This window comes from Pholcus phalangioides, unplaced genomic scaffold, assembly GCF_987345545.1.
Source record: "Pholcus phalangioides strain wild (caught in Gottingen) unplaced genomic scaffold, Ppha-v1.0 ptg000028l_1, whole genome shotgun sequence".
NCBI lineage: Eukaryota > Metazoa > Arthropoda > Arachnida > Araneae > Pholcidae > Pholcus > Pholcus phalangioides.
The window spans coordinates 5,212,995-5,285,083 of record NW_028301618.1 but is presented as its reverse complement, the minus strand read 5'-3'; the positions used below and the strand labels follow the sequence as shown (position 1 = coordinate 5,285,083).

General features: G+C 39.8%; 4 protein-coding genes and 1 long non-coding RNA gene across 5 annotated transcripts; 2 read left to right on the top strand and 3 right to left on the bottom strand.

Annotated features, from left to right (window-relative positions):
• The first annotated feature begins 13,305 nt into the window (after positions 1–13,305).
• Positions 13,306–23,270, top strand: LOC149067810 (uncharacterized). Its single transcript, XM_089252075.1, has 2 exons — positions 13,306–13,375; positions 21,065–23,270. The coding sequence occupies exon 2, from the start codon at positions 21,149–21,151 to the stop codon at positions 22,058–22,060; it is 912 nt and encodes a 303-aa protein (XP_089108201.1). The 5' UTR covers positions 13,306–13,375; positions 21,065–21,148; the 3' UTR covers positions 22,061–23,270.
• Positions 23,271–32,056: 8,786 nt separating this feature from the next.
• On the bottom strand, positions 32,057–33,249 carry LOC149067809 (uncharacterized). Its single transcript, XM_089252074.1, has one exon. It carries the CDS (start codon positions 33,166–33,168, stop codon positions 32,158–32,160), a length of 1,011 nt encoding a protein of 336 aa, XP_089108200.1. The 5' UTR covers positions 33,169–33,249; the 3' UTR covers positions 32,057–32,157.
• Positions 33,250–36,415: 3,166 nt separating this feature from the next.
• LOC149067808 (uncharacterized) lies at positions 36,416–39,049 on the top strand. Its single transcript, XM_089252242.1, has 2 exons — positions 36,416–36,638; positions 38,152–39,049. Exon 2 carries the CDS (start codon positions 38,218–38,220, stop codon positions 38,866–38,868), a length of 651 nt encoding a protein of 216 aa, XP_089108368.1. The 5' UTR covers positions 36,416–36,638; positions 38,152–38,217; the 3' UTR covers positions 38,869–39,049.
• Positions 39,050–49,696: 10,647 nt separating this feature from the next.
• LOC149067807 (uncharacterized) lies at positions 49,697–51,010 on the bottom strand. Its single transcript, XR_016195289.1, has 2 exons — positions 50,026–51,010; positions 49,697–49,907 (listed from the first exon to the last, which is right to left on the bottom strand). It is a non-coding gene; the product is annotated as an uncharacterized LOC149067807 (long non-coding RNA).
• Positions 51,011–53,825: 2,815 nt separating this feature from the next.
• Positions 53,826–55,032, bottom strand: LOC149067806 (uncharacterized). The gene has a single exon (XM_089252190.1). The coding sequence runs from the start codon at positions 55,000–55,002 to the stop codon at positions 53,857–53,859; it is 1,146 nt and encodes a 381-aa protein (XP_089108316.1). The 5' UTR covers positions 55,003–55,032; the 3' UTR covers positions 53,826–53,856.
• Positions 55,033–72,089: the final 17,057 nt, after the last annotated feature.

Sequence of the window (72,089 nt, the reverse complement as noted above, 5' to 3'; positions counted from 1 at the left end):
GAAATGTTCTATGGCCACGTTGATCTTGCCATCTGAACTAGCAGCGAAACTCGACGCGTATGAAGATGCCGGGAGTACCTTCACAAAGAAATTCAATCAGCAGTACGATGTCGAGGGTCGTCGAAAGCAAACACCGAGGAAATATCCGTGGACTGGACGTCATCAAAACTAGCGATTCCCCAGACCTTTCGCGCAGATGAACAGATACTTCCCATGATCAGCCTGGATGAACAGCGACCTGTATGTGGATGCTATGGATGTGGATATCCGGGAGTAATTAGAGCGCAGTGTCCGACCTGTAATCCTGAAACCACAGCGACAACCGCTCAGTTTGGTCAGTTGGAACTGAATCTATGCTCTTCTGTAACAAAACCCGTAGCTTCGTTGTAAATTCATGTAAATGGCAAAGTGGGAACTGCCTGTGTGTGTGCCGACAGCGGTGCTACGCACTGTATCGCAAGTGATACTCTGCATCGTATTTTGAAAGAACAAAACGCCAAATATATTTTTTGTTTGAATTTGAAGCCCTAAATTAGCAGTGCCCATGGAAGACTGAGATCCAGCTCGAAGAGTCCCTAACGTTTCAAAAACCTTAGTCGGCAAATGAACTTCCCCAGCGTAACTTTCGTTACTTAAACTGATCCGTTTGGGTGTATAGAATTTTATGGTGACTTTTAAGCATTCATTCATTCATTCAAACTAAGCACAACTCCGGTCCCTATCGCCATAGGCAATTTACTACCGATTGAGTTGTGCCGGAAGTATGAGTGTGTGTCCCCCCCCCAAATCCCCCGGGCCACGAAAGCGACTGTATACTGAGTGTACAACGCACAAAATACATTCAACTGCCTGACACCTGACCAGCCACTGCCCAGCACTCAGAGTCCAGCCGCCCCACCGGCATGGTGTCAAGGGCCATTAATTAGAGCTGCCCCGCGACCGTTGCCTACAAGGAACAGCTTTTGCCCTTATTTAATTAGAGACTAATTCGTGACTTCCTGCCTTCCTCGCCTCGTCCTCATTGGAAGTCGGAATCTGGATCGTCGTTTTCCTTCTTAGTCCATTCTTCTTCTCCCTGTCGTCCCGTCTTCTGTTCCGTCTCCTGACGTCTTCTGACCCTCTCACTCCTTCTCCTGGGTGCAGGTGGGATCGTCACTCGATCTGCCGCTCCCGTCCACTTATTATGGAGCCACTCCATGTTCTCTTCCAAAAAGCCGACCAGTTCCTTGATTTTTCAGAGTGCTTTAAAGGCGACGGCAATGAGAAGATGTAAATTTCATTTTTAAAACATGAGCATTTATTTACACACACACGGACAAGTTATACGCGACATCCATTCTGTACGACGAAATACAATCAACTCAGTAAGACGTTCGAAAACTCTCTAGCGATCCGTTGCTAGGTTACCATCCATCGCAAGGCGAAAAACGCTACAACCGGAAAACGTGACATCGTGACGTCACAGAGCATCGTTTATGATCGGTCACTACACACTCCCTGAATATTCTGAGCGTTGTAAGCGCAGGGGGACTTGCATCTGAAAGCTTTATTTCCGAACCGGCTATGATAATAACACACGTCAGTGTTTTCATCGGAGTCTTGATATCGCGAGCGATTCCTTGAACCAGAATAACGTCGGTCTCGACTGGAGTTTCGATAGCGGTTCCGGCTATTCCTCGGATATTTGCCCAACTGCTCAACTCTTTTAGTCAGCTCCGAGATTTGCAGTTTAAGGTCTCTTATTTCCGAGCAAGACGAGGCTTCTGCTACATGACCGTAATTGGGTTCGGTGAGCTCAGCTACTCGATCAGCTAACTCGGCTAGCTTGTCCAGTTCTTCACTGCTAGCTGCTAACACCGTTTGTATACTCTTTGGTAGCCGTTGAAGCCACAAATTTTTGAGGAAGGTCTCATCGTTAATTCGCCCTGTCGAAAGCTCGCGCATTTTACGTAGCAACGTAAAATGTAGCAACGTATAAACGGCTTCTGATCACCTAGGGATAGGTCTTCTAACAATATCTTGACCTCTTTCGCTGCTGAATGTTTATACACAGCGAGAAGTCTCTCCTTGAGTTTCGAGAACGGATCCGATGCGGGAGGATCGTAAACAATGTCACTTACCGTTGACAAAATCTCCACATCTAGGCAGTTGACTAGGTAATTATACTTGGTTCCTTCGGCTGTAACATGGTTGATCTTGAAGGCAGCGTCGAGTTGGACGAAAAAAAGTTTGATCTTGTCCTTCGAGAATGTCGGCAGTTTCGCGTGGACAGCTTGAACTCGAAAATCGCTCTTTTGCTGTTCAGCCATGGCGATAAGTTCTTGACAGGTTCGGGATCACGTCCGGGTCACCAGTAAAGGCGACGGCAATGAGAAGATGTAAATTTCATTTTTAAAACATGAACATTTATTTACACACACACGGACAAGTTATACGCGACATCCATTCTGTACGACGAAATACAATCAACTCAGTAAGACGTTCGAAAACTCTCTAGCGATCCGTTGCTAGGTTACCATCCATCGCAAGGCGAAAAACGCTACAACCGTAAAACGTGACATCGTGACGTCACAGAGCATCGTTTATGATCGGTCACTACAGCTTTATCATCCTTGACCATTCTTTTAAACCACTCGCTCTGCAATTGCGGCCGTGGCTTAACAAAGTGGAAACGACTGGTGTGGACTCATTCTGTGGCAAAGTGAATTGGACTTCCCATTCCTCCGCATATACACTGCTGACTTTTAAGCATATGGCAATGTTGTTAACAAGCTCTTTTTTCAACGGGAGCCAGAAAAAATAGTCTGTTCCTCTCTCTCAAACTTTTTTCATAGTGGCGAGTTAACTGAAATTAGTGACAAGTAAACGAGGGTTTAATAACATTGTTGTCTATGAAAGCTGGAAGGGAGCCTGAAGAAAAATGACGACTTATTAGGGTGATCACTTTACGAGATTTTACTATATTTACACACTGTTCTAAGAAGGATGTTTTGCGGTGCATACCTTTTCCCTATTGCGGATTGAAGGAAACCGGATTTTTCATTTCTCATGTAAACGGGACTACAGTTTGAAATATACATGCCAGCAGTAAAAAAATTTACACACAACACTGGACATGCATTCGGACTTCCGGCACAATTCAATCAGTACTATATTGCCCATGGCGATAAGCCGGAGTTGTGCTGGGTGTGAATGAATGCATGGCATGAAACTGAACGATCTGGTCATCTCAGGACCTTATCGTTTCCATCAGCATACGCATGAGATACAGAAATTTTTCAATGGCGTCATTGCATAAGAAGCAGCCCACGAACCTAACTGGGTTGTGTAAAATAAAAAGGTCTTCAGCACCTCACTTTCCTTTTTAAATTCACTTTCATTCCATTATGAAGCTCTTCCATCTCAGCCTTTGATATCAGTATTTATATTTTTCACAGTGGCGTACGAAACTAGTCTTCAAATTTTCGGCCGTACATGGAACAAACTATACGGTTTTTTCAAAGAAAACTATGGGAAATCCCGTTTCGGCTAACGAATTTTATTTTCTGGCCAAGGTATCACTGCATTAGCAAATCAGAATATTTGAGATTCGACATCTTATAACAATTTATATGTTGAAATGCTAATGCGTTCACACGACCTGAAGAAGCAGCTGCGCTTATACGGTAATCATCCGTGTTTCCAAATATTCTTGTCTGTGCGCCATCAACGCAATCTTCCTTGTTCAAAACGTACAAAATCTGAATTTCTGGAAATCATCATGACGCAGGTGGTGATGGTGTCGAAACAATATCACCCTCACACATACAAAAGCTACAGCATAATGTTTTAATAATATTGTTAAACGAAACATTTCTCACGAACGGTATCCAAAAAGTAATAAAACTCTTCTACGGTCAAGTCAGAACGATGTTTTTAGCCAGAACGATATAGTGGCCCGATATAGAACAATTTTGTTCTATATCGGGCCACGATATCGTTATGGCTAAAAAAAGGAAACTGAAGTTTTACGATTTAGATGTACAGTAGAACCCCGTTTATCCGAACAACTCGGTCAACCGAACACCTTATCAACCTAACTCATTTTCAGTTTTCTATAGTCAATGATGCTCAAGAGTTGGTATTTTCATGGAACTTGCATCCACTTTTCTCCCAACTCGATTTAGCCTCGCTCTATTGCACAGCAATTCACTTCCAAACAATTGTACATACCGTACCTGTGAGCTATAGATGTAAGTAGGGGCGGATTCGGGTAGAGTTTATGTAGTTATAAACGATTGGCAAGCAAACGAACGCGTGAATGGAAACAGATTTAGCTGTCATCTTTTTTTTTTTTCGTCTCACGAATTCATCTTAAATTCAATTCATTCCTTTGCGTCATCGAATTAGTTTCGAAATCGATTTTCCGAACACCCTTTAGTCCCGATGTTGTGTTCGGATAATCGAGGTTCTACTGTACATCTTTATGCTACTTGGGTATTAGCCAAATTATCGGAAGTTTCAACCAGATCTAATTTTTGTGAGACTCTTTTTTTCTCTTGGACCCCTGAGCCGTGCCTGCAGGGCCGGATTAAGATGTTTGAAGGCCCTAAGCACTTAAATGATTTTGGTGCCTCCCCTTTATACGTTATACGTATATTTTACACAATGTTGAATCTATCAATGGAAAAAAAAACCCATTGAATGAAACTTTGTATTTCAGAAGTAACTAATCTAAGACCAGCAGTGGATCCAGAAGTAGGGTGGGGAGTAATCACCCCTCCCAAAATCCGGATAATGTGGTAAAATTTGGCCTGTCCCGTAAAATACTGGGCAATCCTACACAATTAGCCACCCCTCCTGACTCATCGTTGTGGATCCGTGACTGTGTCTAAGGTTGAATATATGATCTGGATATAAACTGAAGAACCAAAAAAACCGGTACACAGGCATGCGTATGCAAATAAAGAGATATGGAACCAATCAGAGTACGGCGCTGCGGTCGGCAACGCCTATATAACACAACAAGTGTCTGGCATAGTTGTTAGATCGGTTACTGCTGCTACAATGGCAGGTTATAGAGATTTAAGTGAGTTTGAACGTGGTGTTATAGTCGGCGCACGAGAGATGGGAACGACATAGCATCTCCGAGGTAGCGATGAAATTTGGATTTTTCACGTACGACCATTTCACAAGTGCACCGTGAATATCGGGAATCCGGTAAAAAATTAAATCTAAGAACGGGACTGACGAGAATCATTAAACGTGACAAACGTGTAACCTTTCCGCAAATTGTTGCAGATTTCAATGCTGGGTCATCAACAAGTGTCAGCGTGCGAAACATCATCGATATGGGCTTTCGGATCCGAAGGCCCTCCCTTGATGACTGCACGACACAAAGCTTTACGCCTCGCCTGGGCCCGACACACCGACATTGGACTGTTGAGGACTGGAAACACGTTGCCTGGTCTGACGTGTCTCGGTTCCAATTGCTTCGAGTTGATGGGCGTGTACGGGTATGGAGACAACTTCATGGACCCTACATGTCAACAGGGGACTGTTCAAGCTGGTGGAGGCTCTGTGATGGTATGGAGCTTGTGCAGTTGGCGTGATATGGGACCCCTGATACGTCTAGATACGACTCTGACAGGTACGTAAGCATCCTATCTGATCACCTGCACCCATTCATGTCCATTGTGCATTCCGACGGACTTGGACAATTTCAGCAAGACAATGCGACACCCCACACGTCCAGAATTGCTACAAAGTGGCTCCAGGAACACTTCTGACTTTAGACACTTCCGCTGGCCACCTAAATCCCCAGACATGAACATTATTGAACATATCTGGGATGCCTTGCAACGTGCTGTTCAGAAGAGATCTCCACCCCCTCTTACTCCTACGGATTTATGGACAGCCCTGCAGGATTCATGGTGTCAATTACCTCCAGCACTACTTTAGACATTAGTCGAGTCCATGCCACGTCGTGTTGCGGCACTTCGGCGGGCTTGCGGGGACCCTGCACGATATTAGGCAGGTGAACCAGTTTTTTTGGCTCTTCAGTGCATATTTCTGAGCACTCCCTTTATTTATCTAAAATCTTTCTCCTACTTTTTCTAGCTCAAAGTGTTTGATAACATCTTTAAAACTAATGCTACTTAAAACATTTGTGTCTATACTTGATAGAGATATGAGCCCTCATATATTTTTACATGCATCACTTTAATGGAGGAAATGGATCCTCAATCAAAAAGGGTTCTTTTCCCACATTATTTGCTTCTTAACTCAACGCATCTTTAATTTCCCTTTCAGTGTTTTGATTCTGGCTTTGAAATAACAGTTAAACTTTATTGGTTTTTCCATCCCCCAAATTCTCAGCTTGATCTCTTTATACTTTTCTTGATTAAAAATTCTTATGAAAAATTTATTAAATGATTAATTTTTAAAATTATGCAACATAGAGACATTTACATATCAATTTTACCATTTTTTTTTGAAAAAAAAATGCCAAAATGCACGTTTTCGAACTTTTTTTTTCATTTTTTAGATAGACCATGTATTTACTATATAAGGTGTCCTCTGTTAATTCGCCCTTCATCTCATCAACTATTTGTCGTAGAGGTAAGGTTCCAATTTGAAAAATGCTAAAAATGTGTCCAGAAACTACTCTGTTTCAGTTTTGAGAATGAAAATACAGTGTGTCGCAAGATTTAAAAAAAAAATAGATTTTACATGGACACCCGGTCCTAAAAAAACTCAATTAGAAAGCTGTTGCAAATACAAAAATCTGCGAAAAGTTGGGAAAGAACATGTAAACTAAGCTAAGGGACAAGCCTCTTTTCCTCATTTATGCTGTTCTTTCCCAACTTGTCTCCGATCAGGACCGGACTTGGGGGAGGGGTGCAAAACGTGCGGTCGCACCAGGCCGCAATTTTTTCAAAATAAACCTTTTCCTTTCTCGGCAGATGCTTTGGAAATTTTTGATTAAAATTTAATTTTTTTTTTCCATTAAACTATTATTGATTGTGAAATGAGGCTTTTTCATTTCAAATCCCCAAACTTTTTCAAACCGAGCACAACTCAGGTCTATCGCCATAGGTAATTTACTACCTAGTGAGTTGTGCCGGAATTGTAAGTGTGTGTACCTAACAGTCTGAGTGCATATCTAGTGTTGTGTATGATTTTTTCAGTGCTGCCATCTATATCTCAGAAGTGAAGTGAGGGATGTGTAGTGACTGAATATTTGTACTGTTTGTAGGCCTGTTGCTCTCTGTGGCGAGACTTTTTAACGGGGAGATCGGCTCGCATTTGCGCCTCGAAGTTGGGAACCACAGAAAACCAACTTCAGCCGACCACCACTGTGGCCACGGTGGGGCTCGAACCCGGTGCGATATTTTGGGATTGTCTCACGGTGTCTTTGTGCGCGACTTCTGATAGACAATGAAGTTCCTTGATTCCCGTTGCTGTCAATGGACAATGTCGCCTGTCTTGTATATATTATATATATATATATATATGAGTGTTTATATGCTTGTATATATATGTTTATGTATCTTATATATGTGTCTCTATAGTTATTTGTGGCCCCCTTCGTGGCCTGCTGGCGACGTGCGTATGCACCTGCCCATGTAACCTCAACTTTTTGTCTTCTTATCCGCTGGTGGTCTTTGGGTGCTTAGTGCTCCGGATATTGCATCGCTCTTCCACCATGGCCCAAACCCTCTGGGTGACCAGCTTATATCCCCTATGAGGACAGAGCTGGGGCCATGGTCGGTTTCGGGTCACCGCGATGCGAGTCCGACACTATGACCACTCGACCACCACAGCGGCTATTTTTAACGTTATTAGGTATGGCAGTAGCTTATTTCTAAAAGAAAAAAGAGTATGTTATGCAGATGGTCGCATTCTTTATCCCTGCAAAAAAATCTGGCCTTTCTTTCTGGAATAACAGGGCTATATTAACCAAAAACAACAACACATGCTTAGAGCATCAAACGAAAATGGGAACTAGAAAAGAGAATATTAGCAGTTTTTTTCCCTTTTTCGTTGGAGTTACCATCTGGTCTGCAGGTACCAATAGTGCACACAAGGTGAATGTTTGTAGTTTCATTCGTCGATGCTTCCGCTATTGATGTTCCATAGTAGACTTAGCTTGGATATCTCTAGATAATGACTGCCCAGAAGCGAGGCAACTTCGACTGTCCTCTGGAGTGTTAATTGCCTGCCTTCCTGGAAACCTCTGAACTGTCACGTTTCCCTAGGGAAGCTTGAGAATTTTTCAGAGAGAGAGAGTCCTAAACATTATTCCATCGTATCTAGAACGTTTTAAAATCATCAATAATGATAACTGCAAATGTGCCCATAAGGGTACACCCATGCATTACGCCACCAAATGCCAGCTAACAAACAACCTCCGTTTTGGAACCCCAGCAGAAAACAACATCGGCACATGGAGACAAAAACTTCTAGAACACCCGGAGAGAATGCGAAAGATCGACCAATTGATAGAACAGCTGGAAGACAATCAAGAAAAATTCATTATAAGAACTTACCGTCAGAGACCAGTTGCCCAGATACAATCAACCTCAGAAGAGGACTCTTCAGACCCCCGAATAATCTGACAAACGGAAATATGTAAAATAACAAATATAACGTCGCTCTCTCAGTATGTTATAGAATACACAAATATAACTATATGTAATGATGTCGCTGTGAATAAGAGAAACATGTAGACTACGTCAAAAGATCACGCTATGTTTCACATGTCAAATACCACTCTCAAATGTGAGATAGAATACACATATGTGAATGCATGTTGTGAAGATATAATGTATGAAAGAATGCAGAATTGTAAAATGAACATGAAATGTATATATAAAATGTAAATAATATATATATATATATATAGAAATAAAATCCCAGGGGGTTTCTGGGGTCGGGTCAATGGGGGTGTGGATGGGGGTGGCCTTGACTTTTGTTCGGGTTTGTGGGTCTCTCCCGGCATTGTCCGGGGGGGGGGGCTGCGAGTTGCTCCGAGCAATGGAGGTAGGGGACCAGGCCTGAGCGATTGAGGGCCGGATGCGCCGGGCTCGGAATCGGGCGCAGTCGGCTCTCCCCAGCGTGGTCCAGCCCCTCGGGGTAAAACGCTTACATCCCTCTTGGGACAGAGCGTGGATCATGTCTGGTCTTACAGTTACAGTCCTAAACATTACCATCTGATATATTCCGGAAGACGGATGGATATACAATTTGTAAATTCTAATTTTTGTCAATTTTTACTACTGAGAGATATGTTCATGAATAGAGAAAGTTCGTGCATAAAAACGTTTAAGAGTACAAATTTCCGAACATTTAGGATGTAGGCTGCGTTGCTTACAGCCCCGGTAGTTCATTGCCTATTGTTAAATAAATTATATCTGAGGTTTAGGCTGATTGCAGCTAGTGTTGTTAATATTCGAAACGACCTATTCCAGAGCGTCTTTTTGAATTTCGAATTAGAATATTCAAATATTGAGATTGCAATCTTGGATTTTGTTTGTGGCAAGAAACACAAGTAATAACATTGAAGGGCCCATATACAGTGAATCCCACTTATAACATTTTCTATCTATAAACTCGAGAAAAACGTTGTTGGTGGGAAAACGTTTTAAACGGGAAATTTCAATAAGTGTTAGTAAAAGTTAAGAGATCACGAAAATGAGTCGTACTAAGCGAGAAAACTTTTCAAGTGGGAACATGTTATAAGCGGAATATGCTGTAGTAATTTTAAATTAATCTACAATTTGCACATGTAGTTCTAACGTATTTCAGAATGTTTTTATTTATTTTTGTGAATTCCACATCCTGGAGCAGGGGCCCTAGGCTGAGATCCTTAGCGGGCCCCAAGCTAGACTTTTCACGGGCCCTTCTGTAATGAATTAATTGCATTAAAAAAAATGATGGTTATTGTCCCGGATCCCAGGGCTGGAGCCCTGTCATCAGTGCCATCTTAACGCATGAACCCACCCGGGCATGGCCCATGGGGCCTCACAAAAATGAGATATAGTGGAAATTTTTGAGGAGCATGAATGAAAATTTGCCTGGTAGGGCCTCAGAAAAATCACTTGGCCCGGGGGCCCATGGTGCTCTTAAGACGGCCCTAGTACCCAAACAAAGTAATATATCTAAGCCCTCCTTCTGGCTGGATGGAAATACTCATGTAATAATTTGTATGACAAATGCTCCGAAAGAAGTTCACCAAATCCTATTATTCTGAGCCCCCGCCCCCCGGGTGTACCCTGGCCCGTAAAAGGGCTGGAGCAACCAGAGTCCTGCTTCCAGCAAATAGGGGGGGGGCTTACAAAAAATATATACTTATTTTGCATGATAACAAATCTTTTCAAAACGTGCCCCGAAGAGCAGTGCCCAAGTGCGGATCCAGACGGGGAGCGATCGCCCCTCCCAAGAGCCGAATAATATGAGAGAAATTTGTCTGTCCCGTGAAATACTGATAATCTAATGCACTTACACAGTAAGTCGCTTCTCCGACACATCGCCCTGAATCCGCCTGCCTTCACTCCATTCGAAGCTGAAGATGTCTGCCACGGCTTCATTCGCAGCTGAAGATCTTTGCCGAGGCTCTATTCGCCGCTGAAGATGCCTGTACCTCCGCTCAATTCGGAGCTGAATATTTCTGCCTCCACTCAATTCGGAGCTGAATATTTCTGCCTCCTCTCATTTCGCAGTTCAAGATGTCTGTCTCAGCTTCTTTCCCAGCTGAATATTTCTGCCTCTGCTCTATTCGCAGTAGCTGAAGATGTCTGCCTTTACTCAGGAACGGATCCAGGGGTGGGAGCGATAGGTAAGAACCGAATAATATTGTAAAATTTTCCTGTCCCGTAAAATACGGGACGATCCACAACGAACTTACACAATTCTCTCGATAAATCGACTTGGATCCGCACCTGGCGGTGCCCCATACAGCCGCGCAGGTGGCACGGCCAAAGAACCGTCCCTAGTTAAGAACACCGATTAGAGTTTCTTTTCTGAATTGTTTCCAACTCTGCTTCAACGTTACCAGAGGGTGCTAAAATGCTTGCTTGGCACAGCTGAAAACCTCTAGTTGTGTCCCCGGGTCTACGATGGTCTTAAGGTGGCCTTTATGTACAAATGGGTAGGGGCAGAAAATATAAAGGAATCTCTGCCCGTGCGGGATCTATTTTTGGTGCCCCCGATGACGTTTCTCAGCTCACTTTTTTTTTTTTTTATCTTCCAACTCGGATTTGGCACCCTTTAATAGAGAGGTGCTCCATGTGGCTGCACAGGTCGAACGGCCTCTGTGGGGGCTGAAAGACTTCAGCCTAGTTTCTTATAATTTTTGTTTTTTTCATACTATAAATTCTTTATCGAGGGACCAGTGAAAAATCTGGCCTCTAAGGCCCATCCCAGCCTAAGCCCTGCTGCAGGACGTGGGTGTGATAAATGCATCCAGTGTTCCCGACTAGGCCAGTACGTCCTATAGATATTGTATCTAGGAAGTAATGAGTCCCGTATATACCGGGTGACTCGAAAAGTTACGACGTCCACCAATAGCAGTTTTTTTTTGCCTTGTAGCATTTGCAGCGAATTCACAATGGCACTAACAATTTTAAGGGATTTAAAATTAATTTAATAATCTCTCTCTCTCTCTAGAATACTTTAAGACATTCATTTTTAAAAATATTGTTGGTGCTGCTATCTACTTTCAAAATCAGAAGTGCCTTATGTGGTGATGACGAAGCTCAGGTATAAAAAACTAAATTCTTCATTCAGCTTTGCTCCTTATAAATAAAGCTTATAAACTGACTGAAAGATCAAACTTCCGGTTCAGTAATTTTTTCAAGACCCAAGGAGACATCCAAAATAAAGGACCTCCAAACAAGCAGAGGACGGGTAAGCGGCTATTCATGTATTACGTTAGCATCGATGGGGGGGGGGGGGGGGTCCGATTTGCTGACAGTGGGGGACGGGGCTTTGGATAATGCTTACATCATCAACCAACCTTTATGAAAATATGAAATATTTTTAATGGCATCTTACTCGGTGCGCCAAAAACGAGAAAAACCTTTCGATAGTTTGTGGGCACTTGAAGTAACACTCCCCCTCCCCTACATTGATGTGCCCTACAGAGCCACTTTAGTGATCTCTAAATGTTTCGCGGATCCTAGTGATCTGGAAATGTGCCATGCATCACTCAAGTGATCCGTGCGCGGATCACTTAAATAATCTGAGAATGCGACGCGGGTAACTTGAGTGATGTAGAAACGCACTGGGGGGGGGGCACTTAAGTGCTCTAAAACTACGTCACATGTCACTCAAGGGATCTCTAAATGTGTCCTCACGGGCCGCTTAAATGCTCTAGAATTGTACCACGGGCTAAGCGATCTGTAAATGTGCCACTTAGTTCATTTTTACAAAATGAGGTTTAAATTTTGAGTTCATAGCCTTCAAATAACATTTAAATTAACAGAAATTGATTATAATAACATATAAAGGTATTTTCTTCTGAAATTGCAATTAAAAAAATATTTTTCTGCATTAAAAAATTACTTTTTGATCGTCGGGGGGGGGGGGACACGAGCCCACCCCATGCCGTCCCTCTCTGTCTCTGATCCCATCAATATGCGTTAGGATTCACAGGGGCAGAGATTATGCCGAAATTTTGCTGGCAGGGGGGGGGGGTCAAAAATGGCTAAAAGTTTGCTTACGTAATACTTGAACGGGTCCTAAGATCGTAAAAAGTGAATTTTTCCTTTTTTTTCCACTTTATAGTAGGTGCTGCCATCTAATCTCAAATTTGAAAGTGACTCATGCGGTGATGATGAAGTTCAAAGTAAAAAAACTATACTCTTTATTCTGTTTAGCTCCTTACAAACAAAGCTCATAAACTGAACTGGAAATTCAAACTAAAAGTTCGGTTATTTTTATTGAGCATAAGGAGACATCCAAAACAAAGAACCTCTAAATGAGCAGACGACAGACAAGAAGTCGGTTTGTTCGGTTCCCTACAAGCTAAACTCACAAACAGAACTGGAGGTTCGAACTTTCAGTTCAGTAATTTTTTCAGGACACAAGGAGGCGTCCAAAACAAGGAACCTGCAGTGAAGCAGACGACGAGATTCTCAGTGGTTGGGGGATTAATTTGAAGTCGAAACGGTATGTAGAATCCTAAAATCCCATTTTTCTGATAATATGGTCAGTATATAAGTATGTAAAATGAACTTAATTGAGAAAACATTTGCCGAGACAGTTGTCAAAGCCGTCCGTATTTACCTTTTGAACGAATAAACAAAAAAATCAATAAAACGAGGAATAGCGGCCATAAACCCAATCAGCAGTAGCAAGGGCGGCGTGAATTCGTCCAATGACAACTGTGAAGGTAATTATAGACCAGTGATTCCCAACGTGGGCGACGAAATGTTCCGGCGGTAGGAGCTACGGGTATTGCAAAGGATTCTATGGGTTAGATTGCGTTGGGAGAAAAAAAAAATTCTGGAGGGGCGATGGGACAAAAAAAGGTTGGGAAACTATGATATAGACTGTACCGATTTCAATTTGGCGATTTTCCGATCCAACATCATTCTTGGCAAATTAAATTTGGCGTTATACTTTACCAACAGCATTCTCCAAAACCAAATTAACTTCTTCGCAAAAAAAGGCCATTCTCGCGCCAACTGTTACTTATGTATGTTTTGCCAATAATTATCTATTTCGACCCAATAAAATAATTATCTCAGGAAAATAATAATCGTCGGATTTACTATTGAGTTATTTTCAAGCTAGAGGCGTGAGAAGAAATTTTGACTACTATGACCACTACTACTAAACCAGACATGCACCTCGTCCAATATTCCTCTGCGGAACTTCTGACGAATTGGTGCATGTTGTGAAGCTACCGTGAAGTTTGTTTCTGTGTAATACTTGTTATGTATAGTGCTGCCATCTGCAATCAATTTTCCAAACTGTGGGTTTCATCAGCTCATAATGAGGGAAGTATAATGAATGAATAATTGTAACATTGTAGGCATATTGCTCTCTGTGCCAGGCTTTTTAACAGGGAGATCGGCTTACATTCGTTCATCAAACTGTGACTGCTAAATCAGAGCTGTTGGCGTAGACCCTGTGGTGGTGGAAGTGGCGTATTTGTATCGCGAAGATCCGGCTCGAACCCCATTGGAATCACAGTGGGGGTCAGCTGAAGTTGCTGTGGTACCCCGAACTTGACACGAATGCGAGTTGACCTCCCTGTTAAAAACTCTCGCCACAGGGAGCTACAGAAATGAATTTTTTTTTCATCATCCTTCCTCCATGGCACAGTAATAATCCGCATTATTAATTGGAATAATCCAAAGGGTATTTACACGTGCATCCACGGAATTGAACAGACTACACTGGTACCACCTAATTCAAGAAAAAAAAATCATGAAAATGCAGAAATAAATTCCCGCTGATTTTGAAGATGTTACGAGGCTTCAGCCCAACAAAAGTAGTTCGACACCATGAACAATGGGAAAGAAAATCGGTGCTGAAACAGGATTGAGAGCAGAATGTACACTACCACCACGCAATGAAAGTGAAACGAGACAAAGTTCAATAATACAGTAGCAGAAAATGTTTCATCCAATCACCTATTAAACAGATACTCCCTTGTCCTAACAATTGTAAGCTTGAATTAGTTTCCAGTTTGTAGGCCATGGTCTAAGAAATTGAATTTCTGATGTTTCACCCGCATCTGTGGCAGGCATCTTCAAGGTTTAATAATATGTAGGTCTCTGTGACAAGAGAGAAAGATCCTATTGAATTGTTCCTGTGACTTGAATGGCCGCAGAAGAGTTGGGGAGGGATCTGATCGGCTATCGAGGTCATTTCCTCTCTTTCTTTCAAACTAAGCACAAATTTGTTCTATCGCCATGGGGCAATTTACTTTCAAATGAGTTGTACCAGAAGTGAACATGTGTACCTAACAGTTTTGACTATGAATTTTTAGTGCCATCGGTTTTTAAAACTATGAGTGAAGTTTAATGATTCAATATCTGTACCGTTGTAGGTTGGTTGCTCTCAGTGGCAAGACTTTTTAACTGGGTGATAGGCTTGCATTCGTGCATCAAAATTAGGAGCCACAGAAAAAACCAACTTCAGCCAACCACCGACTGTGCCTGGGGTTATAAACTTACAATTCCTTACGATGCGAGTCAGTCGCTATAACTACATATGGGCCAGTTCCTCTGCTTTTTGTCGATGTATGTCTTTCTCGCTTGTCGCAGAGACCTATGCGTGCTGATCTGAAGAAGTTTGCCCCAGATATGGACAAAATGTTGGAAATTGAATCTTTTACAGCATTTCGAAGAGGCTTGTTTACAAAATCTGTCCATTATATTTTGGAGTGGTATAACAGTTCGCCCTTGTGCAAGACCAGAACAACGCGGTCTTAATGCATGGCCTGGAGGCTTCGAGTACAGAAATAGCGTCATAACAATGAGATCTGGCCAAAATTTTTTTGACAGTGTGTAGATTAGTGGTTAGCAAGTATTTCTGATAAGATAGGGCCCCAGAAAAAAACCACTTCACCTGGAGCTGTTCATGATACGGTTATCTGGCGCTGGACCAGAGTAGTAGTCCCTCACCCTCGGAAATGTGAGGAAATGACTGATACAGGGTCAACTTCACCTAATCTGCAAAATAAAAGAAGAGTTGTAGATGAGCCTAAAACACTATAGCAACCCTGTTCTATCTCTAATCATTAGTTATCGGGGATAGAAGGAAAATGCATCAAATCTGAGAAAAACCAAAATTTGCAAAGTTCCTGAATAGTTTACACGTGAACTAAGTACATATTTGAAAAAAAAAAACTATAACATGACAATATTTCCACCAGAATATCTTAATTTAATGGTGAACTACAAGCACTGAAAGATTGGCTAAGTGCGAAATCTAATTGCTGCCAAAACCTATAATCGCCAGTCGCCAGGGTTGGCAAACTGGGCCAAGCCCAGAAAAACCCACCCAGGTTTTTTGGGGCGGGGCCCACCTTAACAAAAACCCAGTGGGTTTTGCTAAGATGGTAGCTAAAATCATTTGTTAGCATACAAAGTCCGACTTACATTTATCATTAGCGAAACAACCTTTTAACTTTAAGCCTTAGTTATTTTTAAAAAAATAGAAATCAATAATTATATAGCTGAATGTAATTTCTTTGCATGGGAGAATAAATCGTTACCCTTATGTATACAAAGTACAGGCCCACCAACGAAATCCTACAGTTTTTTTTTTACTAAGAATCATTTATCAGTCGGCAAGTCTCACTTCTTAAGCAAATCAATTTACTTACCTTTTTCTAGCCTTAGGAGCCGTTCAAGTATTACGTCATCATCGATGGGGGGGGGGGGTTTCCGATTTGCTGACTTTTGATGACAAGGGGGGAGGGTTTAGATAATGCTTACGTAATCAACCACCCCTTATGAAAACATGAGTTAGGATTCAGGGGGGCAGAGCTGATGACGAAATTTTGCTGACAAGGGGGTGGGGGGTTAGTGTTTTGCTGACAAGAGAGGGGGGTTCAAAAATGGCAAAATTTGCTTACGTAATACTTGAACGGCCCCTTAGGTGTTTTTGTTTTTTCAAATGGAAATACATACCAGCTTCTGAATGCAATTTCTTTACGTGGAAGAATAGAATGTTATCCTAATGTACGGGGTGATTATAAAAAAACTATCCCGACATATGGGCCCCTAACTATCATACCATTCACAGAAACTGAATGAAATTTTGGCATAAGGTATTTTGATGTATGCGCTCAAGAATGATATGGAAAACAACAGTGTCACTCTGACAGTTACGGTTACAGTGAGAAAATTTCGAAAATATCAAATGGCAACACCAAGTTTTTTGTATTGGAATGCGATCTCCATACTGAAAAACACTAAATAGCGTTGGAATGGCACCTGTAGCACGAAAATCCCCGGAGCTAGGCAAGGAAAAAGGACTTTGCCGTGCACCAGAGCATTAATGTTCGTTTCATTCGTCACACCATTTCTTCGGCTGAGATCCCAGCCTGATTAGTCCTCCACAAGGTCATGTGGAAAATTTGTGAAACACAATAAAATGCTTTATTTTATGCTGCTTCTCTGTCCTTATTGGTTGTCCTCACTTTTAGCCTATCTACCGCCGGTGATTTTCATGCTACAGTTGCCGTTCGAACGCTATTTAGGGTTTTTCACAATGGAGATCACATTCCAATACAAAAAACTTGGTGTTGCCATTTGATATTTTCGAAATTTTCTCACTGTAACCGTAACTGTTAGAGTGACACTGTTGTTTTCCATATCATTCTTGAGCGCATACCTCAAAATACCTTATGCCAAAATTTCATTCAGTTTCTGTGAATGGTATGATAGTTAGGGGCCCATATGTCGGGATAGTTTTTTTATAATCACCCTGTATATGAAGTACAGGCCAGCCTACAAAAGCCCACTTCGTTTTTGCTGGAAAGTGTGTTTTGCTGAAAATCACAGGTGGCATATAAAATGCAGTGAAAAAAAATAGCCTAGCAAAGGTGGAACTTACTGTTACAGACGGAATATATTAAGACTATGAAAAGTGCACCAGAACCAGAGAGTAATATTGTATAAGTGATTATCGTTACATCAGTTAAGAAAATAAAAATACATATGTTTTTATTACTTTCTAATATTTAACTATCGTTTCATGTTGTAATTCATAAGATTTTAATTAATATTCATAACTGGCCATTGAAGAAATTTTGCATCTTTAATTGAAGCATTTTTTGACTCCAAAACAGACGGGTAGGAGATAGTTCATCCTGCCCTTGAATTTAAAAAAGCTTTCGCAATATCCATTGTGAAGAAAAAAAATCTGTTCAATTCTACATTTTATATACATCAGATCCCCGCCCCTCCCACTCAAATGAATGAAATGAGCATCTGAGGAAGTTGACATGTCTGTTACCTTCAATACGGTATTTCCCTCAAGCCTTTCGCTTAGGGGGGGGGGCGGTAGCCTGGTCGATAAGATGCTCCCCTAAAGTACCAAAGGATGTTTAGAGGTGTCGCGAGTTCGATACCCGGTTCATCTTTGTCAGAAAACTTTCCTGACACAGGGGTGCAACAAAAAACGGCGACTTGACCGCAGGGAGTTCCCCCATCGAGGGATTAGCACACCAACCTCTCGATGAGTATAAAAAAAACAAGCCTGCCTTTTGGAATCGGCAATAAATTGTAGGTCCCGGTCTAATTAGCCCTCGTGTGCAGAAAATGACCGTGGTGCAACAAAAATGATGCTTAGGAAGGAACATATGTTATATAAAAAGCCTATGTGGTATAACAACTGATGCAACGATAATCACCCATACAACAATATTACTCTGGTTCCGGTGCACTTTACATAGTCTTAATGTATTCCGTCTGTAAACAGTAGGGGGGTTCCACTGGTCCCTTTACTACTTTTTTCCACTGCATTTTTTATATGCCACCTGAATAAAATTTCTTTGCATGAGAAAAGAGAATGTTATTCTCTAACATATACAGTCATTCCCACTTAGAACATTTTCCTGCTTAATACAACTTATTATTTTCATATGGTCTCACTACTCCAACAAATTCTCAACATTTCCAGTTTATAACATTTTTGTGCTAATGGTTTTTTTAAAAACGTTATACGAGTTGTATTCGCTGTATAAAGTACAGGCCCACCTACAAAAACACACTGGGTTTTTTTTGTTGCTAAAAATCGTTTGTTAGCCTTCAAACCCCTCTCCCCACAGTCTTTAGCAAAACAATTTTAAAAGAAATCAGTAAATAAATTGTTGGCTGAATACAAGAATTTTTGTTGCATGGGAAAAGAGAATGTTGTCATAACATATGCAAAAAGTACAGAAACGTTTTAAAGAAATTAACATTTTAAAAGCATCCCAATTTCTCTCACTTAGGCCGGGATTACACTATAAAAGTTTTGTAAAAGTGCTTGTATAAAACTTGAAAAATACAGCGAATAAGCTGATCGGTTACATTCGAGCAAATGCAGCCAATCAGTTTATTGGTTGTATTTTTCAAGTTTTATGAAAGCACTTTTAAAGTGTAATCCCGGCCTAATACTAATTTGATATTAAAATTTAATTATTAATAAATGCTCTAATATCATGCTAAGTATATACAAACTATTTTTATATTTATTACTTAATATGTATATTGATATGTAACACATTGCAAACAGTATATTCACAAATACCCTCAAAAACCCAGGCGGGTTTGGTTTTTCCTTAAAAACCCAGGGTTCTCTTGCCAACCCTGATGATCGCCAATTCTGCAAACACCCTTCCAGCTACAATCGATAAAATTTACTGAAAACTTGTCCATTGCAGCAGCTTTCATAAGAGACTACAATAAACTATATCGGTGTTCTGTTTTAGAAATTTTTCCTTTTATTTGCAATACATCACTGGAATCAGCGTTTGTCGGAGTAGGCATTTTACTAGATTTTGCACTTTGGCAATATCTTAGCGCTTGTTGCTCGCCATTGAATCCAGATATCCTAATAGAGATGGTACCATTTTATAGGATTTTTTCTACAAAATCAAATTGTCACCAAAACCAGTTTATGCCAATTCTGAATTTTGCATCAAATATCTACATCAACAAACGTCAATGATGTATTGCAAACAAAAGGTGAAATTTTCAACCTGAACTAGAACATTGATGTGGCTCATTGTAGGCTCTTTAGAAAATTTTGACAGATTGCAGCTAGAAGAGTGTTTGTGGATTTGGCAGCTACGGAATTTGGTGACAATTTGATTTTGAACTTCGCCAATCTCTTAGTGCTTGTAGCTCACCAATAAATCCAGATATTTTGATGAAAATGGTGCCATAATGTAGGATTTGTTTCTGCTTTTTCCAAATATGTGCTTAGTTTGCTTGTAGGTCTTTCAGAAACATCACAAAGTTGGTTTTTTTTCTTCCATAATCCACCATAGCTCAAAAACGGTCTGAGATAGGATAGGGTTACTATGATGTTTTATATTCCATTTGATCTTATCTATCACCCCCATTTTGTTTAGCAGAGTAAGTCACGTTCACCCCGTGTATGCATATATATAGAATAACATGGTGGTCAAATTCAGGCCCTTAGCCAGAAATTTCGTTTGGAGGGGGGGGGGCAAAGTGATGGAACAATCGATTTGGCCATCTTTCTCTCTTTTTTCGTTAATTTTCTCACATTTCGGTGCGGAGGGTTAGACCCCCTCATGTCCCCCCTCTCACTACGGCTTTGCCATGTGCCATGACAAAAAAAAAATTGGTATCTATATTTGCGCCTAAAATTTTCAATGTGATCACTAGCTTCAGCAAAATAAATACACTTGGCTTTTAAAATATTTGGTTGGTGCCTAGATTTTTTTCTTGATTTGTCAAGCCCTGGTTAAGTCTACTGTTCTATCACTTTGGTTCCATCTCAAAGATTCTCTCGCAAGGGTCCCGCAGTTGTGGTTCGCTTTGAAATAGAGAAATGACAAACTAGTCAACTCAATGCATTTATTTACAAATACACGCTGCAATAAAGGGAACATCAGTGACGCTATAGCTTCATTCATAATTAACTACCCTCTTCAGTGCTCCAAATGTGCACAAGATCACCAAATTATTCCATACTTCACCATGGATTCAGTTTTTTGGCCGAAGAGATCATGTACATATCAGCTTCGGCTGCTGCTCTGGTTCGAAAATAAAGTTTTACTATGATTTACGCAGGCTGCTTCAACAGTTGTTGGCCTCGAAACAGCCACAACCACTGTATCAAGGCCAACATTAGTGGCAACTTGTCATTGATGTCTGAACGAGTTCAATTCCAACAACCATTCCTCTTTGGAAGTTGGAGAACTCTGACTCTAGGCGGCAGACTTCTGTGCTTCATTACATAGCTGTGTATTACAAGATCAAATTATAGCTAGTTTTTACGTATCATACGGGTGATCATGTGTGTTATTATAAAATTCCTGTATCAGCGATGAAAACAATGTTCCGGTAAACATATTACAATGTCATTTTTTTCTGTCTCGCAGGATGAGTGAAGGTAGAACCAACGTTCCGTTCTGTCATTACTTGCTGCATTTTGATAAATAATTCAAACTTATATTCAGTTCGTGATGGAAAATTCAAAACCAGTTTCAAGCATATGTTGGTTGGAGGATTCCACAAAGACTTTCGAAGACAATGAAGAGCAGGTGGAAAAGGCTAAAAGATTTAGTTTGGACCAAAATATCTCAAGATCTAACAAAAAAGAACACATCTGCGTTTTCTGCGACGCGCCATTCCTGAGTGTTTCTCATCTGAATACACACAAAAAGACTCATACGGGAGAAAAGCCGTACGAGTGCGCTCTTTGCTATAAACGGTTTTTGAAGCTCAGTCAATTTAGTAGACACATCAAGATTCACACGAAGGAGAAACCATATGAGTGTGTCGTGTGCAAAAAGATGTTTTCGCAAAAAGGTAATCTAAAAGAGCACAAAACGATTCACGAAAGAATGAATTCTAACCACAAAATACATCACCAATGTAGTGTTTGCAGTAAAACCTTCACTCAAAAGTCCTACTTAATTCGTCACACGAAAGTCCATTCTCTAGAGAAACCCCACGAATGTGAATCGTGCGGGAAGCTTTTTTCGCAGAAGTGTAACTTATCCAGGCACAGAACGATCCACTCTGGAGAAAAGACCTACGAATGTTCCGTTTGCTGCAAGTCATTTTTGTATCGGTCCGTTTTGAATATCCACATGAGGATCCACACTGGAGAGAAACCTCACGAGTGTTGCATTTGCGGGAAAAAGTTCTCACACTCGAACAGCTTGAAAACGCACGAGAGAATTCATTCAGGAGAGAAGTCCTTCAGATGCATTATCTGTGGCAAATCATTTTCGGATCCCTCTTCTCTCTACAGGCACAAGAGGATTCACACTGGAGAAAAACCTTATGAGTGTGACATTTGTGACAACAAATATTCGACCCGTGGAGCACTAAACACGCACAGAAAGTTTCATGTCAAACAAGAACCTTGAGAACCTTGTCTGCAGCAAAATCTTAATCAATGGTTTCAAAGGAAACTTCCTAGAAACCTCCATGTTGGAATTGGTACCAGATTCATCTGTTCTGTGCACGCACCAAAGATTCACTTTATTGATGACTCTGCCCGGTGATGTAGAAACTTTCGAACTCGTCACATAAAATCTCATGATCAATGCTTTGGAAACACACAGTCCTTTAAATATTCTTGTTTCCATGTGTAGTCCATTTAACTTGTCACACATTAAGCACCTTTTGGTCCATCAGCACATTAACCAGTCAACTGTCCAATTAATTTCTCCGAGCGTTACCCGCAGTGCCCACTTTTTTTTAACATGCGCACACTTTTTCCCTTTTCTTGGAAGTTTGAAATATTAAAATATTTTATAGCATGTTTTTTTATAGCTCGAATGTGTCGAGCCATAATATGACACCCCAAAAGTGGGGAGGGGCAGTCATAATGTCCTGTGACTAAAAGAAATGCTGTTGATGGATTTATGTGGAACATAGTGGTTGAACCTTTGCTAAAAGAATGAGCAATAAAACAGATGTATCTTCGTAAGGGAATCGGGAAAAAAAAGTGATGGGGATGCAGCTTTGCAAAACATGACAAAGATAATAGTAATAATAATCTCAGACCTTGAAATATAATTGTCAACTCCATCTAGTGACGAGATAATAAAGTAGAAGGATGGCTGTACAGAGATGGTAGCACATGTATGACAAATTATTTCGTCATATCTGCAAAAAAGACCGAAAAGTCTTTGTGTCTGCAAATGCCGTCGCAGGCAACACCATTGCATATATCAGCGACGGCAAATGCCGTCTTAACCACTTGGCTGGTGAAAAAGACCGAAAAAAAGTCTGCACGTCAGCAAATGCCGTCGTAACCACTTGACTGGTTAAAATTATATGCACATAACCCATTTATCTTTCTCATACTCACATGGTCCATTGATTTTTTTTTTGTCCTCAGCGTCTGTTGAACTTGTGTCCCAAATTAAACCTTTTGTGTTCACATCAGGGTTGGACAGTTTCTTCCGAAGTGGAAAAAACCGGATGAACGAAACGTTTTCCTTCAATAATTTATCATATAAGTTTGAATTTATGCTTTAGATATAGTAAATGTATATTTTCTATAACATCAAGTAAATTTAATTATGTATTCAAATTAGTAACTGCATCAGTATTTTGCAGAGTTGGGAAGTTTCTAGTCTTCCTTTTGTTATTATTCTCTTTACACTATAATGTAAAATACAGCAAATACATTTTTCTTAATACCTCTTACCTTGATAAATTTTAATTTGGCCCATGACAATTTAACTATGCACATGCGAAATTATAAAAATTATGCCAATGTTTTGACTAAAGTCATATCTCGCTGAAGCTTTTAATTAGACACCTGAAGAAATTTCATTGAAAGTTTGAAATTAAATAAATGGATTTTAATCTTAATGGACAAAATTATTTTCAACTTCTCCAAATAACACAAAACAATGAAACGCTATTCATTTATAAAACAGCACTGACTTTTTTCGTATTGAAATACATTCCATACTCTTTCGCAAAGATTATTAGTAAACAGATACGCTTACATTAATTTCATTTAGAAATCTATAATAAGCAATAATAAAAATATCAGAAAACATCAAAATCTTCATTTTCCTCACTACAATGCAACATTGTACAACAAAACAAAAGTTTTTAGCAGTTGCGTGCTGTAATCGATTTCTTAGCTAAGAATGAATGAAAGCAAAAGATGAGAAAATTCTTTCTATTCCTGCAGAACTTGAAGGAATGCTTAAAAGCATTTTCACATACCCACAAAGTTTATCAGATTCGTCGCTGCACTTGGAAAACACCTTTCCACTAGGTAACTGGATCCAGTCTTTTTCTTATAGAGTCATTGAAGTCTGTCTCCCCAAACGGACCACATTCTATCTCAAAAAATATTACAGAAAGCAACAGTTCATCATTTTTTTCTTCTACCCATTCCCCTGCAGTTTCTTTCTGTTCATGGCTTAGCCTTTCTCCTTCGTAGCTTGGATGCATAAGATAGGCAAACATATGATGAGGAAGAATCACTTTTTTTAAACCTATTCATTAGTCTGGAAATGAGGTTTTTGAGTTCATGATTTTGTAGAAGGGCAAGTCATTCGTGGGTTGTATCAGCAATATTTGCTGTGTCTTTCTGTAAATGATCCAGAGCAACAGAAACATGCTGTAACTGCTTCACAAGATCTTTGATTTGTTTATATAAGTTCTAATAACATTTATTACTGCACTATCGATGTCATCAAAATGCTCGTTTACAGTACCTAAATAATATGTGTGGTTTGTTAAGAACAACTGGAGACATTTCAACTGGTTGTTCCACTGAGTTTTACACGGCAATTGTGGTTTGGTGGCACCAGCACATTCTCTCAACCATGCTCCAGGAATATGGCGATTTCTGAAATATTTTTGAACTTTTACCACGTGAGTTATAATATATCTTGCCCAAGCAAGTTCAAATAATGGGCTGAACATCCATGAGAAATTACATTCAACTCTTCTTTTTCAAGCTCTTTGCACATTTTCACCATACAGTTTGTATTATCTGTGACAATACTTTTGAGACGCGACAGTTATATTTGTCAGTTGATTTACGTATGACCTGTTTGCTTAAATCAATCAGGTATTTCGCAGTTTTGTGTGGTTACTGCCTGTATCAACAAGATATGATTCATTGTGAATATTATCTAAAATATTTGTAGCAATAGCCTTCCTGGTTGGTGGTGTGTATCCTGGTCTAAGTTCAGATACAAGCTTTTTGAAGTGTTCACTTTTCACATGTGAGAATGGTATGTTATAAGCATAGAAAAAGATTCCAATTGCCTTATCAAATTCTGTTTTTTTACTCTCTTTCATTGAACAACAAAATGTATCAACTGCACTTTCCTTCGTTTTGGGGAATTTTCAATTTCAGCGACTGATGATAAATTCATTAGCTCTTGGTCTAGCTGATCTCGGAAAACTTCATCTCCAGCAAAAGTAGAGTTATAAATATATTTTTTACATGATTTGACATGAGCACGCATTCTACAGGCTTTTACACTTTGCATGCTTCACATTTAGCTTTTAACACTTTGCCATTTTCTTTTTATCTCTTGGAAATTAGCGCAAATAGGGTCTTTTCTTCTACCTCCCTTATTCCTTTTTGCACAGAAAAACACTGAGATTAGAAAGTGTTTTACAAGGCCAATCTGTGAAGCTCAAAGAAACTCAATTACCTACAAAATTCTTTTTTCACTTCAGAAACTCAGCACTTTTAAATTATATTAGCACAGGACTGCAGGATCAGCTAGCACAACTGTAGGAAGATGACGAGAACTCTGTCTCTTTGTCCATCACATTTTCTGTTTTATTGATCCTAGCTTTCAAGAAATCTACAAGGGCCTGCTGTTGCTCTCCCTCATGTGTCCAGGGTGGGTGGTTCAAGGTGAGAGACAAAAAGGGGACCTATGACTCACTATATTCTTAGTCTGCAGCTGGAGTTGTGACTTTAATGCAATATGAACTTTTTGCATGGATCTACATAGTGTTTCGCAAGGTAGGAAACATATATTTCCCCCCCCCCCCCGGGGCACAATGGGATGGTCTAGGGCAGTGGTCGGTGAGCCACATGCAGCTCTTTGGCCCCTTGAGTGTGGCTCTTCCACAAAATACCACGTGCAAAAATTAAATCCCTCCATTGGCCCACTTAATGGTTTGTTGACACTGCGAATAGTCTCATTCGACGGTGATTGGACGGAAATAAATTATATGATGCAAAATTCAAGAAGTCAAGTCTATCTCCCTGTAATTTCAGCAGAAATTCAAATTCCAGATTTTTGCAAACTCATGTTTAGACACGCATTTCGGCCATTTTGTTCTTGCTGTGTTCCTCTCCTGAGTGAGTCATCTGTTTTGCAGGCTTTTGCCAAAAGAGGGAGTGAAAGCCTGGCGCTGCTGTCACGTGACACTTTCGCAATCAATTAGGTGGGTCGAAACTGGAAAGTTTGGAAAAAAGTGGTCGAAAATGAGAATTTTTCCTAAGGTACTCGGGGGTAGATAGACACAAAAGACTAGTCTTCTCTCTGAACATGTGGTGGGGGGGGGGAAGACATGCAATGTTTTCCATACTAAGGACCATTCTACGATCTGGCTGGGTAAAGGTTGATGTCCAGATCATAGAATGATCCTGGGCCACCACCTCTCATGACGGCTCTCCCGAGCCTCCTCTCTCCATCCAACATCGGTCAACACTGCTAGAAGCCATCCACCAGGGGTCACACCTCTAAAAATAACGCTCCTGCGCCACCACTTCTCATGACGACTCTCTCGTGGCCACCTCTCTCCATCCGCATCCAACATCGGTCATCCCTGCTGAAGCGAATCACCAGGGGCGACCATCCGAAGACAACGTTCCTGGGGCCTCTGTCCCACAAGACGGCCTGCCTTAGGCTTTCATTGACGACGTCCTCAGGCTAACATCTTGTTGGACGAGCTTACAGTGAACCCATCTTTGGCGCATTTTCCAGAGAGGGGGGGGGGGCAGATATCCGTAAGCCAACAAGCTTTTTTTTTTAATATTGACATTGGCAAGTTTGAAATGCAATTGCTGGATTAAAAAACAAAGAATTGTGGAGCTCGAAATTTGAACGTCTTTGTGCAGATATAGAAGTATTGGAAAAAAACCATGTGGGCTGAGATACGGCCCCCCCCCCCAGCATCAAAGGTGGAGTCGACTGATCTAATGTATGTATGTATATGTGAACTGACATCATCATCGTGCCTCCCCAGACTTCCAAGTCTATCTCTGCCTATGAGAAAAACAAATGTGAACTTAGTTCACAGCACAAGTGACAAGCTTTGAAAGACCTGGAGAAAGAAGATATGTTGATTTTCAACACCTGCAATAGTATTCCTGACTCATATAACCAGCTGAAAAAACTAACGTTTGCTGTTCTTTCCTTATTCGAGTCTATATATTCATGCGAACAATCATTTTAAAGCATGAACCTTATCAAGAGTAAATTGAGAAGTCGTCTTATTGATGAGAACCTGGAATCGTGTCTAAAATTAAAAACAACAACATACAAACTTGACTTACCCAAACTTTTCAAGGAGATGCAAGGCCACTGTTCACATTAGTGTTTGTCAGTCATTGTCATGATTTAATTTTATGGATATTTTATCAAGGGGCCATTCAAGTATTACGTAAGAGAATTTTTAGCCATTTTTGACCCTCCCCCGTCAGCAAAATTTCGTCATCAGCTCTGCCCCTCTGAATATGAATTGGTGGGATCAGAGACGTACACGGGAGGGGGAAAGCATAGGGGGGCTCGTACCCTCCTCCCACGATCAAAAATTTATTTGTTCAATGCAAAAAAATTTTTTTTTTTAATTGAAATTTTGGAAGAAAATACCTTTATATGCAGGGCCGTCATTTCAACTTTTTCCGGGGGGGGGGGGGAGGTTGCAAAGCACATGTACTCAATGTAGGTATATATATACTTTGTGTATATATATACCATTTTTAATGTAACTTCAAAAGCCAGGGGGGTGTCCCCCCCCCTAAATAATGGGCCTGCTTATATGTTATTATAATTAATCAATTTCCATTAATTTTAATGTTATTTGAAGGCCATGAACTCAAAATTTATCTTTAATAAATTCATTGCGACCCACCCTGTAAGCCATATAATGATAAATCGCATAAAGGCCCTTGGCTCGCAGACCAAAGATAGCCCTGGGGGTCATCTGATGTGGCCTACCCTCTTCAAACCTAATTTTCTTAAAATGAACTATGCGACACATTTAGAGATCCCTTAAGTGTCCCACGGTACAATTCCTGAACAGTTACGTGGCCTGTGACATATTTTCTGATCACTTAAATGACCCGGGACACAGTTCCAGAGCACTTAAGCGATCCATGACACATTCTGAGATGCCTTGAGTGACATGCGACATAGTTTTAGAGCATTTAAGTGACCCCCAGTGCGATTTTACATCACTCAAGTTACCCGCAGCACATTCTCAGATTTAAGTGATGCGTGGCACAGTTTAAGAGCACTTAAGCGGCCCGGACACATTTCCATAGCACTTAAGTGGGCCGGACACATTTCTAGATCACTTGGATCCGCGAAACATTTAGAGATCCCTAAAGTGGCTCTGTAGGGCACTTATCAATAGGGGGGCATGTTACTTCAAAGTGCCCACAAACAGGTTTTCTCGTTTTTGGCGCATCGAGTAAGGTGCCATTAAAAATATTTCATATTTTCATAAAGGGTGGTTGGTTTACGTAAGCTTTATCCAAACCTCCCCCCCCATCAAAAAGTCAGCAAATCGGAAACCCCCTTTCCCTCCCTCCATTGATGATTAGGTAATACTTGAACAGCCCCAAATAAATAATATCGTTATTAAGTATAATATCAAGTTTTATTCAACGTACCTATATTTTAGGGAATATTGTGGTGTGAAAGAAGATATAGTGTCGAGGATTGAGAAAGGTATGTTGAGATGATTTGGACATATAGAGAGAATGAACGAAAAGAGATAGACGAAACAAGTATATACGACGAGTGTGGATAGGAGAGTTGGAAAGGGTCGACCTCAGCGAACGTACCTCAATCAGATCGAGAACGTTTTTTTGCAAAGCCGAGCTTAGGAGTTCCCTAATTAAGTTAATAATAATGCACCTACCTATATAGTTTGAGCTTAAAAAATTTGGCTCTCAAAAGAAATTTCAATCGTTGTACTGTTGATATTTGGCTCTTTTCACTAATGAGTTTGCCGACCACTGGTTTAGGGGAAGTTCAAGTTATGAGCTACATAAGATGCAATGGGTTGACTTGAGGTGGGGGATATGGAAGAAAACGTTTTGAAGATGATGGAGCAGAAAGTTTGGGAAACTGATCTATGTGAATGAAAAAAAATCAATTTTTTTATATTAATAGATAGCTTACATATGATAAAAGAGCTTGAAACAAAGTATAATTGTATAGTTAATATATACTTTTATTTTTAACATCCTTTTGGTTTCGTGTAGTTTCTTCCGCGGTCCTGGAAGAAACCCAACCCTGGTCCACACAGCACATTATAATTATACACTAACAGTCCATTAAATTTTCTCTGTGTCCAAATAGTCAATTAAACTTGATATATTCACACAATCTACGTGAATATATCCAGTCTTATATCCACATCACACATTAAACCTTTTGTGTCTACACAGCCAGTTTTGTGTCCACGCAGCACATTAAAATTCATAGGCATAAATTTATATCTGGCCATGGGCTCAAGCTCCCTCAACCATTTGCTATCCCATCTCCATAGTAACATATGGAAATGCTAAGTTTGAGCCCCCCCCCCCTAATAATTCTGAGCCCTGACAATATTTTCAATTACTTTATGCCTATGTTAAAATTGTATCCACACAATCCATTTAACTTTCTTGTACCCATTAACTCTTTAACGCCCAGATAGAAAACCTGGAAGGGTCGTGAAAATACCAAGTTTTTTGTGTTCGAACTGGACTCGTCCAAATTTCGGCCACTTTCCCTCTCCCCACCCTTTCTCCATGAGTTTCTATTCATGCCACCCTTTGCATTGACGTTCACCCTTTCATTTCAATGGATTTAAGATAGATTGGGAGATAATTTGTCTACTGAAAACACCCCTTTCCTCACAGTATTATCTCTTTGTAAAATGCATTGAGTACCCTTAGTCCATTCTCAAGGAACATTCTAGTACATCAGCTTTTAAAATCCCATTGATAGGGCGTTGCAGTTGTCTTTTCCGTTCCCGCCCCTGACAAGAGCTTTCATCTTCTTCCCCGTTGGTGACAAAAGCCCACCAAAACATACCCATACCCCCTAGCTGGGCCGACTTGAGGCGGTTATGGGCATTAACCTACTCGGCCGACTTCGGGCGATCTGGACATTATAGAGTTAAGCTTGTTGTATCCGCAGTCTGTTAAACTTGTTGTGTCCACATTGCACACATTAAACCTTTTGTGTCTACACAGCCCATTCAAATTGAATCCAAATATCTATAAAATTAGTTATTTTTTTTCCATAGTCCATTAAACGCCTTGTATCTACACAATCCACAATGACACATTCTTTTTTCGCCACACATTACGCAGTTCAACTTCTCAAAGTGAATAATACTGGAATGGGGAAAGGAGAAAATGCCCAGTTATTCTAGTCATGCGAAAATTCTGCGACATTGCTTTTCATCAAATTTGTTTAGTATGTACTTATTTTCCAAATTATGCAAGAAATTCATTAAAAAACATACTTTCTACAAACATTGTCTCATTTACATTGCATTTGAGATTTTAACATGTACCATATCGTCGATGCGTGTGCAAAATGTCGTTATTTTCTTTTCTTTTTGTAACTGAAAGTTTCTTCACACATGTATCTATGTTCTGTAACCAATAGAACGCCAGCTATAATGTTATTACTGTCCTATGCATTGAAACCAGTTAGCTATCACTGTTCTTTTTTGTCTCCCGAAAAGTGACATGCAACATTTTGCACGCACACTGTAATATTCTGTTCTAAGAGAAAATATTTTTATTCATTTATTTGCACTAGGATGAAATTCTTGTGTACAATAGATTGGTCAGCGAGTCAAAAATGGAAAAAAAAAATCCAATAAATGAAAAACAAACCACGAATATGGAAACCATGAATACAGGGGGGAGGGGGGGCCGATTGTAGTTATTATTCGAGCTGCAGTGTCTGCTTTCTCATTGCTCGATGGTACCCAGTAAAATTTTACAGTGGTACCGTGATAAATGAGGTAATGCATTTCGTGAAAAATTACATGAATGAATGGTTGGGTGTGAAAAGTGAGGGACCACAGTGCCTGTAATGAGCGTAGAGAGTCGCTATAGAAGATTCATTGTCTGTGGCGTTTCAGTTGTATATGATGTAGAGCCTGAAGGACCGTACAATTCCGCCGAATAAATAGAGAACGTGTCAGGTAGCTTGAAAAATGTTGGTTGTGCCTTCATCTGCTGTGAGAAGACATGCCCAGGGCTCTTAGTCTTAGAGCCATCGGCATATATGGGGAAGTACCTGTTGAACCTACTCCTGCACCACAAGAATGTCTGCCCATATGCGACAACTGTTGTGGTGGCTCTGGAATATCTAATAGATGTCTATTGTTGCAAACCTTTCAAGGTACAGAGTAAAACAATTTTATTACAAAGGGGGCCACAAGTGTGGTGCCCAGACCAGGAGGGTTAGCAAAACCAGTGTGACATCATTGGGTTTGTCTTCAAAATGTCTATCAGATGACATTAATAGCATAACACAATTAGCTTTTATTTCCATTGCGAATTTTTTGAGATATAGCTTAAAACAATTTCATTATGAAAACGGGTAACAGTTTAGGCAGCCCTTTGAGGAAAAAAATCTCTTACCATGTTAGACTTTCCTGTGACAAGCTTGTCCATGTTTTTTAAGTGGAACAAAAAATCGGAGTTGGTGCTCCACCTAGAGTGGCCCCAGGCAAAGGGGGGACAGATCTAGAGCTTGCTGTTGGGAGGTGTAATTTTAGAAATCACTAAAAAAATTAGTCTCGGCATGGGGTGACTGTCTTGCATTTTGTCCCATATTTTCCGTGACAATCTCCTGGTTTTTTTCCCTCCATACCAACTTTTTTGAAACATGTCCTGGTTTTACTCATTTTTAAGATGATGTTTTCTTGAATTTGTCGTTGCAATATTATCATATAGAAATTCCAAAAATTTACATATTATCACATTTTACACGGGAAGTCCGCCCTGACCCGAGCTGCCCTTAACTTCCAGCTAGGTGACGGACAGCAAATTTAAGGAAGATGTTTGAGAAAATTTGACTAGCTTTTGCATTTATCGTCGATAATTATTTGTGAGTGGTCGACATTTACCTCCAAGAAAGTGTGATGCTAACCAATAAGAACCAACAGCTTCAGAGGTGAATGAAATATAATTTCAACTATAATAAAAATCAACATAGGTTCGTGACTGTGTTACTCTCCAATGAATAGTTGATACTGTTCCAATTTGGCCATTTCAATTCTGGCCATTTTCGACTTTCCTATGGGATCTCATATGAGCGTTCAACTCCTGATTCGTCGTGAAACCCTTGCCGCACGTGAGACATGGCACCGATTTAACCCTGATGTGCCTTTTAACATGCTTTATCATGTTCGGTCCAGAGAGGAATTTTTTCCCGCAGTACCTGCAAACATGTCTCTTGATCCCTTTGTGGAAATCTAGATGACTCCTAAGAGAACTGTGCGACTTGAAGGCCTTTTCGCACAAATTACATTTATAAGGATGTTCGTCGTTATGGCCAAGGACGTGTGTCTTGAGGCTGCTTCTCCTCTGGTACTGCTTGCCGCATGTCTCGCAGGTGAAAGGCAAATTGTCTGAATGCAAAACTGCATGTTCTTTCAGCCGCCTCTTGCTGGAGAAAACATGCCCGCACGTCTCACAAGCGAAAGGTTTTTCACCAGTGTGGGTCCGAACGTGGACGGCAAGATCGTGTTTCGTAGAAACCATCTTGCCACATTGTTCACACATGAAAACGGGTCTGTTGACGTGGGTGGTCTTGTGATGTCTCAGATCGCGTTCGTGGATGAAACTCCTCGGACACTCGTCGCAACAGAACTGCCTCTCCTTGTTCTCGTGGATACGCAGGATGTGGTTGCGCAGAGACACCTTGTTGCACATGACCCTGCCACAGGTGTCGCACTTGAAGGGGCTGTCACCCGTGTGGGTCACCATGTGACTGTCGAGTGTCTCCTGACACTTGTACTTCTTGCCACAGACCCGGCAGCTGAAATTCCTCTCGTCGCTGTGGGAATAGTGGTGTCTCTTTAAATGATTCGAAGTCGCAAAAGCTTTGCCGCAAATTCCACAAACGTGCTTCTTCGTTCCCACTCTACTCTTCTTGACAGTTGGCTTCTTATTAGCTTGGACTTCATCCTCCTTTGATTCGCCAACTTCATCTATATCTTTACTCTTAACGGCTGCACGATTCTTCACACTTTTCTTTTTTTCAAGATTACACTCATCCATCTGTGGACAAAAATTTTCTTCATTCAAATCACCATCACGGACTTTTTTTTTCAGCCTACAATACAATACAATAATAATTATACAGGGCTCTCGGCTACTAGGACCATACCCTGATCATGAGAAAAAATAGAGGAGAAAATTGACAGGAAAGAAGATGCTCGATCATAACAAGAACCATAAATAAAGTATTTTCACAAACAATGACAATAACAAAAAGCATTAATAATGCTTCATAGTTAAACAGATACTGAAAAAAAAAATTATAACAGTACAAAGTTACGAGTATGGAAATAACTGGAGAGGGAGGAAAAAAAAAAAATTATATATATACATATGCACATGCAAATAAGTAACAAAAGAAACAGTAGCACGCATTAGCCGAAACACTACGAAAACAAAGAATCAAAATACAACAATAAATATTAAAATGAGATGTACCTTACATTCAATGAGAGAACCTTAATACTGCTGTCACATAATTCATTAGGAGCAATCAGGAGAAATAAGTAAAAAATATATATATATATATATATATATATATAAAAGGAAAAAATACATCTGTTAAAAATAGCCCAGACTGATGGGAGGAAGAAAAAAAAAATTAAACAAGATAACAATGAACTCTTTTCACTGAAAGCGGAAAGAAAAACAAGAGAGAGAGGGGGGGGAACACAAACATAAAGGCAACATTAAGGTGACCATACATCCCGTATTTCCCGGGCCAGTCCCGGTATTTTCTGTTTTTTTGGCCGTCCCGACTTTTTCGCAAAAGTGTCCCGGTTTTTCCCGTATTTTACACGAAGCCAATTTGGATTTTTATTCTTTATTGAAGTCAAAGATTGACATTATTTTTCAACTCATAAATTATTTTACGACAATTACAACTATATATGAGAATATTAATCTCCCACATTTGCCTTGAAAGTTTGTCTATCGTGGAATACATTGTAATTCACTGCAATTTGCATCATTTCCCGCCATTGTGATTTTTCCGTAATTTCAACAATATTTGGCAACTTTGTTTGGTTTTGGCGAAAATTGGCGATGTCCCGTATTTACCCGTATTTGGAAACGCAATGTCCCGTATTTCTCTCGAGGAAATATGGTCAGCCTAGGCAACATTATCTACTTGATAACAATCGGGGGGGGGGGAAACCATCAAGTTTTGAGATGGGACTTAAAAACCCTTTTTTTTTTTAAATGTTCGACGTTTCTTTGCTCTTGCCGCGGGCGAGATGAAAGAATCGGTACAATCAATTTCACAAGAATTATTGGAACCAGGATCTTCATCAGATGGAAGGGGGTCATTAAAGTTTATACCTGAAAAAATACCTGAGGCCTCCATGGCCACTTTTCCCAGCCTAGAGCCTACCACGTTCCAGGCGATGACGATGCTTGTTTCAAATGAAAAAAATAGATTATTCACATCTGGGGTTTGTAGTGACATCTATTGACAAACTTTTAAAGCTTTCAAAAAGGGATCAAAGCTGCTTAGCATGTGACTTATTCCATTTATATTGTTTGCACTGCCATCTAGTATCACAATTACAAACGACTCCTATGGTAATTATAGAATGTAAATCTATAGCATTGAATTTTTTTTTTATTCTTTCCAGTTTCCTGTGAGCGGCACAACAGTGGAGATCGTCTGAAGTTGGTTTTCTGTGGTTCCCACCTTCGAGACCGATTTCCCCGTTAAAAAGTCTCTCTACTGAGAGCAACAGTTCTATACAGCTCTACAAATATTCACTTCACTCACAATTTGGAATACAGATCAAGCACTTAAAATTCACACACAACCCTTAATACTCACTCAGACTGTAAAGGCACATATAAACTAGCGTGCCGATCTTGCAACGCACGACCCCCTGCAACGGTTCTAATCTGCTTGTGAATACACAAACTTTCCTTTGTGTTCGTTGAAAAAACCGATTCCAGGTTGGTCCCTTAGAGGAGAAATACTTTATTTCTCCTCGATGGTTGGTCCAGTGCAAATAGCTCAAGAATTGTTCACAACACCGTACAAATTACTGAAATTACCAATTGCGAATGCTTTTATTGCATGATCCGCGTACTAATGTATACGCGCCTTAAGATACACACAATTTCGACAACACTAGTGTTGATTGAGCTCAATCGGTGTTGTGCTCGGTTTAAGAGAAAGAAAATTATCTGTGAGTGGAGCCACATCTTATGACAAGTAAGGAGGCATTCAAAATAAAGCCCCCCCCCCCCCCCCATCTTCTGGAAAAGCAGATGGTATCAAAAAATTGAATAGTATCTCTTCATCTACTCGGAAGGATAAATTGTTGTATCGGAACAGCTTTAGAGGTATTGATGTTAATTTAATGTTCTTGCATGTTTATTTAAATAAATTTGTTTATATAATGTTTATATTTGTTTATATAATTTGTTTATATGCATTTTGTTCTGTCCAAAACTGAGGAGTCAAAGTCTTCATTCACATCAGTTCCGTACGAGCAAAGCTCACAAACTTAACTGGATTGCAAGTTGAGTTCTCTCTATGGTAGGCACCCAAACTGAAGATCTTTGAAAGAAGCAGACGACGGGCAAAAGGACGTTCATTTGTTTTTTCGAATGTCGTTTGATCTATAGTATTGGTGCTGCCATCTAATGTCAAGTAGTAATGTAATAAGGTGATCAAAGTTCGTGGCACGAGGAGTCATCCAAAATTAGACTTTAAGAACAAGCAGATGACAGGTGAGCGTTGACATTGTTTGATTTTAAAGCCGAGTTTTCCTAGGAGCAGGTTTCCTGTGCCACGAGCAACGTGATTCGCCCAGCGCAACACGCCGTCCACTCGCCAATAAGAAAAGCAGCATGACTGTTTTCCTACAAATCGCAATACGGCTCACGACAGCGCTTTACGTTGGGCGTTATTGGCTGACTGCTTCTGGAGGAGTCAAATGCGTCTTGTTTTATCTATGGTATTGGTGCTGCTATCTAGTTTTGAAATGACGGACAGCTCATGCGGTGAGAGCTGAAATTTGGAGTGTTAAAAACAAAGGCCCTCGAAGAAGTTGACAAAAATAAATTGAATATGACTTTTTCAATATGCTTCCAAATATTTTTTCACACTATACATACACTTTTCTTGATAAAATATAGTCATTTCATAAGACCCAAGTTTTTCTGATATATATGGTCAGCTTTGAAACGATATTGACTAGCCTGAAGACGTCAAGCTGGCCTTCACGATGTCCTAACGTGAGCCGTTTCAAAGGCGATCTCACTATAGCCATCGCAGGAGATTGCTAGAGATTTCATAAATAACAAACACCTTAAACGTCGTTTATTATAATTTTTGATTCTCACTTTAGATTTACGATTCTCTCTGTATTTTAAAAGTTAAATAATTCATTTTTCATATCCCAGTAGGATTCTCAACTCGTCGTTCATCAGTTCCGGGCCGCTGCAATCCAGACCTGAGGACCGTTACACACATTTAGGTAAGGAAATATATTTTGTGAACATTGCATTTTACATGAAGTTAATGGATACAAAAACCACGTGTTTCGTTTTCTCGAATGCGGCGAGTTACAGGGTTGGCAAGATTTTACCCCTCATATATACTGTAGGGCATCTAGTATTCCAGCTAATGTAGGTCGGTCCTACTTGGGATAATAGGGGCTATTTTAGGTTTTCAACGTTTAAAAATCCTCAGGGATTAAGCATTTTATAATAAGTTAAAGATTATCTTGAATTACTTTGAAATAACATTAAAATCTCAATCAAGTGAACCATAAAGTTATGTTTAGTTAAAGTGTTGTACCGTTATATAATAGATACATCTCAGTTTAACCAGGGCTGTATTTAGGACCGAGGCTACAGATACTTTTTCAGACAGGGCAGGCGCACTTCTAAGTGCCACTTGCAATGTTGAAGAAGCAGCGAAAGAGTGAATTTGATAACTCCTTTTTGGTGTGGCGCCGGAGGTCCACCTGCTCTTCCCCCCCCCCCCCCCAGTTGCAACCCTGCGTGGGACCTACCTCTAAGGTCTAGAAATTCTGAGTTACTTTTTGCAAGGCATTTTAAATTAGGCAGAGGATACTATGCGGAGCTGGATGTTCATTCAGTTTAGAGTAAAAGACTTGCAGTGACGTCACGCTCCTTGCAGAATCTTTTAGAGCAGCGGTTCTCAACCGAGGCTCCGTGGCCGCTCTAGGAAAATATATAAAAAAAGTAAAATTTAAAAAAAAGTTATAAATATTTATAAATAGTAAAAATAAATCAGTGACTGATGAATAATTAGGTTGTCAACTTGTTAGGCCTACTGGGTCTAACAAATTGGCCTACCGGGCCCCGCCATAGAATTTTTTTTATTTAAAAGGGCTCCGCGAGTCAAAAAAGGTTGAGAGCCGCTGTTTTAGAAACATGTGACACTGAACATTTAATCGATTTATTCGCTCCTATGTTTACACATTCTCTAAGTCCCAATTTTTGGTCACTCACTGATCTTGTCCTGCCCTCACCAGTACACTCTTTTGGTCATTAACGTGATTGCACACTTTTAATCGTTCCATATGATTGCACATTATTTTTATCACTCCACATGCTTGCACAAGATCTAGGTCACTCATCAATCTGGTCTCTTGCTCAATCACAAGATATAGCGTACTGTTTTGGTCTCTCAAATGCTTGCAGGCACTCTGAGTTACTCTACTTGCTACTCTTTTGGTTACTTGTTCTCTAAGCAGAGGTGGATTTATGGTTTCCAGCCCCATGACCTGAGAAAATTTTGCTGCCATTCCATTCTATTAATTTGCTTGAACAGTCATTCCTGAAGTTTGCCGTCCACTAAGCCCCCCTACCGCAAATACACTTCTGCTCAATGATATTTTATAGAAACTTTAATGTCGAGTTCTAAGGCATTTACTGTATTTTGTTTAGTAGCAGATTAAGTGATTATACTTATGGTTGAGGTACTGATTTGTGAAGTTATGCTTTTTTTTTTATCTCTAGAAATATCGTCCAGAAAGACTATGGAAGTGTTCTGAAGGTCCCTGGGAAAACGGAGATTGTTTGAGCATGTCTACTCCAACCCAAGATTCCTCCGATAGCGAGGGACAGCTGATTGTGAAGGCGAGGAAGAGCATTCCGTTTTGCGAGATTTGCTGCAAGACCTTCCCTACAGATGAAGAACTGGTGGACCACAACAACTTGGAGCACGCGGACAGGACATTCGTGTGCGAGGTCTGCTCAAAGAGGTTCTCGCAGAGGGGGAACCTGACGAGTCACATGAGGGTTCACAACAAAGTCCAGCGTTACAGATGCGACTTCTGCTCGAAAACCTTCAGCCGTTATGAAGCTCTAAAAAAGCACGAGCTGATGCATATAACGACGTACGCCTGCGACATCTGTTCGAGGTCTTTCCAGAGCACTTACTCGCTCATGGTGCACACGAGGACTCACACGAAGGAGAAACCGTTCCAGTGCGTGGTTTGTCTGAGGTCGTTCGTCCAGAAGAATTCCTTGATCATCCACCAGAGATCCCACACGGGAGAGAAACCTTACCAGTGCGAAGTGTGTTCGAAGTGCTTCGCTTCGAAATCGTCTTTTATCAAACATGGCGAATTTCACACCGCTACAAAAAATTACGAATGTAGCATTTGCTGCACCTCGTTTTCGAAAATGAAGTTCTTGGAGAAGCATATGTCTGTGCATTTGCAAGACAGATAAATCGCAGAGCTTTTCGGAAGTCCTGTGGTTAATCTGCCTATCTCAGTGGTTTTTTTTTGTTGCTTAGTGTTTCATTGTGTGATGAATATTTGTGTTATAAAGCACATTTGTTATTGTAAAAGATGACTTGGAAAATTTAGTTACTTTCTTTGATAATAAATGTTGCTGATAGTAATAGTTATTTGAAGAGCGAAATTTTAAAACTTTTTTTTGCAGCCAACAGGGGTTGGAGAAATTTCATGCTAGGAAATTTTGCTGGAATTTAACTTTATCTGCCGCTACCGGGATGTATCATCACTTGTCTAAAGGCAAAGATGTGTAAATATTCGAAGGTGTGTGACTCTCGTTTAAGAGCCTGTGATTCGTGAAGGATGTACCGGAGCAACCTCCGGGTGCTTCAAGATTGGTCCAGGGGTGGTACTAGATATTTTGGGAAATTAAATCATATTGAAGATAGCAATGAGGCTGCCGATTCAAGAACAGCATGCTACGCTACTTAAAATTGTTTTGCCAAAATGTCTTCACAATATCTTGATCGGTCGGGACTGTGTGGATAAAATTATATAGACTATCAAACTACCTTGAGGTTGGGCAGGGTCGCCACAAGGTATTTCACATCTGCAAGGCTCCAAAAAGCAATGTTTTGCAATTAGCCCTCGGCTGACTGCAAATGTTCTGTGGTAAAAAAATTCCTGTAATAGTTTCCTATACTTTTCTTGAAATTCTTAGATTTTTTTTTTTTTTGCAGTAGCACTGATTTGTCACTGGTGGTCATAGTGACAGAATCCCATCATGAGGACCCAGGTTTGAATCTCACAGTGATAGTTGGCTAAATTTGTTTTCTGTGGTTTCCAACTTCAAGGCACAAATGCACGCAGATCTGCCTGTTAAAGAAGTCTCATCACAGACAGCAGCAAGCCTACAGGCTGCAACAGTACAAATATTCAATTATCACACTTTAGTCATATTTAGAAAAATTGATTGCAAATGGCAGCACATTACAAACAGTTCAAAACAACAGTTTATTACAGAAACAAAGGTGCATAGGCGTACGCAGAATTTTCTCGGGGTTGCATTTTTTTTTCTTCTCAATGAGGGGTTTTTACTGCAAAATAACACTATAATCTTCGTTTGAGGAGAGGGGGTGATTAGAACCCCACCCCTTTGCGTACGCCAATGACAAGGTGCATGTGTGATTTAGAATAATTGTCATGGCCATCGCGAAAGTAAGGTCATGCTTTCCATGGCCACACTTGCTCTATATAGCAAGGACTTTCTTTCAAACCGAAGTTAGTACAATTATCGAAATATATTACCCGCAGTTTTCGCCTCCTTGCTATGAATCGTTGCATTGACAGAAGGAAAGCATTGGTCGATAGAGCAGAAACTTATTCCAGATGTACAGCTCTGTATATTGCGCATGTAAACAAAACTATCCAGGCCTTTTCCCCCCTTCTTAACATAGAGGGGTCCTTTCTTTCAAACTGAGCACTACTCGGGTCTATCACCATCTATGGGCAATTTACTACCTAGTGAGTTGTGCTGGAAGTGTAACTGTGTGTGTACCTAACAGTCTGAGTGCATATGCAGTGTTGTGTTTTTCAGTGCTGCCATCTATATTTCAGAAGTGATGTGTTATGATTGAATTACATTTGCATAGCTGCCAAGTCTCCCGAATTTTAGCTTCATCGCTCGACTTCCCGAAAAGTTCTTAAATCTCCCGAATTTTTACGAAAATCACAAAAATCCCTAATTGTCCCTAAAAATTACCTACTTCATTAAAAAAAAATCCCCGCTTATGAAAACAGTCTCCAAGGTATTTCTTGTGGGGCATAAAGCCCTTTTTTTTCCCTTTCGAAATGACGTCACACGTCGTAAATGGGGAAATTTCCTTTTTAAGGAAGTTTTACAAACCCTCTGATGGTAACAAGAAAGTTTGTCTTATCGTGCAGGGAAATGGCTTAGCAGCCAATAGTCCTGGATAATAATCGAAGATTATAGTGACGCGCATATGGTCAAAATTTCTTTTGTTGAAGTTACGTACGTACGATATAACAAAACATGAATACTGATAAGCAAAAACATATTTAATCCCGGTAGAGGCAGAGATGAGTTTTTTCCTTCCTTAAAAAATGAACATCTCAAGTAATAAATATCTTCACAACATCCAGTCTTCCGTATATCTTGTATTAACAAGTGGGTAGCGACATTCATGTCATATATATATAGCCCTCTGGTGGCTCGTCGTCCATGAGCTATTAGCTGATCGGTTTCACCGTCCATTGCACGGTTCCGTTCGGCATATATACGCTCTAGCGAAGGAAAATCTCTATCTCCTCTGTAGCTTAGTGGTCAGAGCACTCGTCCGGCAATCGAGGGACCCGGGTTCGACTCCTGGTAGAAGCGAGTTTTTCCTTCCTTAAAAAATAAACATCTGAAATAATAAATATCTTCACAACATCCAGTCTTCCGTATATCTTGTATATTTAATCAATTTTAAAGATACTTATTGCGATGAATTTCCTTTCATCAAACGTTCCAGAAGAGGGCCGACTTTTCCTTTTTGTACAAGTTGTGTTACGGACATAAACATCGGTCATGGTGGAAAGAGTGACATCATCACTCATGTGAAATGAAAAAAAAGACAAGCAAGTGTCACAAACATTCAGTGTTCTTCAAAAATTGACGGTGTTTTCCTTCATCTTCCGATGATTTTGGGGTCATTCGCGCAGAATGTTCGTTCACAGCGTTTCTGATTGAACACAATATTTATTTTTACATCATTGAAGTTTTGGCCTCCAATTTCACTTGTTTTTTGCGTAGGAATTTTATTTCCAAGGGTTTAACTTCCATGTGTGTAAAATCCCTATTTTAATTTGACTTCAGTTTTTGAGTAGGGATTTTATTCCCTACGCTTTAACTTTTATGTTTGGAAAATCCCTATGGAGTGGTTTAAGCATAAAATATGGGTTTGCGCGAAAATCTCCAGAATTTTCATTTTCAAAAGTTGGCAGCTATGCATTTGTACTGTTTTTAGGTCTGTTGCTCTCTGTGGCGAGACTTTTTAACAGGGAGATCGGCTCGCATTCGCGCCTTAGAAGTTGGGAACCACGGAAAACCAACTTCAGCCGGCCACCACTATGGCAACGGTGGGATTCGAACCTGGGTCCTTGCTATGCGAGTCTGTCACTATGACCACTCGACCACCATAGCGGCATATATAACGGATTGAAGAATCAAAAAAATTTCTCGAAAATATGATTTAAAAAAAAAAATTTCTTGGACTTGGCAACCTCTTTTTCCAAGTTTGTATACACGCTGACACATAATCAAAAAAAAAAATTACTGTTGCCCTCGGACAACAAGTAATCGAGCAATATAAAATTGTTTGATTACTTGTGGCCATGGCGACTCCAAAATTGCTAGCGCCAATGGCCTCTGTAGGCCATTCTTTTGGTCATTCACGTGTGTTCCCGTTGTGAGGAGGACCTTACAGTCACGCCTCTTCAAATTAAATGTAATTTAGTTATAATAGCACTGCTGATTTTGTATCTATGACTGATGGTTTGGCAATATGGAGCAGATGTCAGAATGTCGCTCACCCTGATTAGGGGTCATTCAAGTATTACGTCAGCATCGAGGGGGTTTTGGATTTGCTCGAAGGTTGCTTACGTCATCAACCACCCCTTTCTGAAGATATGAAATATTCTAAGCTGCTGACGAGGGGAGGGGGGTCAAAAATGGCTGAAAGTCTGCTTACGTAATACTTGAATGGCCCCTTTATGGAAAGTGTAATTCATGTTGAAAAATGTCATTCAAAGTGATTGATGATCTGAGGCAGATCCTTCATCTTAGGACGGTCGAAAGTGTTGTAGGTCTGTTGGTGCTTAGCTTTGAGAGTTTATTCACACAAGACTTTGATTTCTGAATTTATTTTGGGGAGTGCCTTGCTGCAAAATATGGTGGGGTGCTTGTAGCAGCCCTGGTTGAAACACAGCTGAATATTCTCGATAACTTTCTCTACTCAATTTAATATCAGTCCCATACTTTGATACGACCCTGGTCTAATGGTTGAAGCCACATTTGGAGGCAAAAGAAACTTGATAGAGATGCCATCAGAGTTTGAAAGCTTTGAATAGACATTATGGTTGCCTATGACATTATTCCTCTCTTTCCTGTAGCCATAGGCGGAGATCGACTTGGAAGCCTGGGGGACAATGATGTCATTAGATCAGTCAACTCCACCTTTGACGCTGCCCCCCCCCCATATCTCCGCCCATGCCTGTAGCTGAAGCTCAATGCAGTTGGCTTTGGTTCAACAAAACTGCATTCAGCCGATTTCTTTTAGGCACAAAAGACTGGGTACTAACTATAATCAGAGATCAATGAAGTTCAGAAAGAAAATTCACACGCCTCTGTGGGAAATTGAACAACCAACCTCTCACAATCCGTGGTGATAGCTAGCTCTACCATTAAGCAACAAAGGACAGACATTTTCTTCCCTTTGAGCATATATGTGCTCTGAGTGGAATTCTGCATGGGCAGCCTCCTGACGCAGCTAGTAGTTCTTAATGACAATAGCCCTCAGATGGCAAAGTATAGAGAGAAGTAATGCCACTCTTAAGAAAATATTAAGATTTTCTTTCAAAACTTTCATCCACTTCCGCTATCCAGTCTTTTGTACTTTGTATGTAAAGTGGCATCTCACGCGTTTTTCACTGAAAATGCTTCAACATAAAGGGGTGAAACATTTTCCAAATGCATTTGGAATTACGGTAGACTCTCAATAATCTGGCCATGCGCTACTGCTGCCGATCCAGTAATCTGTTTTTTTTTAAAAGCCCATAGGAGAGAGAAATATGTCACTGCATGTCTGTACACACAGAAATTTAAACAGTTCACGCCACTTAATATGGTCACATTGGGAGTGAGTTTCTAATAACAATAATCAATTGATCACTATATCCAAAATAAATCCAAGAGCAAATAAGATGACCATATATACAGTTTAGTCGAATGAGACAACTCGGAACAAAACTTTTTCTTTTCATCCAACTGGTTGCAAAATTTTCAATCTTTCGTCCTCCATAATGTTCTAAAACAGGATATTTTCGCTTTAAGCTAAAATCCTGCGTTAATTATTATTATTCGGCCATTATATGAGGAGTTTGAATAGAACTTGCTGACTGATTTTACAAATTATAACTTCTTTAAGTGTACAGTACGTTCCATAAAACCCCTGAGAAAGTCTTTCAGCCGAGTAACCGTGAATCTGGTCTACTGAATACACCTTCCAAGATCTGAAGGAACGGCTTTTGCTTTTACATTGCATTATGGGGGGGAGGGGGGAGAGAACTGATATAGGATCCAAAATCCAGATTAACTACAAACAATTTCCCTTCCCCCCCCCCCCATGTTATATTGGTCCGTTCTGTATTTTGCAAAAGTCACAATATCTAAATGATATTATCTGTGATTCTTATAAGTGGCGTCTACTTTGTTATTCAAATGAGTTTTTTTCAACTGTAACTTCCAGTAATCTGATGATTTCAATAATCCGGCACACCCTGGTCTAATATGTGCCAGATTAGCGAGAGTCTGCTCTGTATTTAATTTGCAATTCTGGGAAATTTTATTTCCCTTTTGAGATAGAGAGCTGTCTACTGTCAATGATTTTCCCTTGCAAATTAAATCAGTAGCCTCAAGATAGCAGAATGCTAATGCATACACTATGGTGTTTCAATATTTTCCCTTTGTTATTAGCATTGAGGGTCTCGTATTGCTATTTGGAGTGCGAACTCAAATATTCATGCTATATTAGCGATCTACAAGGCCATCTTAGCATATCAATGCCTCATGGTAATAAGATTTGGTACTACAGCCAATGCCATAACTAGGCAGGTGCATCCCTGCACAGGACCCACTTGTAAATTCTTCCACGGGAATAGCTAGTTATGGCACTGACTACAGCAGTAGTTCTTAACCAGAGGTGTAGGAAAGCATTTTTGCGGGGGGGGGGGGATATTATGCGTTAATTATTCAAGCAGATCAAAATTACTACTACTACTAAACCACACATGTACCTCGTCCATATTCCTTTGCGGAACCTCTAACGAATTGGTACATGCGGGAATGTGTGTGTACGTGTAGTGAAACCTGACGTAAAGTTTGTTTCTGCGTAATGCTTGTTATGTGTAGTGCTGCCATCTGTCACCAAGATCAAAATGACTGGAAAATCGAAATTTTCAATTCCTTGAACAATGTGAGGCATAATAATGATGGAAACAAGGGCGTAGCGAGGGGGGGGGGGGAACTTGGTTGTCTGGTCCCCCCGAAATGTGAGAAAATGACCGAAAATAGGGAAAAGATGGCCAAATCCATTGTTCTGTCCCTTTGGTCCCCCCGGAAATAAAAGTGGTCCCCCCCCCCCCCGAACGAAATTTCTGGCTACGCCCCTGGATGGAAATAAAAATTTTGATATGCCTCATTTTAAAGTTTTTACTCGTAGAAGTCAAAATGATGAGAGATTTTAATAATTCCAGCTTAAAAAGATTTACAACGACCCACACTTGTGCAATTTTTTTTAGATAGTTTTGCAAAGTTTCTTTTTCTGTTTGCAATTATAATACACAACTGCTCAAAAGTTAAGCCGCAAAATCAAAAATTCTTATAATAGCAAACGTTTTAGTTTTTTTTTGTTGTTGTTTACACAGAGAATAGGCAGTGCCGTCTTAATGCATGGGCACAGCCCAGGGACAGTGAAAAGTTACTTTTTTTTTTTCAAATATCCAGAAGAACAATAGAAGAATACTCGAGATTTAAGCAACGGTGATGTAATGTGAACTACAGTTATTTAAGTAATTTTTAATATGATTTCGAAAAATTTAATATATTGCGAGCAATTTTTTTCAAGAATAGTTATTGTATAACTAACGAAATGCTATCAAAACCATCAAAATTTTGTGATATTTTCTTTGAAGTCTATGGGGTGAAAGTATTTTCTGAGAAGTTTTACGATTTCCGCCCTTTGACATGGTTTCATCTTGTGGTAAAGAATCTATATACATAATGGAAAAAATAACCGCAGGCAAGTTAGAAAGTACAGTCGGCTCCCCCGTTATGTTCCGGGAGTGACCGTGAATACTGGAAATTCACAAATAACCTAAATCATAGTTTTTTTCTTGTATATCTCGTTTATTGAACAGCATGAGGAGAGTAGGGTAACTCAGAGGTATAAGGAAATGTGAAAAAGGCAGAGGCGATTGGTAGCAATGTTTTCTGAAAGAACATTTCTACGAAGGTTTCAACAACTGGATGTTGCGAAGATATATTTTGGAAAGAGAGAAAATTCAACTGCCCCTGCGGGGAATCGAACCCACGTCCTTTCATTTTCCGGGTGAATGCAGTTGTGAGCTTGGCCTGAGTCTGGTCCGGCCGTCCATGTACGGTCCCTTTCAGTGTACACGAGCTCCAAGGGAAGATTGAGAAATTCGGTGCCTCTAGTGGTCTAGGGCATTCACCCGGAAAGTGAAAGGACGTGGGTTCGATTCCCCGCAGGGGCAGTTGAATTTTCTCCCTTTCCAAAATATATCTTCGCAACATCCAGTTGTTAAAACCTTCGTATGATAGCGGAGAGTGACGTCGTCATTGTGTAAGAACATTTCTGTTTGCCGTTTCTTCATCATATCAAGTATGTTGAAATATGATGACAAGGCTTCCTCTACCAATTATTCTACATGTGAAGAGCGTACCATAAAGGGATCTATATCATGAAAACAATCTATTGCTGATTTGAATGTGTGAAGCCCTTCCACTATGTTACTTATGGTGAATTTGTTTTCTACTTCTTCATCTGGTACCGCTTCAGTTTCAGGAGCAGTCACCTGCATTAACTCCTCCTCGGTCAGTACCTCTGAATTGCTATTAATTTAACTGTTCGACTTCTATATCCATATCATTGAACCCTTCTCCACCCACCTCTTTTGCTAACGTGACAACGTCTTTTTTAGTCTCTTCAGTTGGCTCTGTAGAAATGGTTGCGTCCTTTTGCACACACTGTGGGCAAAGGTTAATCCAACCCGAGGTGACTGTTTCTCTCTTGGAAGTTGCAACGGCTCTAGTGATGACAGTAATGTCATTAGTGCCATGGTGGTAAGATGCTCGTCTACCATCGTGAAGGTTGTTGCCAGGGTCCCGGGTTCTAACCCAAGGGAGGATATAGATAAGATATTTTCCCTCACGAACTCTAGGCGACCACTGATAGACAACGATTTCACTTCCAACCCATCTCACTAATGGCAATAAATTGCAATATAGTGATATGGCCAGAGTTGGTGTATGGTGAAGTAGTAATGTCATTAGCAAGCCATCCTAAACATGCACAACTCAAATTTCGTAAACAAAACACATGAATGACGATTTCTGAGTGGTGAAAAAAAAATCCAATAAAGGGAAAAAAAACTGTGAATATATGGAGACAGACTCTAAAGCTTTTCCTTGCCTTGCTATTTAAGATTTGCTATTCAGAAAAGTGATAAGAATCTGACATCATGAAGCTCAACTGGCGATCCTAATAAGAAGAAAGATGGGGAAGGGGCCAGTGTGTGTGTGCAAAGAAACAATTCAAAAGTTCTGCATCATTGGAAGAAGACCCTCATAAAATCTGCATGTAGGTCTTCGGGCACACCAATTCCCAGGAAGTCTTATCTCTGTTGTTGTCTGAAGGACTTGCGTGTGAGAATAGGAAGAAAGGAGCCAACACGAATATTGTTTGTCTCCTACTAGTCAAATTATACCAATTTTGTTAAAGTACAAATCTCAACAAAAATTTAAAAAAATTACTTCAGGTGAAACAGTGATAAGAAAATTTCTGAAGCTGTCAGGGTTCCGTCACTTTTGATTCCCCAGAACCCTAAAAATGCTCTCACGGTACCCTAGGGTTTCGCAGAACACCAGTTGGAAAACCCTGGTCTAGGGTGCTCACCCAGCAAGTGTGAGAATGTGTGTTTGATTCTCCACAAGGGCAGTTGAGTTTTCGTTCTTTCCTGAATTAATCTTCGTATCACAGCCAGCTGTTGAAAACCTTTTTATGTATAGCGAAGAGTTGATGGCTTATGCTGGATGCACAGTATATAGGGTGGAGCAAAAAAGGCTTAAAAACTTTTTCTAAAGTTTGCTGTTTCCTGACCTATGAAATGGTGCTGTTTGGTGAAAAGCGTAAAAAAAATCTCAGTGCAATTTTTTTTTTTTTTTTTTTCGCTCATCATCTTCAGATTGCAGAAACGGCTTAAACCTTTATCTACTGATGGTACTTTAAAGTGCCACCACCACTTTTTCAACCCCCGTAACGTCCGTTGTTGGCTGTTGGCATTCTGATGAATAAAGGCTGTATAACCGCTTTATGATTACCACGTCACAGCACAAGTTTGTGCTTTTACAAAATGTTCCCTAATAAAACAAATTACGACTCTTTTTGTGGTAAAATATATGAATATTCATTATTACTACTACTAAACCAGACATGCACCTCGTCCATATTCCTCTGCGGAACTTCTAATGAATTGGTACATGTTTGAATGTGTGTGTATACATATAGTGAACCTTCTGTGTAATGCTTGTTATGTGTAGTGCTGCCATCTGCAATGAATTTTTTCTCAACTCGTAGTGAGTGAAGTGTAATAAATGAATAATTCTACTGTTGTAGGGCTGTTGCTCTCTGCGGCGAGTCTTTTTAACGGGGAGATCAGCTCACATTCCCGCCTCGAAGTTGAGAACCGCAGAAAACCAACTTTGCCGACCACCACTGCGGCAATGGTGAGGTTTGAACCCGGATCCTCACGATGCGAGTCCGTCACTACGACCCTCACAGTGGCTAATATTCATTACTGTGTATTTATTATTCATGGACGGAAATATGTCGGCATTGCCCCCCCCCCCCCACAGCATCAAAGGTGGAGTCGACTGATCTAATGTATTAATGTATACATGAACTGACATAATAATCATGCCCCCCCCCCGCAATAACGAACATGCTTCCCCAGACTTCCAAGTCTATCTCCGCCTGTGGTATTATTCGACATATTTGAATTGGTATTTTTTTTTTTATGTAAGCTTTTTTCCCCTTGAAATTCATATTGTTTTGTTTAATTAATATAATAAAGCCACTGAACACCGATTTTGTTCTCAAAGATATTTCAGTTATTTCAGAATGATTTCGGCAATTCCAAATCTGGCATTGGCCTTGTCAGATTGGCTCTAGTTTTCGAGATAAAGTAAAAATTATGTTTCCATAGTAGTAACATACTGCAACATACGAATCTCATTGAATTAATTTTGCAATTTCAGGTTTAAAATTTACATGACAGTTAATTAGTGGATAATTAATGTAATTAATTGCGAGGGGGAACTAAATTTTCAACAGATAGGCAACACATTATTTAAGGAGCTGCGGGATGGGGAAAAAAGTTAAAAAACCACAGTACTTATCTACATTCAAAAAGTTCCGGAACTTATTTTATTACGGAAGAATAAGTACAGATAGAACCTATTTAGTATTTCCGTCAAAGTAACTACATTTTTGCCTTTGTTCATGCAAAGATTTAAATGCGGATGCCTCCTTTCGCCCCATCGTACAGTGCTTCCATCGCTGCTCCTCTTCAGAACACAAGAATCTTTGCCCTGCCCCCTCAAAAAGCAAACTACTTATCTGCAATCTATCCAAATACATAACCTGTCATCCCATTCATATTACACAAGAGCTCAGCGAATCGCTGAAGGATAATGCATACAAAGGGTTGTGCAGGCACACCTCCAATGCAAGGTTCGTTTCAAAAATATCTGACCTTTATTCATAAAAAATACTTGTATCCAGATTTTCAGATCCAACACGATCTTCCACTAATCTCCTTCAAGGTGGTCAGTTCCCCTTGCGCAACCACACATTTCTCCCGATGGTTCTGCCAGTGTCAGAAGCAGTGCTGGAAAGCCTCTTTCGAGATGGCGGTAAGCTGGTCCATCACATGCTTTCTCTGGACTGAAATCTGGAGGAATGAAAATTCCAAATAATATAATTTTTTATAATTAGTTTGACATACTTAGATTTACAGATATTGAGCAGAATACCTAGTTGAATATTTGGCAGAGGGGCAGAATACCAACCGAATACTCGTTCCATCTCTAGTTTTTTGGACTGCGAATGTTGGATTCTTCCATTGCGATGACTGTAACTTGGTTTCTGGGCAGTATCCATAAACCCAACACTCATCGTCTGTAATCCCTGTGTTAAGGAAGTTTCTAACACTGTCCTATGCTATCTCCAAACCGAGTTGCTTCTGCTCAATTATTGGCAGCTTTTGGTACGAAATTTGCCAAGACCCTCATGAAGCACAAATCCTCAGTCAAAATAAAACTAATCCAATGTTGATGCTCGCCTTATTTGCAAGTAGCGCTACTCAACTTTTTCTGTCATCTTGTTGAAAACAAAAATCTGATGGCGCTCACTTATACTTTTTCACTCGTCTGCAGAAAGAAATTCACACATGCGCATCAGGATTGGACCAAACCATGCCTCCCTAGCTTCATTTGTTTTGCGCGTTAAAAATAACGGTCAGAAATTTTTTCTGAAACAAAACTCAGCAAAGCATAAGCGAAGATAGGGTTGAAGAGCTCTGGAGAGGAGGAAAGAATTGCGGAGATGCTAATCAGAACTTCTTGATGATATATGTCAAACTCCACTGGGAATTTCCCATATTTGTGAGGGAAAATTGGTCAAAATCGGTCCACGTGGGAAGTTTATATTTAAGCAAATAAATTAAGTTTTTTTTTTAAGGTACAGGGGAAAATCTAGTTAAAAAGAAACATTATACAAGAATTTTTTCTTCTATTAAGTTACAATCACTGAGAAGTAGCGATTCTTAGATGCGAAGTTGATTCTTTTATTTAAAAATTGGAGAATAATCGAAAATATTCCTAAATATTGCCTGAAACATTTCAAACAAAGTAATTTTTTGGCATAATCATCCCACGATGACAACTTTTAGTTCGAGCGAATATTCTCCTGGTCATGATGAGAGGGGGTTTTAGAAGTTTCGTTACAAAGACTTCGAAGAAAACCTTAAAAAAACTATTTTGAAATTAGATAAATTTTCAGAAATAAGTTCAAAACAGTAAATTAAACCAAAGTTGATTGTCGAAGGAGAAGCTTTTCTTATACAATCGCCTTCATTATAAGATACAGAACTGTTGTTTTCTTCAATGCACATACACTTAAATTCTGTATCACTCGTATTTCTTTAAAAGTTGCGCGATTTTCAGCCATGTTGGTTTAATTTTCTTGCTTTCAAACTTTAATATCGTGGGCTACAAACTGCTCAATACTCCCTTTTTTTTCACGAGAAGAGTGACGGGTGAAAGAGAATATTCTCTCGAATGACTATTATTATAAATTACCGCAGAATATTTGTATCGAAAATAAGAGTTATCCTCATTTTTTATTGAGATTATTTATTAGGTGTTATTACAGATATTCTTGAGTATACTCTCTGGAAGGACTTCTATAACTGGAGAATATTCTCTAGAACGGCTATTATTAATAATTGAGAATAATTCTTTACTATTTTCGATAAGGATATTCCCCAGTAATATACAAAAGTAGTCCTTATACAGAGAATATTCTCAAAGGTATTCTATATGGACAGCTTTTATATAAAAGGAACCAAGCACCACTAAATCAAAAACTGAGAAAAAGTTATCTTCGATTCAGTTATCTCTTCAGTTTGGTAGTTGGTTTAATTGCAAACAGATGGCATCACAGCCTACATGTTACGGAACAGGTGCTGTATAATCCAGAGATTGGCGATTTCTGGCGACTTTTTTTTTCGGCGCCAAACATGTCCGACGACCCGACCAAAAGTCGCCAAGGCCGTTAGACACTGCGGACGCCGAAAAAAAAAATCGCCAGCATGGAAAACTATAATAAAAACCCATTCAAATATGAAAATTATCATGAAACACAAATGAAATATAATAGTATATTTAAATAAACAACGGTCATGCATGGTGTAAAAATAAGCATATTCTACGTAAAAAAAAAAATTAAAACCCGGACTATTTCCGGGTATCCAGATTTATTTAAAATAAACAACGGTCATGCATATTCTAGGCATAAAAAAAATTTAAAACCCGGACTATTTCCGGGTATCCAGATTCTTTTAAATAAACAACGGTCATGCATGGTGTAAAAATAAGCATATTCTACGTAAAAAAAAATTAAAACCCGGACTATTTCCAGGTATCCAGATTCTTTTAAATAAATAACGGAAATTAAATAAAATAACGAATATTAATAAGAAAAATAAATAAAAAGGATACAGCCCTACCGGTCGACGAAAATGTAATCCTAACGCTCGGAACGAAAAACACTAAATGACTATTCAAACATTTGAAAAGACACGCTAAAAACAACTAACGAAAGGTAATCGCATCGGGAATAATCCAAGATAACGACGCTACTGCACAAAGGGAAAAAACGCTGTTATCTGTTTGAATCACCTGCGCTTTAAGCGCCATCTATAATGGATGGGTAATGGAAGCTACGGAGGAACAATCTAGAACAATGACAACCCGGCAAAGCAAGTGAGAGCCCGATCGGCATAACTGAGAGCGCCGGCGTTGGCGACTTATAGCACCCTTGGCGATCTGGATTATATTGGATTTGGCAGTCTGGATTATACAGCACCTGTTCCCATGTTACTTTGGTTCTATTTAGATAAAAAAAAAATCCCACCTCTTTTTCAATAGGTCAGATGTCATATATCTGAAAAATGTTAAAAATGGCGCTTGGTGCCTGTTATATAAAAGCCGTCCATATATAACTGTATTATAAATAGCAGAATATTCTCATCAAGAACTTATAATATTCTTAAGTTATTTATAATACAGTCGAATCCCATTTTAACGAATGCTGTTATAGCAAAAATCTTATTTTAACTAACACTTTTCTAATCCACCAGAGAAGTTTACGTAGAAGCATTTTTGAATAACATGAAAGTGTTTTCATAACGAAGTGGTTTCTGCGGTCTCTTGGAATTCGTTATAACAGGATTCGACTGTAGAAATTCCTCCAGAGAATATTCTGAAGATTAGTCTCAAGAATTTTACACCTCTAGAATTAATTAATGCGAGTCCATAAAATTACGTGTTTTATACTCATTCATCAAGCAAATTGAAATCTGACGAAAGATGTCACTCTCCCTTGTTAATACAACAGATACAAGAAACTGACTAAGTGAGGAGATAGCGATGTTTCAAGAAAGGAAAATTCATCTCTGCCCTCACGGGGGCTTGAACCCCGGTCCCTCGTTTGCCGGATGAGTACTCTACCAACTAAGCTATGAAGACAGATAGAATTTCCTCTCCTTGGAGCATATGTTTTTGCTGAATGGCTCCGCGCAATGGACAGCGGTAACATTCTACTAATAGCTCGCAAATGACATCAGGGCCACCAGATGGCGGTATAGGATGAAAGACGCCACCCTCCCTTGTTAATACGACAGATACAGGAAACTGGCTAAGTTTAGTAGAACGTTGCTGCCGTCCATTGCACGTAGCCATTCAGCATATACATATGCTCCAAGGAGAGGAAATTCTATCTGTCTTCATAGCTTAGTTGGTAGAGTACTCATCTGGCAAAAGAAGTGACCGGGGTTTGAGTCCCCGTGAAGGCAGAGATGAATTTTCCTTTATTGAAACATCGATATCTCCTCACTTAGCCAGTTTCCTGTAAATTGAAATCCTTCCGCAATTACATCAACCATGGACACAGAATAGACAATAACAGTCTCTATGACTTCAGAGGCTCCCAGACCTGTTAAAATGGCGAAAAGAAGAACTTTGTTATATATGGCTCGAGTGTGTGTCTTGTTCACATGTCTGTAGGGCAGATGATAAATATTTCGTAATTTTTTTTAAAATTGACTTTTAATTTAAATTTCAACTATAATTTCTTAAATCCTCTTGCATTTGGACAGCCGTTGGATACAATCTACCGCTATTGGAAACAGGAAATGAAGTCGGGTTGTTGGTTGTGCTACCCTCGAATACATAGTTCATGCTATCGAAGGAGGAGTTTTCGTCTTTAGCATGAGATCTCATGTGAGCGTTCAACTCTTGCCTCGTTACAAAGCCCTTATCACAAACGGTACACAATGCCGATTTCAACCCCATATGCCTCCTAACATGCTTGAACATGTTCGGTCCCGACTGGAATTTCTTCCCGCAGTACCTACATACATGTCTCTTAATGCCATTGTGGAAGTCTAGGTGGCTCCTCAGAGAACTCTGCGACTTGAACGCCTTCTCGCACAACTTACACTTGTAAGGGTGCTCGTCGCTGTGGACGAGGGCGTGGCTCTTGAGGCTGCTGCTGCAACGGTACTGCTTGCCGCACGACGGGCAGGTGTAGGGCAGCTCGCCGGAATGGACGGCAGCGTGCTTCTTCAGACGACTCTTCCTGGAGAACGCGTGGCCGCACGTCTTGCACACGAAAGGCTTCTCACCGGTGTGGGACCGGACGTGAACGACGAGGTCGTGCTTCGTCGACAGGGTCTTGCCGCACTGTTCGCACATGAAAACGGGCCTGCTGACGTGGGTCGTCTTGTGATGCTTCAGGTCCCGCTCGTGGATGTAGGTCCTCGGACACTCGTCGCAGCAGAACTGCCTCGCCCCGTTCTCGTGGATACGGAGGACGTGGTTCTGCAGGGACACCTTGCTGCACATGACCCTGCCGCAGGCGTCGCACTTGTGAGGGCTGTCGCAGGAGTGCGTCATCATGTGGTTGTCGAGCGTCTCCCGGCGCTTGTACTTCTTGCCGCAGACGCCGCAGTCGAAGTGCTTCTCGTCGCTGTGGGAATGCTGGTGGCTTTTCAGGTGGTACAGGCTGACGAAGGCCTTGCCGCAGATCACGCAGACGTGCGTTTTCGGTCTGGCTCGGTTCTTCTTGGCCGTCCGCTTTTCTCCGGGTTCGACTTCGTCTTCCTGAGATTCGTCGACGTCGTCTGCAGCATCGACTGCTCCATTCCTCAAAATCATCCTCTTATTTTTAATATGATCGTTACTAATGATACAGTCTTCCTCCATTTTATAGAACTCGGCTTCCCACCTAACTTTCTTACAATACAATAATAATTATACAGGGCTCTCGGCTACTATGACCATCCCCTGATCATTAAAAAAAAAAAAATTGAGAATAGAGATGCCAGGATCATAACAAAAACATCTAGGAAATTAGAAAAAAGAAATTATGCCTATCAATTATACATTAATAGTCAATAATAATAAAAAAATAATAATAATTGTCAAAATTGAATGATAACAAAAACCATGAATAATACATTGTCGCAGGTGATGACAACAACAAAAGCATAAGAATCATAGCACAAATAATGACAACAATAAAAGTATTGAAACAAAGCAAAGAATAGTAATACTGAAAAATTTATACACATACATATATATATATACACACACACACACACACACATATATATATATAGTGAGTATCGATAGGATGAAACTTGAATACCAACAACTAGACGAAACGGGAACTACGAGTGACGAAACGCTCAAAGAGAGGAATAATAATATTAGGAGGAGTCGACGCAAAATCTCGCCAACAAGAGACCGGAAAATGAAGATTGCGGAAAGTAGCATTACGCACAGAATCATAATGACTGCAATAAAAAAGAAAATGAGAAGCAGTTTCCAAATTGTTACAATGGCTACACAATGGACTATCCGCCCTATTAATGCGATGTAAATACTCAAAAAGAGGAGCCCTGTTACAGAGGAGCTTGTAAAACATATTTTCAAATTTACCGGATGAAAAAAAGGATGAATACAATTTGCAACAATCATAAAATGGACGGAAATCAGGAAGTGTATTTTTAAGTGATTGAGTGAAATATTTTTTATATCGGGATTTAAAAATTGAGATCAGATCTTCTGGGTAGAGGCTGGAAGGGGTTACACGCTGAGAAGAAGCCGCAGTGCGAACGTGACTATCAATAATCTCATTTAAAGTAATGCCAGAGTGACCAGGGACCCAGATAATAGAAATGTGATTAGAAAGAGAGCTTGTGAAAACAAGCTGGTAATAAAGAAGAAAAATGACTGTAGGAGAATGGAATGAGAACGCTCGTGCTGCAGAAATAACAGATTTGGAGTCTGAGATTATGACAATGGGTTGCCGAGAACCAGGAATAAAAAATCGGAGGCCAAGAATGATTGCAAGAGCTTCCCCGGTAAACACAGAAGAGCTAGAATTGATAAACCATGTCTTGACGACGTTAGTTAAGGGACAGAAAGCACCGCAGACAACTTGATTTTTCTTAGAGGCATCCGTGGCGATGATGATGGAAGATGGGTCCAAGGAGTCTAAATAGTGCTGGAACGAAAGTTGCAAAGAACCATGGGGGAAACTTTTCTGAAAATCCAAGTCATCAGTGATGAAAGAAACGTTTTGAAGATGCCAAGGGTAAAAATCAAAAATAGGTTGAAGAGTGCTTGTAAGATTGAAATCAATAGTCTCGGAAAAATTTTCCATTTTCATCCTCAGAGGGGGGGCTAAACGTCTGAAACCTGAGTCCCACAGATTAGAAGGGCCCTGGGAGGGTGACGCCGTTGACCGAATGCAAGCAGAGCCACATCGAGATGAAAGGAGTTCAGTAAGAGTCGGTAATGCCAAAATCATTCTCATTTTGTCAATTCTAGTAGATATAGGTAGACCTAAAATCGAACGCAAAGCAGAGTGATAAATAATATTAATTTTAGAAAGAGATGAGCGAGAGGAATTGAACCAAGCATGTGCACCATAGCATAGAAGACCAGACACCATATTTAAGATAATGGGTTTCGTATACCTGCAAGGAACATTTCGAGAACGGAATGCGATGGACCGACAAATATTTAAAATAAAAGTGCCTTTAGTTTTAATTGTACTGAGTTGTTTCGCCCAAGTTAGAGATCTATCAAAAAAGACCCCCAGAATTTTTATGAAGGGATCAAAAGGAACAGACACTCCACCAATTGTAAATGTAGGAACATGAAAGGAACGTTTCCTAGTAAAAATTGAAAATTTTGACTTGGGAAGGGAGATAGTGAGACCACTGTCTTCAGCCCATTGCATAGTCTTAGATACAGCGAGAGTAAGAGAAGATTCAGCGGAGGATCCATCCGAACTACTTGCGGCCAGGAAAATATCGTCCGCATACAAGAAGAGATGAATGTTAGGAGGCAAGTATGAAGGTAAATCAATCGTAAATAAAGCGAACAGAAGAGGCGATAAAGAAGAGCCTTGAAGGAGACCAGTAGTAGGAGAAAACGTACTGGACTTCCTGCCTCTCCAGTGAATAAAATGGAGACGGTTGATGAGGTATTCATAAAGCCACGATAGAAATTTCTTATCGAATCCCATTCGTGCTAATTTGTTAATTAGAAGATCATGACGAACCGAATCATACGCTGCTTTCAAGTCTAAGGCAATGAGATACAAGACATGAGAGTTCTTGAAAGCATCCCAGATAGTGGACACAATGTCTCGTAAACATGATTCTGAACCAGTTTTGGGGCGAAACCCATAAAAGCAGGAAGAGAACAAATTAAATTTGAATGAAATCCAATTTAATCTAAAAAGAATGAGGCGTTCGAAAATTTTGTTCACAGTGTTAATCAGAGTGAGAGGTCTAAAAGCGGAGGGTTCCGATGGTGAACGGCCAGGTTTTGGAATAAAGACAATTCTGCCTTCCTTAAATGAAGGAGGGATATAATTTGATGACCATAAATCATTGAACGCATGTAGAAATTCCAGACCTTTTTTTGGAAGACTTTTATAGACTCGTAGTGGGATACTGTCTGGACCCGGAGTACTCGATCTACCAGTCCGAAGAGCTCGCAATAATTCTATATTTGTAAACGCCATATCCATATGTTCACCGAATGAATGAGGGGGCCCCACAAAGACATGAGGGGGAACCCTACGACCGCACGGGAAATGATGATCTCGGAAGAGGTCAATTTGATCAAGAGCGTCGGCATAAGAGTTTTGGGCAATGACAAAAAAAAGATGAGAGTTATCAAAAGATTTGTTTGCGACGTATCTATGACGTCTTAGTGTTGAATAAATCTTGGAAGGCGGAGAGAAAGGAAGTATCTCATCTGAAAGAAGTTTGACTCTCAGAGTGCGAAGGTGGCACCGGAATTTAGCAGACAACCGTTTGTATGAGATCCAGTTGTCTTGAGAAGGAGAAAACCTAAAATGACGAAAGGCCAGTTTTTTCTCCTTAAGGAGAAGACGCCCATCTTTATCAAGAGAAATACGAGGGTAACGAGGGCGCCTGGTGATAAAGGAATTATTTTGAACCATTTCAGAAATGGAAGCATAGAGAGTATCAAACGGTGCGTTAGCGGAAACCCTACTTAAATCTTTAAGTAAGGATGCCCAACGAATTTTGTATGAGTAGTAGATATCGGAACTTGACAATGAGGAGAATGAGATCATAGCAGGAAGATGATCACTACCAAATAATGATGACAACGGTGACCAGGATAGTGAACGATGAACCTCAGGCGATGAAAAACACAAATCCAGATAGGATTGCGTGGTAGCACCATAATAGGTAGGGCAAGTAGGAGGAGTAAGGCAAACATTATTGGATAAATACCAGTTATAAAGAGCACGGCCAGCAGTTGAATCAAAATGCGAATTCCACGCAGAGAAATGGGCATTAAAATCACCAAGAAGAACAAAGTCCCCGGAAATAAAATTGAAAATTTCATTAATAGCTGTGAAAGAGAAAGGAGATGAGGGCCGGTAAGCATTGATGAGGTATAACGGACGATCTGTAAAAAATATTTTGACAATAAGGAGTTCAAACGATGAATCCACTCTTTTCCAAATAAATTGGGAGGGGTAGATTGAACGAACTGCAAGTACAAGACCACCCCCGAAATCGTCAGGTCTATCAGCACGATAGATATGATAACCCGGAAGGAAGAAATTTTTTGATGGCTTCAAAAAAGATTCCTGAAAGCATAAAGCATCATAATCTAACATATAATTGTGTATCGCTAAATATTTAGATGAAATACCCCTAACATTCCATGAGATAATCTTGATATTTCTGTCAACATTATTCATTATATAGCAAATAGTAAAAAAAAAAAAAGGTAAGGAAAAAACATAAAAATAACCGACTTTAGGGGAGGGGAAAAAAAACAACAAAACAAGTTTGAGCACAATAACAATGAAATCTTTTCACTGACTGCAGAAAGAAAAACAAGGGGGGAAAAAAAACTACGCACATAACAAAGGCAAAAAAGACAAAAAACATCGCTATCTACTTGATAACGATCGGGTGCGGGGGCACTCAAGTTCAGGATTGGGGCTCAGACCCCTTTTTTTGTCTTTTAATTGTTCGGCGTTGCTTCGCTCTTTCCGCGGGCGAAATGGAGAAATCATTACACTCGAATTCACTAGAAACATCGGAGATTAGACCTTTCTCAGATGATAGTGTGTCATTAACGTTTATACCAGAAGGACCGGAGGCCTCCATGTCCATAAGTGCACCGTCTGAAGCTGGCATGCACGTATTTCGGAGTGATGACTGAATTGAGCTCACGATCACCGGTATCAAGGATTTAATTGAGTTGTGGAGAGATTCTTGGAGACTGGCATTTAGCTCCTTGAGAACGATTTCTCTAAGAGCGTTTACCTCTGCATGAACAAGGGATCTGATCTCCTGTTTCAAAGAGTTAATGTCCGACGAAGTTGAAATATTGGCTCGACCAGCATACGACGTATCATTGGATTTGCACCTGGCTCGCGCAATGTTTATGGGGACATAATTTTCAGCTTTGTATTTGAGGACTTTCGCTTCAAAAACAAATGTCGGGCAATTACGGTCAGTGGCAAAGTGAGAAGCTTTGCAGTTTATACAAGAAACAGAGTTTTGACATTGGTCATAGTCATGGTTATCGCCACCACACTTTTTGCAAATTTGATTAGTAGCTCTACAAAACTTTTTTCTGTGCGAATAGTTAAAACACTTTTGGCATTGTTTTGGTTGATCTATGAAACGGCGTGGATGGAAAATTAGGAACCACAATTTAACCTCACTTGGTATATTTTTACCAAGAATCGTGACTAATACCGTCTGCAAGGGATTATTGTCTTTGATGAAACGACGGACACTGATAACCTGGAGGTTTTCACTTTGGAGCTCATCTGCGATTTCGCAAACCGGAATATCAGTAGGGACATTATTGAGAACAAATTTAGATGAGATGGATTCTGTGAGAAGGAAAGGTTTGACAGGAATATCAAATATATTGACTATCTTCAAGATCTCCTTAGCTATTTGTGGATCACCTGTGGTAATCAGAAGCTCACCGGCACGGGTGAAGCGAATTTCATGAATATTTTTGGGGTTTGAAATTTGGCCACAAATGTATTTCTTCAAATCAATGGGTCTTGTTTTCGGAATAGCTTGCGGACCGGAAAGTTTGAGAGTAAAAAGACACGCTAGTTCGGAATGATCGATGATATCCATGTCGCAAATCGAGGACGACCAAACATTAAAAGGGTTAGGCACCTTACCTGTGCTAGACGAAGCGAAGGTCTCTGACTTGGCAGAATTCATGGTTGTTTGGAACACTTTAATACTATTATCCAGAAAATCTATGAAATTATCCTTGTTCTTGCGAAGGGCATTGTAACCACGTAGGGGAACAGAGCCCTTACCTTGAGTCCGAACTTTATAAGATTTCACTTTAAATCGAAAAAATAATTTACGAAATATCAAAATAAATAATCACCGAACCACTAGAAAAGTATAGAATAATTCAAACACGTTGAAAGGAAAAAACGAGAAAAAAACAATTTTTTTTTTCGAAAAACGCGAATTAACACTAAGGAACTACCACACGTGCCTTCTCGGCACCAGCTACACACACCACCTAACTTTCTTGACATGTAAACATTGGTGAAAGCAGACGACTTTGACCAAGACAATAATTATTCAGCTTGCAGTTGGTTGCGACATCTATTAGCAAAATACTAAAGCTGTGAAGTAAGTGCGTATATCATGAATACCGAACAGTGATAGTAATCTATTCAAGCAAAAATTTCCTTTTTTTCTAAATCTGACCATACTTCCTCTACAAAAATACGGATAATTCAGTTCGCAAATACGGGACATTGCCAATTGTCGCCAAACAATTGCTAAATTACGGCGGGCGAAATTGCTAATTATGGCACAAAATTTTCAAAAACATTTCAAATAGTTCGTTTGTGGTGATTCGAGAATTCTGAATGATTTCGATTATCAAAAATCGATTCAATTTAGTTTTTTCGTTTTTTCAGTTTAATGAAAGCAAACTCTTTTTGGAGCAAACCCAAATAAAACCCGCTCTGACCTGACTTCACGCCAAAAAAACGTTATAATATAATTCCATTAGAACGATTTCAGAGCGAAACGTGGATCTGTCGCAACAAGGACATAAGAAAAGACACAAATGTGCCAACTATAACATATTTTGCCAAAAATGCTCACCAAGAAATTTTTCGAGAATCTTTCTAACTCCGAGCTCGATTAGCAGGGGCGCGGTAGCCTAGGTCGGTAAGATACTCGACTAAAGTACTAACGGATGTTTAGAGGTGTCACGAGTTCGATACCCGGTTCATCCTTGTCGGAAAACTTTCCTGACATAGGGGTACAACAAAAACGGCGACTTGACCGAAGAAGAAAAAAAATTGCTACCGCAGGGAGTCCCTCATAGTATAAAAAAACAAGCGTGCCGTTCGGAATCGGCAATAAATTGTATAGGTCCCGGTCTACAAAGCCCCCACACACTTAGCCCTTGTGTGCAGAAAATGACCGTGGGCAACAAAAATGTAGCGCTTAGAAATTCTGAGATCTCCACGTTACCAGCCAATCAGAGTCAAGCAACTGTGACGTCACAGTAGACCGGGAGGCTACCGCAACTTTTGATACATTTGGCGCCACCATATTTCCTGGCGACATTTAATAATGGATATACTAAATTCAACTTTAGCTCGACAACCACCATTGGTATAAAAGTCACTTCCCTCTGGAGGAAAAAGAGGTTCCTGCCGAGGAAGGAAAGGATGCAACTAATCCTGCCGCAGAAAAAACACTCCGCGAGAAGGTACGCACTGCTGTTATGGAATTGATGGCTCTGCGATACCTTCGTCACCCACTGTTCCTCACTATGGCATTTTCTGTCTTTGCGGTGAGCATGGGAAGTCCTCACTTCTTGGGACAGATCAGTGGTCAGGCCAAGAGACTTGGTGCGAGTGCGGACAAGATCTCTCTGCTTACACTCCTCGTACAGTTGGCTGATCTGCTAGCTCGACTGGTCTATGGAATGTTAGCCTCCAAGTCTCCGCTCAGGCGTACTTCCGAGTACACTTTTGTCCTGGCAACATGTGCATTGTGCGCTATCTTGGCTATCTTCTGCAATGCCTTCTGGCAGCTGGCTGTTCTCTCTTTCTTCGGCTCTTTCGCCGCTGGAGTGATGAACATTTCTATTCCTTTGGTGCTGTCTTACAATCACGGCGCCAAAAACATGAGCAACACTCTCAATCTGGCTCGCTGGTTCCAGGGCCTCTCGGGTGTCATATATCGCTCTGTGGGCCCCGAAGTTCCAACTGACGCCGATGTGCCAGGCCTGCTCATCCTGAACACCGTTCACTTGTGGTTCGGCGCAATATTGGGAATGATCATGTGCTTCCTTCCTAAGGAAGAAAGCTAAATGGATATAGCTGCAAAGAACTGTGAGCATCATTGAATAAACTGCTCACACGACTATGCCAGCTGCAGAAGGCTAAAAAAAAAAACAAAAAACCCCCAAAAAAAATAAAAAATAAAAAAAACAAAAAAAAAAAACCAAAAAACGGGACACTTAAAACGAAGGTTATGAGCTCGAGTCCTTTCTAACCCGTCCAATTTTTTTTCCTAACATCTTCGTTTGAAAAATTTAATTTCTTCTTACATTCAATTTATTTTAACCGTTGCACATAAATATGATTTATTATATTATAACTCACCACAAATTGTCAGATGCACGGGAATGGGTGGGGCGTTGTTCCCAAACAGCGAACTTGGCGATACAGGGGAATGGGGGGGGCACCCCCGTATAATAAGTTATCGTTTATTGAATCACTAAAAAATGTTTGAATTTTTTTTCTGATTTAATTCAAATGTGGTTCAATTGCATCAAGTTGACAATAGTAACGGCTCCGAGCGTCGCTGGGCTCTGCTATCATTTATTGATTCATAATGATAATAGATTCATTAGAAAACCAAACATAGAACTTGTGTTTCGACAAGCCACTGTATTTATTGCATGTCACTATAATTATTATTACATAATATATATCATTATTATTATGATCGTTATATTATAGTATTGTTAAATTATATCATTGTAATATTATCGTGTGAGCAAATGAGACGTAATGACAAAATAATAGCGAAATCGTTAATAGACGCTGGTGTTTGGCGATAAGTTGCCAAACGTAACAGCAGGAGCTACACTTCACAACGTCACAGTAGCCTGATTCTGATTGGCTGATAATGTGGTAGGAATAAAAACTTAGAATTTGGGGGTGGAATACCACCCGCCTGCTCCCCCCCCCACTACTTGCGGCCCTGCCTATTGGTAATATTATGGCCATTATAACATTCAATGGTTCCTCCTTGGAGTGTTGTTACAGTCATCAACCGTAACAAAATTTTTGCGCCCCCCCCTAAACATTTTTTATGTAGTTGCTCCCCGACTTACAAACTTTTCGAGTCACGAACATAAATCTTGAAGGGGAATTTTTTTTTCTCAGAAAGAACGCATTTTTTTTATTACAGTCATTTTCTTCATTATTTCAGGAACGCGTTGATAGTCTGGATCGTAATTAAACACGATCCATTGAGAGCGAATGGCATTTAAATTAATTTCACAAAGTTCATAAATTATTAATAATAATTAGCGTGGGTCCAACTGCTGACACTTCATCGTGGCTCGAATCATACTGAACAGACATAAATTTCTGTTATACTTTTAAAGCGCTTCATCATCTCTTTATGAAATATACGTTGCAATTCGATAACTTTGATAATTTTTCGAATATTTTATTGCTGTTCTTGTTTAATTAATGCAAATTAATAGAAGTAAAGGAATCAAGCACTGGAATTGCATGACCCCCACAAGGGTGGGACTGACAGGCATGATCGTCTTAATAGCATCATGGTCATGGGCGGAGATACAGGGGGCGTGGGGGGGCACTCTAAAATTCTGCTTACGCCTATGTTCTTGATGGCATCTTTACTGGGAATGCCAAAAACGGGACTTTCCCTAGTTTGTGGGCACCTGAACCCATGGACGGAGATACGGGGGAGGCCGCGGTCAAAGGAGGAGTCGACTGATCTAATGTATATATGAATTGACATCATCATCATCGTGCCCCCCCCCCCCCCAGCAATAATGACCGTGTCCCCCCCAGACTTCCAATTTTATCTCCGCCTATGATTCATGTTCCCCCCGAGCCAAGGGATTTTTTGTAGGCCCTACCTGAAAAATTCAACTACGTCTCATTTTTCTGAGGCACCTCTTCCCGTGAGGTTCTTTGGGCACGGCCCGGGGAGGGGAAGGCATGCGTTAAGACGGCACTGCCTAACGTTCGCACCAGGCGTCCCCCTTTTTCAGTTTTGAATCTGGTAACCCTATCTGAAAGATCACACATAATCCGTATTTTCACTTATTTGTCTGATCATCCACATGGTCCGAATTTTTTTCTGTAAAAAAATAATCGATTATTGCAAATATACGAATTTTGTTACCGAAATTTTCGTCTCAAAAAATTTTATGCCAAAAAATAACAAAGAACGCTTTCTCTTTCACCATCGCATGAGTTGCCTGAAATTTAGAGCTTAGATGGAAGCACCAATATATAAATCAAGCCTCCACCGAGCTTATATTACTAGAGAGCGGGGCTAACGAGAAAGAGAGGGCTATGGCACTCCGAGCAGAAACGACGATCACGTGACCAACTGGGTCCTAACCTTTTTTTTCCCTGTTCCCCCGTAACATGGCTTTCTTGCAAAACATCCTTTGCAATAGCCAAGTTCTTCCAACTTTGCAGAACATTCCCTGCGATCTTTCGCAGCATATAAATACGCATTCTGTTTGCAAAATATGTTCCGCCCAAAGGAGTTTAAAGAGAAAAAATGACATAACACTCATATAACGAAATATTAAACTTCCAAGTCTTTCTACACAAATTTGAATGTCATTTTCCCTCAAATATTGGATATATTTTCTTCTTACTAGACAATTACTGTATACAAATCTCATGCCCCCCCCCCACATTCTGGAGCAATGCTCCTAGGCGATATGGGGCACCCAATGTCAAAGGTTGAGTCGACTGGTCCAATATATATACGCAATATATTATGCAAAAACCTGTGAATAAGACTGTTTTTTGGAAAATAATAAACACTGGAAGAATAAAAACATTTACCCTTAAAATTGGGATAACAAACTGCTGAAAATACACTGCACCGATTTACCTGCTTTTAATAGCTCATATACACTTCATAAACTCTAGAAATATCTGGAAAAGAACCCTTCAAGTAAATTTTATCAGGTTCACCAAGTATTATATTCCAATGCATTTTCATAACCCTCAAATGACAATCTATTAGTCAAACACATACTGAAATAAAGTACATTAGCGATTCAAGATCTATAGCTTAATTCTATGCAGTAAAATACAACTTTTTGCCATTAAAGAAATTTTGTAAACTGCTTATTCACTGTGAAAAAATACTGAAATATGAGAAAAAAACCAGATAGATGTGTACAAAATTTTTATTTTTCAATAATGCAATGCATAATTTGTTACGAAGCTGAAGTTTCGCAAGAAATAAAAATCACCAAAGTGTTGAAGCTACCAAATACTACAAATGTAAACAACAATTTCGCAACAACCACAGTTGCTCCAATTTTCCCTCACACCCCCCCCCCTCCAAAAAAAACCACTGGGGTGGGTGGGTTTCTAGATTTTAAAATGACAGAATCCTATCATTTTTGTCTTGAACATGGAGAGCATTTATTTTTGTTTATTGTGTGCTGTTTTGCAACCTACTGTGAAAAATTTTCTAAACAACATGAGTTTGATCAAATATAATTTTTAAAAGAAAGTTTTTTCTAAATAAATTTTTCTAGAAATAAAATAATTTTGTGGGAGCATACTACCACCTTGATATCTTAAATCAGTGATTCTCAACCAGTGTTCCGCGGAAATCTTGGAGCTCCAGCGACTCGAGGAAAATAAAATAAATCAGTAAATTTGATAGATAAGTAAAAAAGGTCTACAGGGGTCCGCCATAAAAATTATATGCATAAAGGGCTCTGCCATAGAAATTATATACAGAAAAGCGAGTCACAAAAAAGGTTGAGAACCACTGTCTTAAATAATGCTTAAAGGAAAACCTATCTTAAAGCAGTTCTGCGTGTTTGGGAATTCCAAATTATTCTCTACTGGAACTACAGATTCTGCTTCATAAGCTCAAAAACCAAATAAGAGTAATAATAATCTTTCAAGTTGTTTTAATTATTGAATGAAAAATGCACACCAAAATACAGTATAATATTTTAACGTTTATAAACATGGATGAAAAATACAGCATCTTTTCCAGAAGAGGAAAACGTCAACTACCGCACTTTCTTTCTGGAATAAACATTACTTACTTGAAATAAAGGGCCTTCAACTCACTCACAATAAAATGTCAATAAATGTCATTAAGAAACAGTATCACAAAAATTGCAGATCACCGTAATGACATCAAGAAATTGATGTGCACGATTTGACACTCACAGGAATGAAATCACCACTCGAAACACTGGGACCAATTAGAAACGTAATACTTGAACCATTACTTCACCAAACACCAACTCTGGCCATATCGCTATATTGCAATTTACTGCCATTAGTGAGATGGGTTGGAAGTGAAGGTGCTGTCTATCGGTGGTCGCCTCGAGTTCGTTTAGGAAAATATCTTATTTATATCCTCTCTTGGGTTCGAACCTAGGACCCTGACAGCATATTTTAGGTATACGAGGTAACCTTCACGATGGTAGACGAGTATCTTACCACCATGCCACTCGGGCACGTACTTGAACCACTGGAACGAATCTAAAACATCTTGCCATGCCCCAGTCGAAGATAGGGCCAGTGGGAATCTCGTCAATCAATCCATGTGCATCACTAATCAGATGACAAGGCATCAAGAGACCACAGGAGAGTCATAGTAACTCCAGCTGTTTAACCCGCACTCTATCACAGGCTCATCAGAAACATACAGCAACACGTCAGCGAGAACAACTACATAGAAGAAACCAGCATATCTTTCTGACGAGACAAAACTATTGTCAGATGCATTCAAACCTTCAGAAAGTTTCCTAAAAAACATTAAAAATAAATTAAGCGATATCTCCAGGATTTGTTACAGATGTTAAAACATTGTCATAAAAGATACAACACACAGCAGGAAACAAAATCAGCAGTGTTTTTCAACGGGCCCCCATTGGCCCTGTGACAATTATTTACTATTATTACACAAAGAACACATTTAATGCTGTGCAATTGTAATTTAGTACTTCAATTTTTTTTGGTATATAAATTATTAAAAAAAACACATTTTGGATTTCACGGGAAGGTAACATGGAATTTGCCCTTCGCTACAGGAGTCTGTGTTGTGTATCTTGACATTCACTAAGGGGTCCACTACATCAAAAAGGTTGGGAAACACGCTCTACAGTACAAATACATACACTTTCAAAATGAACAAAGCATAAACATATAAAATGTAGGCTAAGTTCTTACAAAAAACTATTCAAACTTATTTTACTGTTCATTAATAAATAATTACACAAATGTGTATCAATGAAATCTGCATGAATATAATACTTGAGTGTAACTTTTACAGGGCGTTCAATTGAAGCGTTGATGAAGTGCTCGCGAGCATGAAATCAGACATGAGCATTGAGCACCTTGGTGCTTCGGGGAGAAGACTGCTAATTCATAACATTTGCAAACCTGCTACACAACATTGCTGGGGCATTGTAATATATACAGTGGATCCCGCTTATAAGGTTTTTAAAAAATTTGGCATTGAAAAACATTGTAAGTGGAAAAACACTTTGAATGTGGGAAATCTTAGTACTTCTTACTAAGTGATTCTTATTAAGCATTATAAGCAAGAAAACATTATAAGCGGGATCGACTTTATACGGATAAACAGAAGAAAAAAAAAATTTATCCAATATTGAATTTGAAGGAAAATTGCTTACTGTTTTTACTGTGACCTCCTCGCTTGGCGAACAAATCGTTGATCAGCAACTTGCCACATACATCGCTTGGGCAGTGCAATCTATCTATAAACAGAAAAAATAAAAACCTATTAGCCAATATTGAATTTAAAGAAAAATTGCTTTTTTAGTTTCTTGAAATATGCAATAAAATTATACACAATGCTAATAAAAAGAAACGATTTTACTTTCCTTAATATACCATTACATTTTAAATTGATAAACCCACTCATCTTTTAAAATTTGCATTATACTAACCATAGCCATAATTTTATTTAAGTGATACGAGCGTATATGTGCATTTTATTTACATTATACTCTCATCAAAGGCGAAAAATTTGCACCACACATGTGTATCAACGATTTTCTAGATGATTTGAATAACAATTATTAGTTACTTTAGTCAAGCTGTTCATCATTTCGCAAATTTATTAAATTTCTCTTTCTCGTTAGCCCCGTCTAGGAGTTCTAGCCGCGACTAGAGAGTGTATGACGTCAGCGGTCTCCGCCTTGGCAGTGCTGAGAACGATGTCCCCCAACATCTTTCGTCGGAACCAGGGCCGCAACTAGATGTTTGGTCACCCGGGGCATGTGCGCATTTTGGCGGCCCCCTTGTAATGTTGAAGGAGAGGGTTGAGAATAAAATTTTCGCCCCCCCCTCTTGTCCAGCGCCCGGGGCACGAGACCCACCTGCTCCCTCCCCCTAGTTGCGGCCCTGGTCGGAACATCACGTGACTCGGTGAAAACAAACACGATCTCCCGTTATTTTCATATGGCATAAATAGGAGTTTAAAACAATAAATGAAAAAATAATTTCAGCATGGACGAGATAATTCCAAAATTAATGAAAGAGATAATAATAAAATTAATGAAAGAGATAATAATAAAATTAATGAAAGAAATAATAATAAAATTAATGAAAGAAATAATGATAAAATTAATGAAAGAAATAATGATAAAATTAATGAAAGAAATAATGATAAAATTAATGAAAGAAATAATGATAAAATTAATGAAAGAAATAATGATAAAATTAATGAAAGAAAAATTACATTAATGAAAGATAATTCCAGAATGATGGAAAGAGATAATTCCAAAATTAATGAGATATAATTTCAGAATCAATGAGAGAAATAAGTTCAGCATTAATGAGAGAAATAAGTTCAGCATTAATGAGAGAAATAATTTCAGCATTAATGAAAGAAACAAATCCGGAATTGATGAAAGCAATTATACTAGAAGTAATGAAAGAAATAATAATTAATAAAGAGGAAATAATTCGAGAATTAATGAAGGAAAATTCAAGAATTGATGAAAGAAATGATTCCAGTATTAATGAAATAAATAATTTAATCTTTTTTCACCTTTAGAAGAGTTTTCACCATCTTTTTTTAATCTTTAAAACGCAATATTTAGAGACCGAACTGTACAATTTCTATGGGCAAATTGCCTGGCGGGAACTTTGTTTTCACCGGGTCACGTGATTTCCTTGCATTTGATGTTGCGGCGGCTGGATGATCCCTCCAGAAATGTAAGTTCGATGCAAGCCTCAGAATCTCTGTCGTCTGCTTCTCTCCAGGTTACTTGTTTTGGGCGTCTCCTTATGTCCTGAAGAAATTACTGAACTGGCAGTTCGAACTTCCAGTTCTGTTTATGAGCTTGGCTAGTAGGGAACCGAACAAACCGACTTCTTGTCTGTCGTCTGCTCATTTAGAGGTTCTTTGTTTTGGATGTCTCCTTATGCTCAATAATAATAACCGAACTTTCAGTTTAAATTTCCAGTTCAGTTTATGAGCTTTGTTCATAAGGAACTGAGCGGAATAAAGAATATAGTTTTTTTACTTTAAACTTCATCATCACCATATGAGTCACTTTTAAATTTGAGATCAGATGGCAGCACATTACTATAAAGTGTAGTGTGGAAAAATTAACTTTTCACGATCTTTGTCGTCTGCTTGTGTGGAGGTCTTTTGTTTTGGATGTCTTCTTGGATCTTGACAGAGCACCTACCAAGGGTTACCTTCACAAAATTCATCAAATAAGTTCACCTAACTGTATCTGTGGCAACAATTGTGAATCTAACAATCATTTCTTATTTACGTGTCCTAAATGGTCAATTTTTAGGGAATGCTTTCTGCAGAATGTAGGCCTTGGTAATAATCAGATATCTGACTGGCACACACTCATTGAAGTGACTCCGGGCATTTTGATCAAGGAATTTGAAATTTCCATGGGAAAATGTAATCGTTTTTGACATTGGCTGCTTTCATTTTTCTAGGAGCTGAGATTTTTGTGGTTTTTTTTTTCTTTGCATCATCTACCAGTTTGTTTGTTTTGTTTTTTTATGCTAAGACTGTTTCTTCATTGTACTTTGTTCCCCACAGTTCTGTTGTTCCTGTTCATCTTCGCAAATGTTTTTGTACAAGATTGCACTCTGACGTTATGAACTAAAGCTGTCCTAGAGCCCTAAGCAGGCATAGAGGACGTTAATCTATCTGTATCTGTATCTGTTGGGTCTTGAAATATTACTGAACTGGAAGTTTGATCTTTCAGGTCAGTTTATAAGCTTTGTTTATATGAAGCAAAGCTTAATTAAGAATTTAGTTTTTTATACCTGAGCTTCGTCATCACCACATAAGGCACTTCTGATTTTGAAAAAAAAGATAGAGCACCAACAATATTTTTAAAAATGAATGTCTTAAAGTATTCTAGATTATTAGTTTTAATTCCCAAAAAATTGTTAGTGCCATTGTGAATTCGCTGCAAATGCTACAAGGCAAAAATAGATCCCGCACGGGCAGAGACACCTTTCTCTTTTCTGCCCCTACCCATTTGTACATCAAGGCCACCTTAAGAACATCGTAGAACCGGGGACACAACTAGAGGTTTGGTCAGCTGTGTCAAGCAAGCATTTTGGCCCCCTCTTGTAATGTTGAAGCATAGTTGGAAACAATTCAGAAAAGAAACCATAATCGGTGCTCTTAACTAGGGACGGTTCTTTGGGTGTGAGACCTATGCGGCTGTATGGGCACCGCCAGGTGCCGATCCAGATAGATGTGTCGGGAGAACGAGTTGTGTAAGTTCGTTGGATCATCCCGTATTTTACGGGACAGGAAAATTTTCCAATAATATTACCTATCGCCCCCACCCCTGGATCCGTTCCTCAGCAAAGGCAGACATCTTCAGCGGCTGCGAATGGAGCAGAGGCAGAAATATTCAGCTGGGAAAGATGCTGACACAGGCATTTTAAATTGCGAAATGAATGGAGGCAGAAATATTCAGCTTCGAATGGAGCGGAGGTACAGGCATCTTCAGCTGCGAATGGAACGAAGGCAGGTATCTTCAGCCAGGGGCTTAGACAGAAATTTCGTTCGGGGGACGGACGGACCAATTTCATTTCGGGGGGGGGGGGGACCAAAGTGACAGAACAATGGATTTGGCCATCTTTTTCCCTTTTTTCGGTCATTTTCTCACATTTCGGGGGGGGGGGGGGGGGAACCAGACGCCCAAGTCCCCCCCCCCCCCCCCCCGCGCTACATCCTTGTCTTCAGCTGCTAATGAAGCCGAGACAGATATCTTTAACTGCGAATAAAGCCGTGGCAGACATCTTCAGCTTCGAATGGAGTGAAGGCAGGCGGATCCAGGGCGATGTGTCGGGATGCGACTTCCTGTGTAGGTGCATTGGATCATCCGTATTTCACGGGACAGACAAATTTCTCCCATATTTATTCGGCTTTTGGGAGGGGCGATCGCTCCCCGTCTGGATACGCACTTGGGCACTG

Excerpts from the sequence above, each read along its gene's own strand:
- LOC149067806 (XM_089252190.1), bottom strand. The coding sequence starts at position 55,002 with ATGGAGGAAGACTGTATCATTAGTAACGATCATATTAAAAATAAGAGG.
- LOC149067810 (XM_089252075.1), top strand. The coding sequence starts at position 21,149 with ATGGAAAATTCAAAACCAGTTTCAAGCATATGTTGGTTGGAGGATTCC.
- LOC149067809 (XM_089252074.1), bottom strand. The coding sequence starts at position 33,168 with ATGGATGAGTGTAATCTTGAAAAAAAGAAAAGTGTGAAGAATCGTGCA.
- LOC149067808 (XM_089252242.1), top strand. The coding sequence starts at position 38,218 with ATGTCTACTCCAACCCAAGATTCCTCCGATAGCGAGGGACAGCTGATT.